The 72,089-nt window shown below is 38.7% G+C and overlaps 1 protein-coding gene and 1 long non-coding RNA gene across 7 annotated transcripts; one reads left to right on the top strand and one right to left on the bottom strand.

The window, feature by feature from the left end:
- Positions 1-31,420: 31,420 nt before the first annotated feature.
- Positions 31,421-57,859, bottom strand: LOC101734714. 4 transcript variants are annotated; one of them, XR_004220483.1, is made up of 8 exons: positions 56,434-57,859; positions 46,444-46,564; positions 42,637-42,748; positions 40,473-40,632; positions 39,891-39,920; positions 39,650-39,729; positions 33,331-33,412; positions 31,421-32,000 (listed from the first exon to the last, which is right to left on the bottom strand). It is a non-coding gene; the product is annotated as an uncharacterized LOC101734714 (long non-coding RNA). The 4 variants fall into 4 exon arrangements; XR_208176.4 differs by lacking the exon at positions 39,891-39,920 and having other exon boundaries at positions 40,469-40,632; XR_001171490.3 differs by lacking the exon at positions 39,891-39,920.
- A 97-nt stretch (positions 57,860-57,956) lies between these two features.
- Positions 57,957-69,522, top strand: nr2f1 (nuclear receptor subfamily 2 group F member 1). 3 transcript variants are annotated; one of them, XM_012959745.3, is made up of 3 exons: positions 57,957-59,761; positions 62,018-62,545; positions 68,635-69,522. In XM_012959745.3, exons 1-3 carry the CDS (start codon positions 59,335-59,337, stop codon positions 68,913-68,915), a joined length of 1,236 nt encoding a protein of 411 aa, XP_012815199.1. In that variant the 5' UTR covers positions 57,957-59,334; the 3' UTR covers positions 68,916-69,522. The 3 variants fall into 3 exon arrangements, with proteins under 3 accessions (XP_012815199.1, NP_001093677.1, XP_031753332.1); NM_001100207.1 differs by having other exon boundaries at positions 58,819-59,761; positions 62,021-62,545; XM_031897472.1 differs by lacking the exon at positions 57,957-59,761 and adding an exon at positions 60,024-61,393.
- Positions 69,523-72,089: the final 2,567 nt, after the last annotated feature.

Here is a 72,089-nt window from a genome sequence, read left to right as displayed (position 1 = left end):
AGTGCAGAATACGTTGGCACTTTATAAATACATTTACATAATAGGGAAGGCATCCCCTTGCTTGGGAGGTCTATAAAGATACTATAATTATCTGCCGTAAAGAGTCTAAAATGCAAAAATAGATGCACCTACTAGTATGGAGGAGTTAAGGAAGCCACACTGCCCTCTGGTGGATTTCAATGGGAATAATTTAATAAGTGCAGGGCTCCCCGTACTGTTAATATTGCATTGACAATAAATACAAAACACTGATCACAACAGGTATCGGAAATATCAATTATTCAAAGGAAAACACTTGAAATTGTTTTTAAAATACAATCTGTGTAATGGAGGCCAGCCCTAATTTTGTCTGCAAAAATGGATTTTAGGATTTTCAAATATATACACTAATAATGTTCTAAACAAAATAATACCCAAAAGTCAATGTGAGCTAATGGACCATTGTTTGTTTCCTGAAATAGATAGGTGACAATACAGAACTGTTACAAAAGATCTGTAATGTAATATGATTCATGGCTTTGTATGCATTGAAGGATCCTTTAAATTATGTAGTGAGCATGGATACCATAAAATGCTGGAAATGACAGGTCAGTGCTATCCCTGTGCTGGGGGGAAGCATCCGGTTGTGTTTGTTTAGTGTCGAGTGTGTAAGCCGAGACCTCACAGCCTCTCATCCCAAGCACTGGGATTAAACCTTTGCCTGTCTGAACAAAGTGTTTGGTGTTCATCCTCTTTACTTAGTTGTTCATCTTTCAGCAGGCTAGTTTGTGGCTTGTGATGGAAGCCATGCGCAGAGAAGATGGTATGTGCCTGGCCAAGTTAAACTTCATACACAGCAGAGCTGCTTCTTTTTACTCTGCCTTCATAAACAACAAGTGAGAATTCTAATCCACTATCTAAAGTGCCTATTTAGTGCATCTGGCGTTCAATATCACTAGAATGCAGAGGTATTTAGACACATCATTGTTTATAAATATGGAGCTGGCAATTTACCTAGTGTTATACAATCATTTACAATAACAAATAAGGGTCTTAAAATATTTTTACAAACAAGGGTAACTGAATAAAACAGATTCAGGAGATCACCTCACAAGACACTTTCACATATAACTGGTGTTCTGTTGCCTTCTGCATGAATTAATTCTATCTCAAACAAAAACAGAATCCATCTTCTTTCCACCCAAACCTGTCTCTACTCCATTTTTTATGATTAGTTTTGGTGGCATGCTTATTAACCCATGCTTTGGCATGCTGCCGTGGGGGGGAATCTGACTCTTTCCTTTCCATTAAGCATATTAGTACAACTGCCTAAATCTGTTACTTTTACCTTTGTAGTATTGCAAATATCTATCCTATCTCAAGTTGCTGCTAAAACTCTTACTCATGCCCTTCTTGACTACTGCAACCTACCACTCACCAACCTTCCAGACTGCCAACCCTTGCCATTTAGTCTATGTTAAACTCTATTCTTTTGCACTCACCGGGTAGACCATATGCTCCTCCCCTGCTAAAATCTTAATTAAAGATTCCTATTTGCAAAAGGATTATAACATTAAAAGCCCATCACTCCTCCATGTCTGACTATATTTTTACTTGTGTCTCCATATGTCCATGGTCATCTCCCCCATTCCTCCATCACTTCACCCACACCAACATCTACTGCCATCTTCCATCTTCATTCTTTCTCTGTAGCTGCTGTTTTGTTCTGGATTCTGTATGGATCTGATAGATATCTGCCTATGGATTAGCCAGATAACCATCAACCATTTTTTTAAAATTACACAATATGTAGTCCCTTACCTATATGCCCATGGCAAAAAAGGTCAAAAATGCTAATAAACTCAGAGTTATTTTATTGGTATGACCTTATCTTATCTCAGAGGGCTCTCTCCAATTCATCTTTCACTCAGACCACTACAACCAGATAGCAGTACAAATTCCAAACTGAAGAGTTACAGAACAAAAACAAATTGCTCAAGTAGAGATTATGGCAATGCCTAGTGTTCAGTGATCCTTAAGTCATGCATGGAGATACTGGGGGAGGGAGATCTGTGTAATGACAATGGGCACAGATACTAAAAGCTAAGAGGCAGCAAAAAAATGTTATTAAATGAGGATTTATTAAAATGTCTGATGCAGAGCCTTTAGCCATTTCAAACTTGAAAGTTAAAAACAATGAATGAAATAATTAAAGCTAACAATTTTTCATTTAATTCAGTCAGTACTGTAGTTGTACTGTGGTTTGTATTTTCTTAGCTTTTCATAGTAAGCTCTACAAGCAGTGTCTGTGTGAGTTTCCTCTGGGTACATCGGTTTCCTTGCACCTCCTAAAACATACAGGCAGTTTAATTGGATCCTGATAAAACTGACCCCTGTGTGTGTATGAATGTGATAGGGACCTTATGTTTTATGCTCAGTTGGGCTAGGGACTGATATGTGTTAGCACTATATAAATAACAGATAATAAATATATAAATATCAGTTAAGTTTTTCAAGTCAATCTGATTTGATGAATGTTTGACTTCATCTAAAGAAAAATGGTGGTCAATAACAGTTGCATAAAAAATGTTATCTCTTTGTTATAACTAACAATTACCATCCATTAAACATTAAATAGGCCACAGACATAGAAAATGACTGGATATGGAATATTAACGGTTCCGCCCAAGCAGTTGATCTACCCTAACATTGGCTAAACATAATATTACTGTTGCTTGTTGGTTTAAAGTGCAACACCAGCTTCATGAAGAATCCTAATGTTTGGCCAGTGCGGGAAGAAGGCAATATCTGTGTTACAGCCTGAATGTTTATCTATGGTGAGAGGTTTGTTCTGTTGGTGTCACAGTGTCCAGCCTGCCCAAACCTTATTGTATTCACACACCACTTAGCAACTTACTTCCTGAAAAGGTTATTATTTGAGGTTTAGTATTTGCAAACAATAAGGGGAAAATGTATTAGTATCCTAAAACATTCCCAGCAGTTTAGTTGTTATCACAGTAACTTACCACTAGTTTACTGGGAAATCGTTTCATTGGGCGTATCGCTAAAACAAAAAAAGTTGGAAAATGAACTTCAAATTATATACAGGTATGGGATCCCTTATCCGGAAACCCATTATCCAGAAAGTTCCGAGTTACAGAAAGGCCGTCTCCCATAGACTCCATTATAAGCAAATAAATCTAAGTTTTAAAAATTATTTCCTTTTTCTCTGTAATAATAAAACAGTACCTGTACTTGATCCAAACTAAGATATAATTAATCCTTATTGGAGGCAAAACAATCCTATTGGGTTTATTTAATATTTAAATGATTTTTAGCAGACTTAAGGTATGGGGATCCAAATTACAGAAAGATCCCTTATACGGAAAAGCCCCAGGTCCCGAGCATTCTGGATAACAGGTCCCATACTGATGCACACCAGGAAAATTTCATCATAAAGAGATACTTATTTTATTTAGATCGATGTTTCGGTCCTCACCCTGAACCTTTACCAAGATACCATATATATACAGTATAATGTATATTCTTATTTTAACTGGTCTGTTATTGACTCATATATGCCGTATTAAATTAGGTTTTATAATTGGTTTAGAATGGAATTTGAATTAAATGTTCTTCAGTCATGTGACTCCAGGCTCAGGAATAAAGGGGTTACAATCATATAATCTGCACCCATTTTTTCCATACCCTTCAAAAAGTGTCTTCCATTAAAGAAGGTATTTACATTTATGTTTTTTCTGTCACAAAAAATGCATGTAAAATGTATAGCACTAATACACAGAAATATGCAATGCTGATTTGGATCAGCACATTACATTATACATTTCTTTCTCGAGTTCCACTGTTTCAAAATGACTCCATGTATAGGCCAATTTTTTTTTATTTTTTTTTAAACTTTGAACTGCCAAAGAACTTCCTAGGTAATTTCTTTCACTTTTAAAACTTTTGTGTGTGATCAGTGCATAAAATTGTTACAAACCACTGCCCAGTCAAGGCTACTCTACCTAGCATCCTTCAGAAAGACAATATAATTGATGAATCCTGTTCAGGAAAATAAGAAAGTAGGCTTTCCAAGAGAGAATTGCTTTGAGTTACCACTGACCCTTTTGCCCTGGAATGAAGGGCTAATTCAAAGTGTCTCTGTTCCTTGTTTGAAAAGTAAGCTATAATATTCAGGGAAAATGTATTTTCTTCAAAAGTTAGCCGTAGGCAATTTGAAACCCATTTCATAATTCAAGTATGAATGCTGAACAAAATATCACATTTATTAGTCATTTTTCATTGTGAATTTTTCAAAAATCCTTCATACATGCTATTCAGTATTTAATCAACATGCTTCAGAAATAAAATTGCAAATTACATATTAAAATGTATTGAAAATTATATTAAAAAATAAGCGTAAGATTGTATTAGTTATGTCATATCTATATATGTTAAAACAGGTCATCAAGCTGAGGAACTAAAACAACTGCTAAAGGCTTTTGCCCAAAAGTTAGGCTTCAAGTAGACCCACTAAATTTGAGATTTTTTAAGATTTTTAAGGTTCTTTCCCCTGGAAACATTAGAAAATATAATGTCAGATATGCAACTACAGACTTGGACCTCTAAAGGAATATGAATGATATCAGAACTATTCGACACTCATATTCAAGAAAAAAGTGTAACACTATGGGTGACATTTATTATTCCACGAACGCTCCGAGCGTAATTTCTGCGACAATTTCGTACCTTGAGCAACTTTTTCGTACCTTGCACGACTTTTCCGTACTTTGCAACAAAATTTGTGCGTCAAAATCGTATTGTCGCATCGAGTATGAAAGTTTCAGATTCATTCAAGCTTCGGTATCATGACTTTCCTTGGGCCGGGTTGGAGCTGCAGAGTGCCATTGAGCCCTATGGGAGACTTTCTTTGGGCCGGGTTGGAGCTGCAGAGTGCCATTGAGTCCTATGGGAGACTTTCCTTGGGCCGGGTTGGAGCTGCAGAGTGCCATTGAGCCCTATGGGAGACTTTCCTTGGGCCGGGTTGGAGCTGCAGAGTGCCATTGAGCCCTATGGGAGACTTTCCTTGGGCCGGGTTGGAGCTGCAGAGTGCCATTGAGTCCTATGGGAGACTTTCCTTGGGCCGGGTTGGAGCTGCAGAGTGCCATTGAGCCCTATGGGAGACTTTCCTTGGGCCGGGTTGGAGCTGCAGAGTGCCATTGATTCCTATGGGAGACTTTCCTTGGGCCAGGTTGGAGCTGCAGAGTGCCATTGAGTCCTATGGGAGACTTTCCTTGGGCCAGGTTGGAGCTGCAGAGTGCCATTGAGTCCTATGGGAGACTTTCCTTGGGCCGGGTTGGAGCTGCAGAGTGCCATTGAGTCCTATGGGAGACTTTCCTTGGGCCAGGTTGGAGCTGCAGAGTGCCATTGAGCCCTATGGGAGACTTTCCTTGGGCCGGGTTGGAGCTGCAGAGTGCCATTGAGCCCTATGGGAGACTTTCCTTGGGCCGGGTTGGAGCTGCAGAGTGCCATTGAGCCCTATGGGAGACTTTCCTTGGGCCGGGTTGGAGCTGCAGAGTGCCATTGAGCCCTATGGGAGACTTTCCTTGGGCCGGGTTGGAGCTGCAGAGTGCCATTGAGCCCTATGGGAGGCTTTCCTTGGGCCGGGTTGGAGCTGCAGAGTGCCATTGAGCCCTATGGGAGATTTTCCTTGGGCCGGGTTGGAGCTGCAGAGTGCCATTGAGCCCTATGGGAGACTTTCCTTGGGCCGGGTTGGAGCTGCAGAGTGCCATTGAGCCCTATGGGAGACTTTCCTTGGGCCGGGTTGGAGCTGCAGAGTGCCATTGAGCCCTATGGGAGACTTTCCTTGGGCCAGGTTGGAGCTGCAGAGTGCCATTGAGCCCTATGGGAGACTTTCCTTGGGCCAGGTTGGAGCTGCAGAGTGCCATTGAGCCCTATGGGAGACTTTCCTTGGGCCGGGTTGGAGCTGCAGAGTGCCATTGAGCCCTATGGGAGACTTTCCTTGGGCCAGGTTGGAGCTGCAGAGTGCCATTGAGCCCTATGGGAGACTTTCCTTGGGCCAGGTTGGAGCTGCAGAGTGCCATTGAGTCCTATGGGAGACTTTCCTTGGGCCGGGTTGGAGCTGCAGAGTGCCATTGAGCCCTATGGGAGACTTTCCTTGGGCCACTGACACTGATTGTGTCTCCCTAAGTTAAGGACTTGGGGCAGCTGTTCCCTGGTCAGAGGAGAGAGCGTGCAAGCAAGATTAATGTTTATACTCACAGGCATAATTAAGTTTATCCAAGTGGTTTTAAATTAAAATTGCAGGGTTCAGGGTGGAGCACACCCTCTTTTCTGGATATTTGTGAATTGCCCTGTTAATCATGCCCTGCTTGAATAGTTTTTTATAGTTATGTATTAGCTATTAAAAACATGAATCTCGGAAAAGTGATTGATTAAAAACTTGTAAAAAATGCTCCCTTACATTCTACTCATTATTTTCAATGAGCCTACCTGCTCAGGCAGAAGTTTGGAAATGAAAATGGAAGGCATGAACAGAAATACAATAATAATATACAAGAATAATGATGGAATTGAAGCCTCGCTGCCCATCTGTTTTTTTATTTTTTATTTTAAGGGGAGGTGGAATGGGAAGGCTATTATTTTTAAATGATTCAAAAAGATTCAACAAATACAAAAAAAGGACAGATGAAGAGTTCATTAGAATCTGTCCAAGTACTAAAGGACTACTAATGGGAAACTTACCCTGTAAACCTGGGTTTCTGACTTCACCAGATATGTTTTTTGTTAATTATTTAAAACAACTGCTATTGTTCCAATTTTGTCCTGTTATGATTTATCATGCAGTAAAAGAAAATGTTAAACCTCCATGCTATTCTTTCAAACTTACTGGTCTGATATCAGTTCATTGAAATATACTGGGTTCACCTGCATTGCCAGTGCAAGATTATGCCTTGAATTCTGTGCCTGAAGAGTTAACTTTTCTGGTTAACATAAGAAAAGCAAACATTTAATTGGTTGGTGTAGAGTAGGAAAAAGCAAACATGTAATTGGTTGGTATGGAGTTCTGAACTGGAACAAACTTCTGTTCTTGGTTCTTTATTGTTTCATGTTTCATAGGTACAATTTGCTTTTCAGTCGCCATTAATTGCTGCTACAGCATCATAACTGACCAATTATATCACCTGTATTAAGACAAAATAAAAATCCAAATCACAGTTTCCAAAAAAGAACATGTTCTATGACTAAGCTGAAATCAGTTTTTTATTTTCTGGAGACCTTAGTGAACACAATATCCCATCACTTTAGTTTTCCAGTCATTAACAGGCTGATGAAATTTTACAGCACACTAGTGGGAGTGTCAGGTGGCCTCTATTGTTTATACAAGAGAGGGGGGCAGTTATCCATCCAGCCATCTATCTTTTGGTTCCCCCTCAGGAGAAAGAATCATAATCACTAAATATCCCTCACAGATTTACACTCAGAGAGTCCAGAGATAGCTGCTAAACATTATCTGGTTAGTCCTTTTTCACAGGGTCTTTGCCCTGTCTTGAGACTCAAGTGAGGATAGAGGTGTTTTCTCTTGGAAGGCTTCTATGGAGGTACTAGTACCACTAGAAAGCATCTTTTAGTTCACTGACCACAATACCAATACATTTTATTCTCACAAATGCAGTGCCAAGTTAAGAGACTTTTTAAAGGTTTTTCTGAACATTTACATTTGAAAACATCATTATAATAAATAATATTGCCAGAAGAATTTAAAAATATTGTTACTACCCTAAAGCTAATATAGAAGTTTCATTAAACATATGTTAATGTATATATATATATATACATACAGTATATATATAGAAATGTAAATGGAATGTTTTATTTTTGCTACATACTTCAGGTGTGTACATTCTATAGATAAAGTAATTTATTCCAATATTGTGTCATTAACCTTAAGCAAATTATAAGTCACTCTCAATAATGGATCTTTATCATATGTTTATGTTAATAACACAGTCTGGAGAATTATTAACACGTTTATATATGTAAAAGCCTGAACATATTTATAGCATGAATAAATCAAAATTGTACAGATGATATAGTTACACCAAATATATTTGTGACAGTGGAGTGCCTTTATGTAAATGCAAAACTCTTTTTCACGTACTGAAATATATAATATACAGTTTGTAATATGCACATTTTATGGTGTTTGTAAATAAAACATTATTTACTGAGCATTAGTCATGTCATTAGTCATGTTTCCTCCCAGTTTCAGTTTAGATATGTAGAAATTGTGGGAGCTTAAACTAGTGACCCTAAGACCAGAGTCGACACAAAATCTCCAACTGATTATGGAGTCAGAGCTATGTATCGCTTTATTATGGGCTGAATTTCTTGGCACCGGTGCACAAGTAGGGATGAGTGAATTTGTTGCCTGATACAGATTTGTGCCTAGAATGTCACCATGCATTTTGTTTTGCCAGGAAAAAATATCATGTTACGGGGTAGGGGGGACGGGTGTTGTGCAACTTCAATGCATTTTGCCACAAGAAAAAACACCCATTGACTTTAATACATTTGTTGCAAAATGAGAAAAAAATGCCCAAGGACTTCAATGCTTTTGACAAAAGAAAAAATGCTTATTGACTTTTGGCAAAATTTTGGTGTAATTTTGCTAATTTTTCTGCAGTTTTGTGAATTTTTTGGCAAAGCAAACTGGGGAAGTTTTGATCATCATTATACACGCCTCTTCAATAAGATGTCTACTATTTATGACAAAGTTATAATTGAAAAAGACTGGATACAAATTCCAAACGCACAAGGTACTATGAGCTGAATGTTAAATTGTAATTGATTTATGACAGATCCTGCTGGGGTTATGGACGAAAAAATCACACCAACAATGCGTGAGATCAAGTGAGATATTTCTAACACTACAGACCATTGCATATTTCTATGTAGATGTTGTGTGATATAATTCTATGGTTTCTATTTAAAAAACAAATACAGATGTGAATCCAGAATCTTCTTTTCCAAAATGCTCCAATTTAAACAAAATCTTTGTTTTTAATTGATTTGCTTTTTCCCATGTACAAAGACAGTACCACGTACTAGACTGTAATCAAGCTAGTATAGATCTATGCTATAATGTTTTATTGGTCTTAAAGCAATGGGTAAGACCTCCTACTGAAAATTCCCAAACATGCGGGATCATAGATCCCATACCTATTTGAAAGAAAAAAACAAATCTCTTATAATGTAAATTCCTCTACACTGCCTTTTGGTTTTTCTGTAACCTGAACCTTGATAGACAATAAAAGTTAAGAAAGGCAGAATTCATTATAGTAATTAAAGGTAATTTTGTAGACACCATAGCAGGACACATTACGGTCATTTTGCTAAACCGCAATAAATTAGTGTTTAAACAGTGTTTCTCCAGTAAATTTAGTAGCAGGGGTCCTCCTTTTACCACTCTATTTATCAAGTGCAAATAATGGAGTGAGGCACAAGATTGCTCATTAAAATAAAAGAAAAGTACTTTGCCTCTTTGTGCTATTACATTTCTTGCATAATGACTTGATTTGACAAAGTTTTTTATGAAGAAACAAATTAATGATATAGAAGAGAACAGTAATTAATGAATTCTCTATGTTGAACGCGATAAAATTAAAAAACCCATAAGTAACACAATTTTTGCTTTGCAGTGAAAAGGGACAACTGCCATGTTGGTACTATGTGAGCAAAACTGAACTGTGCAAATGAAATGGGGCAAGTCTGGCTCATTTTGGAGGAGCCTGGATTAATAAATCTATTATTTAGAACTGTACATTATAATATTATATTACAAGGTTTATTTCCTATACATCGGAAACACTGCACAATTTCTCTTATTCGTCAAAATATGAATTTTTGAATTTGAGTTTTTTTAATTTGAATACACCCAAAAATGTACCAAACTCAAATGTTTGCTAATTTATGAAAAAATTGGAATCTAATAAAACGAATAAAACCATAAAGAAAATCTTGAAGGCATCAAATTTGTATTCTACTCATCACTTTCAATGGGTCTCCAAATTCTCCAAAAATTTGAAAATCCCAAAATGAAAGAAATCCCAAAGTTTCCTTGAATGCTACACAAACTCATAAGCTGTTTACATTCAAGTTTTTCAAATTTTTTGCACTTAATATATATCCTTTATATATATTCCTGTTTTGGAATCCCTAATTGTGGCAAAAATTTTAATTTAAAAGATGATAAATTAGCCCCTAAGTGATGAATTTATTATTAATTTTAATAATAATCATAATAATCATAAAAATGCGAGAGAGATCGTAACGATGAGAGAATTTTTTCTGTAGGCTAATTTTGGACGTGTGGCAAAATTTCATGTTTCATCTGTGAAATTTTTTTGCAAAACTGGGGCATAATTTCGCTGTGAATATTTTTACCGTGAAAAAATGCATGAGAAAAAAATTCACATTGCCTTTAAAGCATTTGTCATTGAAAAAACACTACAAAAAAAGTTTAGGGAATTTTTCAGTGGTTTCGTAAATGTTTTGGTACACTAAAATAGGACAGATTAGCTGATTGCTCATCTTAAAGGGGGGGTAACCTTCAGGTTTACTTTTAGCATGTTATAGAATGGCCTATTCTTAGCAACTTTCCAATTGGGCTTCATTTTTTATATAGTTTTTCTTAATTATTTGCTTTCCTCTTCTGCCTCTTTCCAGCTTTCAAATGGGGGGGGTCACTGACCCTGGCAGCCAAAAAACTATTCCTTTGCGAAGCTATCATTTTATTGTTAATGTTACTTTTTATTACTTATCTTTCTATTTTGGCCTTCTTCTATTCATATTATAGTCTTTCTTTCAGACCACTGCCTGGTTGCTAGGTTAAATTAGACCAGATAGCCGCTGAAATGCCAAACTGGAGAGCTGCTGAACAAAAACCTAAATAATTAAAAAATGAAGAACAATTAGAAATAGTCTCAGAATAACAAAAGTAAATAAATAAATTAAAGTTAATTTAAAGGTAAACAACCCCTTTAATATTACCCATTTTGTTGCAAGTTTATTTTTTCCACAAGCGCATTTTATAAAAAAATTTAACAGTTTGCCACCTAAAACCTGGAAAGCTGCTTTGGAAAAAAATCTTGCTCACAATGCAAGAGCGAGATTATTATTTCTCTCATGTTTTCTTACAAAAATGTATAATAAATATAATTTATTAAGATTTGAGACCAGGCACAATATGGCAAAAAAAGCTCTCAACCGAGCCTTTTCAAAAAAAAGATTTAGCAAATAGCCATTGTACAAAAGCGCCACCTAAGACCTGCTAGAGAAGTAAGATTCTTTTTTATCTCTGATTGCTTCTTTGTTTGAGCTTCTAGATATTTTCGAGAATTAGGGGCACATTTACTAATCCCGAATGGGAAAAAAACGGACTGGAAACGAAAATTTTGTAATTTTTTCATCGCCGTCACGATTGTTTCGTATTTGTCGCGACTTTTTTGGCGCCATCGCGACTTTATCGTATTTTGCGTGATTATTTAGTCGCCGTCGAAATTTTTTCATATTGCGCAATATTAAACGGCGGAAAAATCAATCCGAATGTTTTGTGACGGCGCTGGAAAAGCCTCAAAAAATATACGACAGAGTCATAACGGCGACGAAAAAGTTGCCTAAATACGAAACAATCGCGATGGCTACGAAAAAATCGCTAAAATACCAATCATTACGAAAAAAACGCTTTCGGACGTTCGTGGATTAGTAAATGTGCCGCCTTAGGGATGAGTTTTTGCCAGTACTCAATTTTTCTGATATGGCTTCTCACAAAAAAAGGAAGTTAATCCCCTCATTGTTTTCTGTTCCTCCCAGTTTCAAGGGGAAGTTAATCCCCTCATTGTTTTCTATTTTACATGTTTTCCCATGTAAACTCGAAATTTTCATACGAACGATTCAAGCATTGTTGTGACAACAATAATCAAATACAAATAAATACAACAATAATCAAGTTTAATTCGAATTCATACCGTGTCGAGTTTACACAACTTTTTAGGCCAGAAAAAAATAATTTAAGTAAATCATCCCCTATGGGTATATTTATTAACTGGCGACAAACATCGCCGGTTATGTTGCCCATATTAAACAATCAGACTTTTCCTTAATTTATCTAACTTGCAGCTGACCGTTTAAATCTAATTGCTAATTGGCTGCTATGGGCAACATCACTGGTGATTTTTGTTTCCAATGTTAATAAATATTCCCCTTAGGTTGCACTCTTGAAGATGTGGCATGGTGTAACTGGCTTTGTAGTTCACTTTTAACAGATATAACATAGATGGGACAACATCAGCCCTAATATAAAATAAAATATAATTACTATTTATTAACAGTCCCTGAATAAAGAGCACCAATCTAACTTAACGGCAGAATAATCTGTCATTGTCATTTTAGGACACTCCTGGGACATTTTGGGAAGAATTAACTCCGCTCCTAATTCTAGAATTCTATTTCTTGTCTTCCTGTACTTGTATAAAAAATGTATTATGGCCATCCTTCAGATTTAAATAGTTTTTTTGTGACATCAAAATCCTGACATCATTAGGAAGGACAATAGAAACACAGCTCATACTGGCTGATGGCATATTTTAAAGAAATACAAGGTCTCAATATATTTGTTCCTGTATGTTTTTCTTGACTGTAGTCTATGCTATGTTTGGCCTGGACCCATGTTTCATCCAACAGGGTTGGTTTCTACCAGCTGAGCTCCTAACAGCTAATTATTCCTCCAGCTGGAGCTTCTGACAGCTCGTTATTCCAAAGCTTCTGCTTTATTTATGTTAAGCAGACAAGGCACCCTAATAAGAAAGGCAGTGCCACTATGATCTGCGTGTTGCACAAAAATGTTAAAATTTCCTTTCTTACAACCATGACCTTGTCATGGAACTTCACAACGGATTCTAAAACTTTGAGCAGATGTGAACTAAAACATATATTTACAAAGTAATAGGCAGGGCCTACCGTAAACAAAGTGGCACATGTGATATAAGCTATCGTTGATGAAAAATGAACACAAGTCTTCATTCTTGTACTCTGCCTGAGCTGCCAAAGGAAAGATTGTATATCAATGTTAAATTAATTTCAATAGAATTGTAAGCCATTGTGTCCTCTTTGGTAGAACACCTTACTGATAAGAGGAAATGCTCATGGAAAATGTAGATGATATAATTCATAAGCATGGGCATATTATATATTAATTATATCTTAACTGAATTATTTTTCACTGATCACTTGATTCTGTTCCTCTAATTGTTCCCCTTTAGGGCCATGTTTGCTTGAGAGATAAAGGCAGGCTATCGGAAAAATAACCAACTTATTGCATTTAGCATGTTATAGAGATAGGACTAGATTTTAATGAATTGTATACACTCTGCCCACACACATAACACACACACTACCAACTTGTAGAAAGGGGATTAAAGATCCATCAGTTTCTTTTTAAAAAATCTAAAAGATAATGACTGTATAATTCAAACCATATATTCGTAATGCAGGTCCAAAGAAAACATGCCCCACACTAAAGCTTGCAGTTAATAGCCTACCAAAGCTAACTTGATATGGGTTATGTACTAGAAACTGTCAGTGGACAAATGAGACTCTGCCTTTTTCTATTCAAAGACCTGATTTGGCTGGGGAGCAGGGGGTGCTCAGGTTATGCACTAGTTGGAATGCCAGAGAAAGGCCACTAAAGCCATGTTAAATCACAGCCTTTTCAATACTGATTTGTGGATTTCTTGCTTAGGATTCATGTGAAAGACACACTTCTTATCCCACTGACTAGTAGATATAGTCCGGCTCCATCAATGTGTGTACAAATTATAAAGTGTCAGTGGTCAGTGTCCCTGACAGCAAGTGCCATATCATTTATGATCTATGGCAGGCAAACAGTTCAAATATATATTTTAAAGGATAATTAAAAAGTAGGCCCACCAAGAACACTTATTTTATCCCCTTACCTATTCATCTTGGGTTTTTAGACAGACAAAGATATTATATACTGTACACAAAGGGGGGACATCTGAAATGATCTCCAGTTTGATGCAGAAAAGGAAAGTACCAAGTCCCTAAATCAATATTGTAGAATAAATATTATTGCTTCACCCCTGCTTCACCTCTGATCTATTGAAGAAGAAATATTATTGCTTCACCCCTGACTTTGGATATAGGTATCAGCCCCTTTTAGAAAATGGTTTCTAGTATTAAGGAGATATTTTACCTTTTCTACATTTTATGCATCCAGTGATGAAACCACATACTTCTAATCTCAGTCCTTTCTTTCTCGTAAGTTTTGAGCGAGTGTCTTACATCATGCAGATCCAAATGTTGAGCCCATGGGCCATTCTTCATATGGGGAGCACGTGCAGTGTCATTGGCCCATTTTTCTGAAGCTGCTGTGATTTTTGTTTTGGGAAATAGTGTGCAGTTAGTGGTCTACACGAGCTTTATTAGGTAAGATGATCATTAGCACAGTGGCCAATGAATGATCAGTCTGATTTTGGCAACTTCTTGGGGTGGCTAAATTGGGCACATAATTCCTTTTTGGATTTCCACACAAAACCTTTTTAAGGAAATGTGTGTCCAGTTTTAGATGTTCATGTTAAGATATTGAAACCTTTGCTGATATGTTTATAATACACCATCTCAGAAACCCCCATCTGAGTAGTTTTTTTTTTTGTTTTTTGTTTTTTTTTAATAACTGAGCACTTTATTAAAGGAAAAGTCTTACCACTGCCCCATAGACTGGTTGTATAAGCTCCTTCTTACTAATACTCACATTTCTCTATCTGTATCCGCTTGTGTTTTCCTTTGTTTCTCTGTTGCTTTACTGAATTGCTTGCTTTCTCTTAATCCACTATAAGTTACACAGCAATCAAATTAATATTAAAAATACAAAAGTCAATCAATTAACAAACAAAGGTTATAGAGTGAAACTGGAGGATGAAAAAGCCCCTGCAAACATAGACTGCACCTCTTTGTTGTCATATTTGCATTTATGTAATCATTAATGCCATTGATAATATCAGTGGAAACATCACAGCTGGACGTATGAAGAAGATATGGAGTGAATTTGTATGCTTGACTTTTTATCCCTATACCATGATATCCGTCCCATAAGAAGTAGAAGAGTTGAAAGTCAAAAAAATATACTGTTTTATTTACCAAAAATGGAGTCTGTTTAAGTTTGGGGTTGTGAGGAGCAATTCTTTATGCACATAAAAAGGGAGGTAAGGAAAGGTAGGCAGGCCATTCACATGTAGCCAACTGGGAACTTCCAAGGGCTGAAAGTGCTAAAGAGCCCTGTACTTGTCCAAGGGAAAACTGTATTCTGCAGCAATATTTTTAGTTGGAAGCAAAGTTTGCACCTTTCAGACAGGGGCTGTGTATGGGCCCAAAGGGCATGCAATTTTGCATCACTATCTAATTAGTTTTATTGGCTTGCAATAGTGATTGCCATGTTAAATCGCAGTCAATTTAACACTGGTCTGTGGGTTTCTTGAATAGCATTTATATGAATTATAGTTTTTCTATACCCTTGTTCAGCTTAATCTCAAACATACTTTAAGTTGTACTCACTGTGGGGCTTATATACTTTTATATCTCAGCTTCTGTCCTGCACTGTTGCTGCATTCATAATACAATATGCTGCACGTATTTTCTGACTCAAAAACACGTTTCTTTTTTTTCTACTCCTAAATGTAACATAGCAGAATAGCTTGTTGCACCACAAATACACTCTTCAACAGTGTCTTGAACTATTATTTCAGTAGAGTATTGGAGGAATGGGCAGCACGTTTTTGTAGGATCTAATGGTTTGTGCCACTATAGAGCAGGGAATGCTTTTAATCAAAAAAGAGCTGCAGTCAAATTAAATCATAGTTACGTAAATTGCTGGAAAATTACTTAAAAAGGTCATGCAGAAAAAAATCCTATATATGACTTTTCCTATATAAAAATATAGAAAAGCTCAAATTCCCTTGCAAACATCGATTTCAATGTTAGTAAATAGGCCTCCATAAAACAGGCATGGATGGTAAGTGTTTCTGCTTGGTTACTGTGGAAAGGGCCGTGCAGCTGGGTGATGTATGTTTGTGCTGGCATCGCAGAGTGGAGCTTTGGGAGTATGGAATCTGATTTCACAGAAACAGGAGCCAACTTCAAAGAGCAGGCCAGCTCTCCCCAGCTGATAGAACTTTTACTGAAAGAAAACAACAATGGAGTTAGGAACACACGGGCAATATCTCCTATTACCCCTTAGCAATCCTATTCCAAACTTTCCCCACATTTAACTGATTATCCATTTCCTCCTTCAGATTCTCCCTTCTGACGGCTGCTGAGGAGTGTGATTGTAGGGTTTAACCTAAAACCATATCTTTGCACTCTAAGTGCCCATATATTAGCATCTTAAGCAACACAAATATGCTTCATAATTAAAGTGTGTTATTGCCCTTAATGTGTGCCCTGTGCACGGTTTACTAGCCATGTGGTTAACATATATTAAATGCTCATATCCTGTTCATTAGCAGCTTAAATATTTGTAATCACATAGAGTTACTGCTTGTGCTGTGTCTTTTAATGAAAGAGCTTGGTATTATTTTTAGATAGTACTTGGACAGCACCAACATTTTCTCCAGGTCTAACAGTGTGTATGTGGATTTTTGTATAAATCTAGCATAACAAAGTGCAATATAAAGCGAGCCTCCAAATAGTGTTCTCTAATGAGCAGTTCAGTGTTATGTTCTGTTATGTGTACAGATGAACTAACGTGCCATTCTTTCTTCTGCAGGCATGCCTATCTTCAAATAAGCTATTCTTATCTTCTTGTGCTTTCAGTCAAAGGCATACTAAAAGGGAATGTATAGCCAACTGTTGCCTTTCTGTGGATCAGATAGAACCTAAGTATGATGCACCTTATGCTAAGCTGTATCCCATTTGCCCTAAAAGGTCATTTGTGTGTGTGTGTGTGTGTGTGTGTGTGTGTGTGTGTGTGTGTGTGTATATGTATATAATATACAATAATTTACCTTTGGCAACATGACCAGTTCTGGACAACATTATTTAATGCCCAAACATAAACTCTTTCTGGGGGAAAGTAGCTTTCAATTTGAATATACTATTGCATTCGTTAATATAATGAAAATGTATATAATACCTTATATAGGTTGTAATGAAAATTTGTCAGCAGGGTTCTATCAATAAAGGCAAGGGCATTCATGCTATGAGTTAGGGTAAAAACCTTGCCCCAGGCAGCAATGCCAACAGGTTACCTGGTGTAACAAAAAAAGTCAAGGTCATGTTAAGTGCCAAAATTGCAGTTTTAAAAGTTAAAACAAATTGTTCACCAGCAGTGCGGTCCCTCCTTGCCTCTGTAGGAGCACAAAATGGGCTGGGGGGGAGGGCAGCATCAGAAAGACCACCATGACCATACGTGGCATTGAAAATTGCCATTTTAAGAATTAAGGGCCACCTCCTTGGATCATATTCATGTCGCACACAAACAAACCAAGACACACATAGATGCTATGTCACATGAGTCAATCAATGGGCAAGGTTCTGCTTTTTACACTCACACTACATCCTGTTAGAGTTGCATTATTTCCTGTCAGGTGATCTCTGAGGGAGCACAGAGACCTACACAAAATGGTGGCATTATTTCCTGTCAGGTGATCTCTGTGGGAGCACACAGCCCATCACTACAGTAGCCTCCAGCAGTGTGAAGACTACAGTGACATCACTGAAATCTCTCTCCCCCTCCTGTAGGTGCCAGCCTTCCTATTCTCTGAGCATGTGTGTAACTTGATCCTGTCTCCTGTTCTGAGCTACACATGCCCACCAGCCAATCAGAAGCGGATCTGGCAGAGGGGAGGGGGGGAGGGAATGAAACACATGTGCAGTATGAAGCAAGGAGGGAAAGGAAGGGAGAATACCTTTTTAGAGATGGCTGCCTGTTCTAGAAAATGTGAGTAAGTGTGACTGAGTAAATATTTGATTAGGTGAGCCAAAAGTGTGGCGTTTTTACTAAACAATAGGAGGACTATTGGGCAGTATGCTTTTTACATTTTGACTTGCATTCTCCTTTAAACATTTATAAAGCTCCAACATATTTAGCAACACTGCATAGGTTACATACAAAAATGCAACCAATAAGAGGGCCCTGTCCAAAAGAGCTTACAATCTAGTATCATGTCTTTGTTTATAAAAAATCTTTTTTTTATTACACCATATGAATTCTGGTAGGAGAGTATAAAGAAATGTGTAATTGTTTCCTTATAAAGCCCTGGCCCCCACTTTAAGCAAAAGGATGAAATGCTAAACTACTATGGACCCCAAGCCCAGGCTGCTCAACTTGATGTAGATACGTGTCTCAAGCTTTAAGTATTGACTTAACTCAGATAATAGTAGCTTTTAAAAAATGGCTATTAACACTATAAAATGAGAAGTGATCTGTTGCCGTAGCACAGCCCGAGCAGAAGTATTCATTTTGGGTTCATTTTGGGTTCATTAAAACTTAATACAACTCAATAACTGGGGCCAAAGATCCCTAAATATATGGTTTCAGCTCTCCCAGCTGATAAGGAAATGTTAAAGATGTACATTAAGTGAATATCACAATAACTGGTATAACCTGTCTTTTCTTGCCATGAAATGCGTCAGGATTTATAGTAACCCATTTTTTTAGTGATGTGATGCACAGACTCTTATGATGACTAAATAAACATGAAAACTGCTTACGAATGAACATGATTATGGATTGTGAATTTATTTTTTTAATTTCAGGGGGGGAATCTGTAACTGCTTCTGGTAAGTTCAAATATCCTGTCCCGTTGTGATTTCTAGTGAGCGGCCTGTAAATTGATATTGACATAATGTGTTGCTCTTTCTCCATCAATAGGATTTCATTAAAGTGGCACCATTAAGAAAGCTCTCGAGAGAAAGCCAATTTAGCTGACCCCTCGCAGTGTTTTAGAATAACATTAAAATAGTCATGGAAATATATGCATAATCAGTCATTACAAGTAAACACAACAGCAAATGCCTTTACAAAAAAAACTTGTCAGCCCCTCTGCTTCATGATTGCAGTTTAGGGCTTGAAAGGCTACAGAAAGAGGCCAAACATTCTATATCACCTTTCACCTCTGACTTCTCACCCTTGAGCCTCATGGACTGTGAATTGTATTATTGTGAGAAAATGTTAAGCCCTTTTTTAATTCAACAATAACTTTACTTATTGAGAGACTGCTTGGAGAACTGAGCCATAGTACATGGCAAGATTAAGCTCCTAACCATTCGCCAGCTGCCCATGATAGGAACTGCTGAATTGAACCTCCTATACAAGTTATTCTAACCCAAACACAGCCAACCTGTCAACCTAAGGTGCGGTTCCTTAACGACTTTCTTAGGGGACTCAAATTTAGGATTCAGCTTTGTGACCCAAAAGAACCTGGAGTATAAAGCCTAAGACAAAGCCTAAAAATTATAAAAGCATAGAGATATGCTCTAGACAACCCTCCCCCAAAATATGCCCCATTTCTTCATATCTTGTGAGAACAAGCACAGTAGGTTAGCAGGGTTGAATGGCACCATGTCATGGTATTGAATCTTCTACTGTAAGAGATAAATGACACTAAGCATGCACAGTTGAAGCTGATCCGGACTTGCCTTTAACTGCACATGGTCCATGTCTGCAATCACTTGAGATTTCTAAGGTCTTTCAGCCCTGCTACCCCACTCTTCTGTTTTTAAAGATAAGGAAAATAGGCCAGGTAGGGGGCAAACTGATTGGGTTCACTTGGGGTAGGTAGGACTCTCCAGAAATACTACCTTTTATCTGAGGCTTTGACTTTAATTTACATTAATGATGCAACCTACTTATTATTATATATTGTAGCAGAAGAATTCCCTCTACTAAAGCAGGTCATGGTGACCCATAGGTTAAGAATCACTGGCCTAAAGTAACTATTCATGTAATACTTCTATGCCCCCTCCTACCCTCTCAACAACCATTAATGGTACCTAGGATATGTAGAACAACATAAAATTTAGCTGCAATTTCCTTTCCAAGATATAAACTCCCAAATGTTGGCGCTTTTCATTGACCACTGGGATCACCTGACTGCGCTGTTTAAAAGGGGGGTATCTTTAGTAGCTTTTTGCACACAATGTTTTAATGCCCTATATAAACTGAAAACAGGTAAGTGCAAAGAACCTCTTGTGTTTGTCTGTATGAATTTTGTGGTCACAGCCTAATTGCACCCTTGCCTGATGGTTTAAAAATCAATGATGAGCACAATTTTCCCTTTTTTAGCTAGTGAGATGCAATTTCTTTAAATAAAAATTATTTACTCTTTACTTAATCTAGCTATGTGGTCCAGACTCTGTGCCAGCCTGCCGACTTATTATCCATTGGTATGTAGTACAGCAACAACAGTAAGTACCCAGGTTAGATTTTCTTGATATAATTGGATTTAAATAGACTAGCAATATCCAAGTATAGAGAGATGATAACAATAACAGAGGAGTGCCTATTTATTCAGTCCATTTCTTTTTTCTATAGGACATGTAAAAAAATAAGAGTATATTAGTATGGGCAATAATGCCACTGAAATAAATATTACACCATTTTATTTACTTAATGTAGCTCATGTTACTACAATTCCTTTTAGTACCAGTGAATATGTGGATCTTGCAGTACACACAATCCTGACTTCTCTTTTCTTTAAGCCAAACCAAGGAAGATCAAGGTTGGTCCCTAACTACAAACAGTTACAACTATTTGATTTCTAACTGGGGCCATTGGAAATGACGAGGTGCTCCACTGAGCCATTGCATTGAGCGATTATACCAATCAAAGGAAAGCATGACAATCACATTAAGGCGTTTCAGATGAGAATCCGTAGATGGGAAGGAACAGAGCCTGAACACATTACCCAAAGGAATTCTTTATTTTACATAAGATTTAAATTGAGAGGAAGAAAGCAATAGATATATGACAATTGGGCGCAAAATCATCACTCTCCATTATATAAAGATCTTTTCATCCAGCACGTTTGCAGAATTACTATGTTTTGAAAGATAAAGTAAAACTTGAGATTTGATATCCCTGAAACACATAGGCTCAACAAGGAGATAATCTTATTACATAGATTTCACGTTACCAATAATTGCATAGCCCGTCAAACTTTAGTAAGGTAACTAGGCAGCATTGTGAGATGTTCCTCATTGTGCAGTTCCAGGATACAGGACACCGGAAGAGCATTCACATGTATTTGTATGTGTAATTCCAGGTGCAGTGATCACTTTATTTTCCTGAGGATTATATTGAATACATTTTGGTATTTGTAATCCACATTCCAGGGCTGTGCCCAATGTTACCTTGCTCCCTTCATGTGCAGTTCTGGGGTGCTGGGTTTGATTCCCACCAGGGAAATAATATGTTTTGTCTTCTCCCCCCTGCAATCTTTGTATATCACTGTGTAAAATTGTCACCATTATAAGTACTAAAGTGTAAAAATTATTAACACAAAGCTAATTGCTGGCACATAATTAATGGAATTCCAGTGCCAAATGAACAAAAGTCAGAGAAGCTTTGGTGGAACAGGTATCCTTGATACAGTGTTCTGTGAAATCAATCATTAATGACAATAGATCTCATAAAGCTTTAGAGGTTATACATACATGGTGTATATATAAATATATATACTGTATATGTGGTGCAAAGTTGGTGCTAATATGCAATACACATTTAGGACAAATGTAGAAGACATAGGGGCTATTCATACCCATCAGTGAGCAGTGTTACAGATAAAAATCTAAATAAATAAATCTGGTCTTAACACTCAATAAGTCCATGCACATCCAGATAGCAAAAAAGGCATTAACCTCTGAATATATAAAAAAAAAACACTGGTTTTTGAAAGTCCCTATTTACCAACCTCAGTGAAGCAAGTTGCATCTAATGCTTTACCATGTATGTGGCCTATATTTATTAATATGCCATTATTTGTATGCACAGTGGAGGAGGAAGTCCCTGTCCCAGAGAACTTACAATCTTACAATATGTGGTCACACCCCAAACTTAAATAATTGCATAGATCTTCCCCACAGCTCCCCTTCATGGCCTCTCAGCCCTGCATACCCCTGTTGTGGTAGCAATGTCTAACCAGAGGCCCAGGTTGGAATGTAGCTATCCCCGAGAGTTTGAGCAACCCATACCTTGCCAAAGAACTTGATACACTTCAATGTGTAACAGCATTTTACTCTATTTTTAATATAATAAGGCCTGTGAGTCTGTATATAGGGAATATCAGATAACTGGACCACTGCATGGAAAGATTGAACAGCGTTGATCTATCCAATAAAACAGCATAAGAGCTTTTTCCCTAAGCCAATACAATACAAATGATTTCTATAGTGCAGAGCAGTCAGAATGAATCACACACACACTAGGAACACCCTATAAAACTTTAAAACATTTCCAGAAGCATTTACTCTTAAGGTCTTTTCTGACCATTTAACTTCTTATTGCTACACAGAGTTTATATATATAACAATAAAGATAACTGAAAACACATCCATTCATAGAAGCGAAGCCACATTCATAATTCACTTTCCAAACATCTAATAGTCAATCAAGTGATTTGTAATCTAAAAAGCTGGCAGGAAGGCAATGAATAACAGAATGGAGAAAAACTATTGGCTTTACTAGATTTCGTATTTCACGACCTGACATTTATTGCAGTATTTTTTAACACAAGCTTTGTTCCACTGTACTACAGCTATTTGTTTATTCAGTGCTGTAGTGGTTAAGTATTTGACAGCAAATAGATTTTCAGCAGCACAATATTCCTGACCAATAATTTTATATGTTTGGAAAAAAGCTGTAACCCTTCCTAACCCACCACTAAGATTCCTAGCAATCACCAATATCACACGTACAAGATGCTAAGTTTGTGTTGGCGGTTGTTCTGATTAATGGATATTGATTTTAAGCAGTTTTATTTAATTGTAATTCAAAGTTGAAAAGTCCAAAGTTGTGCACTTTGGTAGAAATAATATAAATGCAGGTTATACACTAAATTGTAAGGTTTTGGGGGGATCCTTAATTGCTAGGTATTAGTATGTGCCATTAGATAATCCTAAATAGAAAATTGCCATTTTAAATGACACCTGGGATCATAGGATTCACAGTGCACACAAACAAGCCAAGGCACACATACATGTTAGGTCACATCAGCCAATGAATGGACAGAGCTTGTTCCTGTTGCATTATCCACAATCCTTTGCTGACTACTTCAAATGTAAAGTGAATTCTATAGTCCCTAAACTTCTCAGCCACTCTGTGCTGATTACTTGTACAATCGATCCCATCCTACTTTGTTAAGCTAAACCCAAGGATTAAATCCCTGCATATATAAACACTTTCACATTTATTCACATACAGAAAATCAGTGTACTAAGTACTTTAGTTACTGTAATCTTTGGATCCTGTGTGATCTGGTTTTACATAAAATATATACATGCATCTGATTCTCTCATTTTGAATGCTTGTCTTGCTCCCCAACTCTTTTTACATTTTAATGTGGCTCACGGATCAGAAAGGTTGGGGACCGCTGGTTTAACTAAACATGGTTGGGTTTCCTCCTACACCCTAAAAAAACACACAGGCAGGTTAATTGGCTCCTGACTAAATCAGCCATAGTGTGTGTGAATGTAAGCTCCACTGGGGCAGGGACTGATGTGAATGATGAAAATATGTGGTGCTTTATAAATACAGAAAATAAATAAAATTGCCTGATCAAATAACTTTTCCCAGTTAAACTTTCTGTATAATGAACTCCATCTATGTATAAGCTACACAGGAAGGAGCAGGTATAAGGCAGGGGCTTTTTCATACAGAGATCACTAACTTATTTCAAGGGGGGTACTAGGCAAAATTAGTCATTAATAGAGTAATAAGCAAGATACGTTTATTGCACCTTTGAGTATTTTTATATGAAAAGTAATGTGTTATTTGCAAATTATGGTGTGACACTGGGGCCGATTTATTAAAACATGAGTTTGAATCCCGAATGGGAAAAATTCGGATTGGATACAATAATTTCTGAAGATCGCAAATATCACGAAAATGCTTACGAAAAAAATCGTATTAGTCACAATAATATCGTATTGGCGATCCGAAAGTCACAAAATTTTCTTACTGAATGATTGTAAACAGCGGGAAAACCTTTCCGATTTTTTCACACAAGTGTACGAAAAAGTCATGCGGGCGTTGAAAAATTCAGCAAAAATAAGCTCGGAACGTTCAAGAGCGTTCGTGGATTAGTAAATATGCCCCATTGTGTTGCATTATGAAACTTTCCATTCCTCATCTACCTGTAAGCTAGTGTTCTTCATACTTTTGAAACTGAAGAAATGTTTGTTTTCCAACATCTCATCTAGGTCCTCCTTACCTCTTGCTGACAGAGAACGGCATGCAAGTGATTGTAAGTTGTACCAGCAATGTATGGAGCAGAACTTAGAGGCTTAGGGGTGTCCATACGCATGACACTTATGAGATCATCATCATAATACAGATTCAAGCAAGAGAGAGTCTACATAACTCCAGTCTACTCCATTACCCATGGGAGTTCTGCAATGTATGTGTGTTCCATTTCTGCACCAGTCTGAGGCACAAGAGCCTAGTGTTGCATGTTATGGATAACATTTTTTGCTTGTTAGCGAGCACAGCATTAGAAGAATGTTTATTTAATTACCCCTTATATGTCTAGAGTCCTAAATACTCAAATGTATTAAAACTATAAATCCCGTAAACACTCCATACTCATTTTGGCTGCTTTAACGGAATTTATACAAGAAGAGTCTGATTTGTCTTAGGCTATTACTGTCTATTACTGCTGGAAGTCTCCGAGAAAGGTGGGAAGCTGCAAATCCTGGCAATCTGCCTAAAGAGAAATCAATGAAACAAATTAATCCTTTGCAGGCTGCAATGACACAGTAATCCATCATTCACCGCTGCTTTTATACACCAAATCAGAAGGCAGAGAAGAAAGCCCTAGGGGACATCAGAGACAACAATTTACACCAACACTGGGAAAATACTGGAGAATCAGTTTATTTAAAGAGGATAGATTTCAGCTGATTGCTTATCTCGTCAAATAAAGATTATTTTTTTTTTCTTCCATCACAAGATAACCCTTGGGTAAATGTACTTCAAATTCACAGCTCTTTTTGGAGTATTCAGGCGTTGATCTTGCAAAGTGGCTCCAATTTATCCAAAAATGTTCAAATAGTACTTTAAGAAGAATATAAAAAAGCACTTGGTATATTCACCTACAGACTGAGTAAGGGGGTCTACAGTTATCATCAGCTCATTGGCCCTGACAGCACCTGGCAGTACCAATGTACAGGAAGCACCTCGTATGGCAGAGCTAAGAAAAATAAATCCAATATAATTAACCATTATGTATATATGTATATCTTTATTTATAACAATATCTTAATACAACAAACAGGGGGTTATTACAATCATCAATAAATACAAAGTATGATAATAAATATCAATATATACAAGGTACAGTTGCAATTAGTTAACAATCAAAGAGACAAGACGATGGTGCTCCTTGCACCGTAGAGCTTACAATCTAAATGGGAGGGTTACAGACAGAAATTGGAGGATAATAGTGCTATAAAAATGCTATTCCCTCCTATAGAAGTAGAGATTACATTTTTTTCTTGAACACAAAAGAAAATGTTCTCTTGTTTTTTCATTATGGATCTATCTGTTTCTACGGCTTTAGTTTTAGGCACATTGGAGTTTAACATTATTTTGTTCAGGGCCGGATGGTCTCTAATTTGAGTTAAATTTCAGTTGTGTTTTGTGAATATGGAAGTGGAATCTGCACATCCTTGGCCAAAGTATAACAGATACAAATATAGATACTGCTGAACTAGCAATAATAAAGATGGATCCAGGAGGGATTTTAAGTACGGTATATATAAACAACTGCTCGGTTTTATTCAGCAAGGAATAAATATCACCAGGCAATCACCTCAGGCTCTTGCTGTGCACTTAGTTAAGGCCACTATGTGAATACATTATTTTGGCATTATTTACTGTTTGTGAGAGTAATTTGAGTGTTTGCTTCTAGTTGCCCCTATAAGATTCTGCAGAACTCACAACAGGAACTAAGGGAGTTGAAATATTCTACAGGTTGCATGCAGAATGCTCCTTAATTGGGATCACATTTATGTGTCTGCTAAAAAATATAAATATTAAATAAACCCAATAGGATTGTTTAGCCACCAATATGGATTCATGCAGCTTAAGGTGCCCATACACTAAAAGATCCGCTCGCTTGGCGATGTCGCCAAGCGAGTGGATCTTCACCCGATATCCCCACCTACGGGTGGGCGATATCAGGTAGCAAGCTGCTTTAAAAAAAAATAATCCGATCGTTTGGCCCTGGGGCCAAACGATCGGATTACATTTGAGCTTATGGGGCAGTCGGTTCGGGGACCGCATCAACGAGCTGATGCGGTCCCCGATCCGACCGGATTTTCTAACCTGGCCGATCGAGATCTGGCCAATTTCAGGCCAGATATCGGTCGGCCAGGCAGCTCTGTTCTGCCCATACACGGGCCGATTAGCTGCCGAATCGGTCCAAGGGACCGATATCGGCAGCTATAGTCGGCCCGTGTATGGGCACCTTTAGTTACCATCAAGCGCAAGGAAATGTTTTATTATTACAGAGAAAAAAAAACTTTTTTAAAAATTAGAATTATTTGTTTATAACGCATGCTACAGGTCTTCCTGTAATACGGAGCATTCTGGATAACGGTTTCCATATCAGGGATCCCATACGTGTATTGTCTCAGGTGTGTTGCTCTGGAGTTTTATAGGGCACCCCGTCTTTAAAATACCACTGGTAAAGATTTCTTCCACTCATGAAGAAAATTTCTTCTGCTGAGAACTTCTGCTAGAAATTCTGTCTGGCACACAAATGAATTACAGAACCCTGAATTGTATACAGTACAGATCTACCAAATTATTTATGTATGTGTTCATTCATTTTAATTGTTTGGTGTTACTAGTCCTCAGTAGTATTCAGATTGCATGCAGACACAGTGAGATTTAAGTTCTGGAATGTTCACATTTAATGTGTGCATTCTATCTTATATGACATCTATACTTCCGCATACCCCACCAGCAGGCCGAAATGAACTTAAATTGCATTTCCATATTTATTTATTCTTTATTTTTGTGTACTGAATGCTTTGTAACTCAAGTACAGAACGTCAGAGCAAGTGCAGCCCTATGCAGGACAGTGAAGTTAGTGATTTATCAGGAGGCACAGATAACCAGTATATTATCTAATAGATGTGGAAACAATGGAGTACAGATATGGGATCCCTTATCCGGAAACCCGTTATCCAGAAAGTTCCGAATTACGGAAAAGACAATCTCCCATAGACTCCATTATTAGCAAATAATTCTAATTTTTAAAAATGATTTCCTTTTTCTCTCTTATAATAAAACAGTACCTTGTACTTGATCCTAACTTAGATATAATTAATCCTTATTGGGGGCAAACAATCCTATTGGCTTTATTCAATATTTAAATGATATTTAGCAGACTTAGGTTATAGAGATCCAAATTATGGAAAGATCCCTTATCCGGAAAACCCCAGGTCCCGAGCATTCTGTATAACAGGTCTCGTACCTGTAGTAGGAAAACTGAAAAGAATGGAGACAGCCGAATAAAGAAAAGACAAAGCCTCAACTGAACAAAAACACCTCTACCTAGACTAATTCTTTTTTGTCTATAACGTTTCAAATCCAACCCCTAAGGTTTATTACCAATGAGTCTGGTGGATTCTCTTAGACTGTCAAACATATTGTAGATATTTATACACGTAATTATAAAAAGGTGTTTATTTGCATGCATGCAGAAAACCTAGATCATCTAAAGGCAACAAGGGGCAAGATCATGTACCGGAACTACAAGTTATTAAGAAGAGTGCAAATATACAAGGAACAGCAAGACCAAAAAATGAAAGTGTTTTTAAAGTAAAGAAAATATAATGTCCTATTGCTCTGTACTAGTACAACTGGTGTTTGCTTCACAAATGCTATTATAATTATATAGTAGTGTATAAACAAGCTGCTGTGTAGCTGCAGGGACAGACATTCAAATGAGTAAGACACAGGTTACATAACAGGTAATAGATTCGCTCTGCAGACTATAATGGTGTTCTACAGAGCTTATCTGTTATCTGCTATTTAACCTGTGCAATTTAGCCCTATTTTAATTGCCTCCATTGCTACACCGCAGTTTATCTATGTACACTATACAATAGTAGTGTTTCTGAAGCAAACACATCAGTTTTACAAGTGCAGAGCAACAGTACATTATATTTTAATTACTTTACTGAGTTACTGTTTCCTTAAAGGTGAAGTTCATCTTAGACTATGATTTTTTCGAAAGCCAATAATTTTATTCTAATGATAATCTTGTATTAATTATCTTGCTTTCAAAAAACTACAATTGCTAGTGTATTTCTAAAACAGAAAGTGAAATAATTAAAAAGACTCAAAAGTGTATGTATATAGATAGATCGATAGATAGATAGGTTCCGAAGTTTGTACTAGGTCTAGTAACTCATCAAGTGACCAGAGAACATTATCTGCTGACTTCTTTTTAATACACCTTTAACCCCTTTAAATTTGTGTAAATGATCAAATTGCTAGTGGCAGATGTTAAAACTTTTTTGAGGGAGATACAAAAAAAAACAATTTTTAGACTTTTTTTCCCAAACTTCCTGTAGGTTATAAATGGCCAGCTTGGTTTACATAATCACTTTGATAATAGTATATACAGGTATGGAATCCCTTATCCGGAAACCAATTATCCATAAAGCTCCCAATTACGGAAAGTCCATCTCCCATAGACTCCGTTTTAATCAAATAATTCAGAATTTTGAAACTGATTTCCTTTTTCTCTGTATTAATAAAACAATACCTTGTAATTGATTCCAACTAAGATATAATTAATCCTTATTGGAGGCAAAACAATCCTATTGGGTTTAATTAATGTTTCATTAATTTTTTAGTAGACTTAAGGTATGGAGATCCAAATTACAGAAAGACCCCTTAGCAGGAATACCCTTGGTCCCGAGCATTCTGGGTAACAGGTCCTATACCTGTATCTTATGTGTGCTAATGGCATTGAGTCTGCAAAACCAATGCTCACCAGAGGTCCCCTTTATGGTAACGCATCTGTGCTGCCTGGGTAACTTGGCAAATCGCAGAATGACAAACATGGAGAGTGGGGCTAAGTCCCTATGCCGGGAATCACTTGACAAGGGCAGGCTCTTAGTGGTGTGAAGAAGAAATCTTAAAATATATGATCAGGCACAGAAAGCAAAGGGAAATAATTGCTCTGAAACTAAAAACCCAACCCACTACAGAATGGATCAGTCAAAGAGCAGAGCACTCCTTCTTCTCTCTTAATAATGGGTTGATCAAGCAAATCTTTGCTGTGTATCAAACAATATCATCTAAATGTTGTTTGTGTTGTGTTTATTTAACTATATTACCAGAAAAGAACTTACATAGACAGAGGATCACATATTCAAACACTCACAAGAGCTTTCATTTATAAGAAAATGTTATGCTTTCAGCAACTTGTCCTTGAGCTATCTTGTCTGATACCCCCCCCCAAAAAAAATAAAACAATTATTATTTCTTTAAGCCTGTGATATTGTTAGAAAAAACAGAATGCCATTTCTTATGCTGAATCAGTCCAACTGAACAACTACCTGAGGTTGTCTTGACTTTGCAACACTAATAATAAAGGGAAGCCTTTCTTTTGCAACTACAACTTCAACTATAAGAGCATTCATGCTTTTCCCTATGCTATCTAGCATTAACTCTTGCATGCTGCTAAATGTAGCAATGACTGGGTGACTAAAAGGAGCTCACTCTGTGTACCCATAGGCTTAGAAAAACCCCACAAAAACTCTGCACACCAGGAAAAACTTTTTTCTGGTGTGCAGGGTTTTTGTGGGGTTTTTGTGGATGTATATAGTCCTCTTATGGGGGGACTATTAAAACCCTAGCACCTGGATACTTTATACTTAATTAGTTTTTTTGGATATATATTTATTTTGGCAAGGATATTCTAGCCAGGAGTGCCCTCCATCTTTCTAAATTGTATACCCATAGGCTTAGGCCAGATAGTTTTGACCACGTAAATAAGGTATAATCCTGAAAACCACCAAACCACAAGTAAGCCAATAGAACACATAACTGACTGGTAGTACAGAAATGGTTTGAACTCCAGCTTGCAGCACCGAGCCTGTGATGTCTCATTCTCCTCACCAAAGCAAGCTAACAGGGTGAAGTAGGGAGCTTTCTCATGGCCCCCATGTATTGCCAGTAATACAGCACATAATTTTAGATTCAATACACCAAGCAAGAAATCAAGTTAAAACTTTAAATTTATTGTAATGATGTAAAAACAAAGTAAGCAAAGAGTAATTTCTCCATCTGTGTACCATCTGTTTTTTGTTTTTTGCTTAGCCCCATGTTACAGACTCAGATTTGCATTATGGGTACTCTTAGGATGATAGACAAATCTACAGGTGCCAAAAAATATTACGAAAGTTTACAATGGAAACTTCTAGGCTTCTAGGCCTTTTCTTCAAAATGGTTGAGATAAAAAAGGAGGTGTTAATTATTGTGGTTGGTTTATACGTTACAAATGACTGCTGTGCATGTCTCCTTAATTGTTGCATTGTGCAAGATAAGTGTGTTTTCCACATACAAAGTCAGTATTTAGTCTCAGATCAACAAAGTCCTTTTGTGTTTCAGTACCCAATAACTCATTAGGGCCCCTTGGCTTATACAGCATGTTCCCACATAGCCGGCTTTCCAAGCTTCCTTATATTGATGGTAGGGATTTTATGGTTTTATTACATCCTACCTATAAAAGCAGAATCACTGCAACCTATGCGTCTATATTGCTATTTCATCCTCTAAAGCCTAGACTAGCCCAATGTTCTTGATGGCAATGTGTTGGTTTGCATGTCAACATGTACAATATTGATTTTTTTGTATCAAATAGCTAAAGTCTTTTTGCATCATATTCAAAACTTTACTTGCTGTTTCTTTGCTATTAATATAGTTTATATCCTAATATTGGAAGCAGGAAAAATGGAAATAAAGCAATACCAATAACTAACAGAATAGTTCTCAGGCCGTAGCCTTATTGGGCAAGATACCAAGCCTGACCAAGAGGCCAGTGTGATCTCAAAAACCCTGTACTTTAAAAAGTTTCTTTATAAATTTTTCTCGAAAATGTTACCAAATCGAATGTTTGCTTATTTATTAAAAACTGAAATGCATCGAATTCATTTTCTACCCACCATTTTCAATGGGTTTATAAACCCTCAAAAAGTTTTGAAAAAACTAAAAAGCTATCATTTAAAAAATGCATTAAGTTTCTTTAGGACAACCCCCATTGACTTCTACATGAACTCACATTCTTTTTTTACATTCAAGTTTTCAGCTATTTTCCCCTTTCAAACATTTCAAACAATAATTTGAATTTGGGAGTTTTAGCACAAAAAAATGTGAATTTGAGCATTGATAAATCCCCTTCTAAGTGTATTGAGTTTTATTGCACTTTTCCTTTTCCCAGTATTAGGGTACAGACTATATCAAAGCTGGGGAAACATTATCAGCCTTCTATTAATGACTTACCAGCTGTATATGACTGCACAGATATAAGGTGCAGGTTTACAAAACTCAGAAAAATCTGGAGACACATTTTCTAATTGTTGTGTTTTTATTCTTTTCCAAGTTTATGTACCAAGATCCATCTGGTCCTGCTGGCCTATGATCCAAATATAGGGTAGGGATGGGCAGCATTGGTAAAGAACATCTGAAAAATAGTAAATGATTCTTCTTTTTACTTTAGCAACAAAGCAATTCACTGACACCCCCACATACAGTAGTCTACCTTATTATTATTATTCCAGCTATTTGCAAATAATATTTTGGTACATTATAATAACAGTTGTTTTATATTTAAATAAAGATTTATCACATTTGCTAGTACTAAATTTTGTTCATCATATGAGGCTAGCAACCAACACAATGAAGAAAGTCAGGACAATTCAGGACAATCCCTGTTGTGATATGGTGATATCAAACTATTGCTGCATCTGCTGGGTTAGGTCTCCAGTATCCCTCTTTACTGGCAGGCACACTCAAATAAAGCCATCTTATGTTGGGTTGTTATTCATTCATTTATCAGCATTATTTGCCATAAATGTTAAATATTATCAAATTTCCTTTTTTGTTAACCACCTTTAATTTTAATGCCAGTGTCTCTTTAATCCAGGGTTCGATCCCTTATTTACTCATGAGCCACATTCCAATGTAAAAAGCATCAAATAAGGTTTGTGATTGGCTATTTGGTAGCCCCATGTGGACTGCTGGCCTGCAGGAGGCTCTGCTTGGAGTAAAACTGTGTCTCTATGCTGCCAAAACTTGCCTCCAAGCCAGGAATTTAAAAATGGCACCTACAGACCACTGGGAGCAAAACCAAAGGGGAGGTGAGCAACATGTTTCTTTAACTTAACTAAAGAGTATGCTTTACATCTCACCTACAATATTTGTCATGATACTGTCCTGACCCAAGACAGTACGAAATCAGAAAATCAAAACAGAAAAGCTAAAGCAATAAATCCAAATATGTATACATTTTGACAGTGTAACAGTCTATAAACAGGCCATCTGGTGTGTATGTTCCCACGCTGGTGTGTTATAAACTTGAAAAAAAGCTTAGATATAAAAAATGCAAAAGATTTAAGCCATTACCATCACGTGAACCACACACAAAACAAGGGGTATATTTTTGGACACCCATCTATATAATGAGAAAAGTATGTTGGAGGGTAACCAAAATAGAAGACCTTTACAAGGAACATAGTATATGTTCACCTATATAAAAGGGTCAAAGAGTGATTTGTCTTATTATCTTTTAATCTCTGGAATGGAATAGGCAATAACAAGAGAACAGCACATCCACTAAGAATGAACAAAATAGGCTAAAGGTTCAGGCATTAGTATAATATACACAGCGTACAAGCAATGTTCAATAGTTATAAAGTACATAATATGTAATATTTATAAAGTACAATATTTAACATTCTACATTCCACATAAAGATATACATAGGTATAAGCAATGGCCAGTACAGGTCATACCATCTGATCAACTTCAGTCAACTCCAGTTATTTGAGACCCCATTATAAAATAAGACATAAAGCCACAGAGGTGAGCAATATTCTGAAAGAAAAAAGGCAAAAACATTTTTAAATATTAATGTATCATGTGCATATAACATACTAAATACTCCTTAGATTACACTCAGGTCCAGACTGGGATCAGTATAGGCCCTGGCATTTCAAGTACACAGAGGTCCAAAAAACACCCCAATCAACCCAATAAATAGTGTATGTATGTATGTATATCTTTATTTATAAATCGCTACTTATGTACGCAGCGCTGTACAGTAAAATACATTAATACAAACAGGGGATTATTAAGATAATAATAGATAAATACAAAGTACAACAATAAATACAGATAGATACCAGATAAATACAGTTGCAATAAGTTAAGAGTCAAAGACACAAGAGGATGGAGGTCCCTGCCCCGTAGAGCTTACAATCTATATATATAGTGATATGTCTGTCTATAACGTATTGCAGAAGCCACTCTGGCATTTGCTAGAATCCATAGATTGCCAGTCTGGGCCTAACAACACTTAGGGGAATGGAGTGCTTAAAACATGTAGGCCTTAGCTGCCCGCAATGACAATAATATAAAGATCACACTGTGTCCAAAGACCCGGCTCCAGAAAGAACATTGGTGATGTTGCCTTCTAGTAAACAGTAAAATATTCTTGTAACACACAAAATGCTATCATTGTACTTTCCTAGTCACAGTTATCACAGAGTATCGCAGAGTATCGCTTGGCAAAACTGTGTTTATCTTTCTTCCCAGAGAACACTAGGATTTGGTATAATGCTGGGCAGCCAGTTACATCTGTAATTACACGTCCTCATATTATTCACATTTATGCTGGCTTATTTATTTTCCCTTCGTTCAGTATTTATCCTGACCTTTTCACATATTTGCTGTGATTTCAAACAAATCTCACCATTCTTTGAAGAGACCTGAATGGCAGAGGTTGCTTTCAATTAAAAGGTGAGCTGAATTAGTATTACAAATGTTACAACTTCAGCCTCATTTACAGCAAGTGCACTCAGATGGACTTATAAGACATTAAAGGCACCTTGACATTAAAGATCACTGGATACTGGATGCCATCGCAGCTGCATTGTAGGGAACAAAAATAATTCCCAAACACTGTACTTTATTAGTAAATGCCTCTTCTTATATTTCAAGCTTCTATCCCAGCCCAAGGCCACCATAGCCATTTTCCAGTGAAGATCTGTGCCTCACGAGATGCCCTTGGTATCTTCCTTTCAGAGCACAGCCCAAGACTCCTGTTATTTACATGTGCTTAGGGACTGAGAATATATACTATTTAAAGTTTACAAACAAGGCTGATTAGTAAATTAATTAGTCAGTTAAAATTACATGTCAACATTACATACAGTCCATTCTGCATCTGAATTGTTTCATAATCAGCCCTATAGCCAAAGCTACAGCACACCCAGGGCCGGATTTGATAACATTTTAATTGGCACAGGAGAGAGAAAGTTGATTTTATTGTAGGTGAGCCAATAATTTGTGTCTTTAAAACATATTTATAACTCTACGTAACTACACATTGTGCACCCGAAATAACTCTCATGCAAGGTTTTCTTTTCATTTTATAGGATCTGATAACACAGCACCCCAAGGTCGCCCCCTTTCTCTGCCTGCCCCTCCCCCTTGGGGGGCATGTAGCCCCTAAGTTTGTGCCACCCTAGGGGGCACATTTACTAAGATACGAATCTGAACCGAATTGGAAAAATTCTGATTTGAAAACGAACATTTTACGACTTTTTCGTATTTTTTGCGATTTTTTCAGCGTCTTTACGACTTTTCGGAAATTGTCGCGACTTTTTCGTTACCAATACGATTTGCGCGAAAAAACGCGCGTTTTTCGTAGCCATTCTGAAAGTTGCGCAAAATCTGGCGATTTTTTCGTAGCGTTAAAACTTGCGCGAAAAGTTGCGCCTTTTTCGTTGCGTTAAAACTTAAAAGGTGCGACGCTTCACGCAATTTTCCATCTGGTACATGAATCACACCCTGATCTTTATACATTGTCGGACAGGCCCACCAGGATACCAGGAAAACTCCCGGTGGGCCCAGGTGTCAGTGGGCCCTCCTGCTCACCCTACCATTTGCCTATACCATAGCCATTACTCAATTCTATATGAGAAAAAAACAGAAGAAATGAAGGAAAGGATAGATAATAGTATGTAAAAAGAAGTAATTAAGAAATTAAAGAAAGTGAGTGAACAGGAAAGGTGGTCTGGAGAGTGGGCCTAAGGTCTAAAATTTTCTGGTGGGCCCTTGGCACCCCAGTCCGACACTATCTTTATACATTGGACTAGTACCTTCTACAGGGTTTACAAACCAAACAAGAATGGTAAAAAAATAATATGCATATCCAAATATCTAACTAATGGGGCTACAGTCTACAAACATGGTTATGAGTGGTTTGTAATCTGGCACCCCAAGAACAAAAACAGATGAACATGGGTGAGACACTGACCACTGATACGTGGACTTGAGACCCACTAACACTTCAATACAATCATGCAACATGCATTTATAGTAATAGTCTTTTTTGTTTGGGTTTTCTACTTAATTATGTTATTATTTTAGTTAGGGACAAATATGCAGATAAGAGTTTTGGGCTTCTGCATTGAACCTAGATCATACTCATTATCCTGTACAACTGTTATTTTATTTTATATTTTGGGAGGGAAATTCCCCTGTAAAACAGCCATGAATAAAATGGAATCCTGTTTGTCTCGTGAGAACCAGAGTCTCTTCTCTGCTCTAGATACTAAACGAAACTATTGTTATAATGCACACTTAAAATATGATAGATTACTTAGGTTGTCTATGTTTTGTGAAATATAACCTCTGAGGAATAAAACTGAGGGAAAAAAAAGTTTTAAATAATTTATTCTTCTGTAAAAATAGAATGAGGCAAAGTTGCATGCTATAATTTTGAATGACAACCCGAAATCTAGCAGATAGAGTAAGTGTTTCAAGCCTACACTTGCAGAAATGACTTGTGCAACACTCGTTTCAGTTAGCGTTAAAAATAGCAAATGCAGATCTAAACAGCAAAGGGATTATATTTGCAGAATAGGAATATTAGGTAAATGCAGTCATTTATTCCCATTACTGGCCAAAGAGCTGAAGGTAATCAAATAAATTCAATAATCAAATGATTTTTATTTTTAATTCAAATAAAGGAATTGAAATATCGATATCTAATGGTTCTTGTAACGCAGCTGGGTGTCATTTTTTTGTCAGTTAATGTTTGCTGTGAACTACTACAGCTGAAACAATCCATCTGTCATCAAAGGCCTCTCTGTCAGGGCAGACTCATTCCCTGATTTTGCTACTAGGCCTCCCTCGTAAAATGGAAGAGATATGTTAGTCATTCCTGGATGTGACTGTTTCTCTTAAAACCTCCAAGAAAAATTCAGCAGGAAGGTGTTAAAGAGATTCTGACACCAATAATAAGACCTTTTATACCTATCATAACATTGTCTTTGCATGCTATTTATAATTTTGCCTTAAAAGTATTTGCCTGATGCTTTTACATTCCCTATCTGATCCCCCATGTTCCTCTATGAGGGGGCTGCCATATTTGTGCAGCAGTAGGCCGTTAACATTAGAATCTATAACTGACAGGCTGAAAAGGGACAGTCAGGTTGGCAAAACAGTCAGGTTTAGGAACTCCATGTAACAATTACAGGTATGGGATCCCTTATCCGGAAAACCGTTATCCAGAAAGTTCCAAATTACAGAAAGGCCATCTCCCATAGACTTCATTATAAGCAAATAATTCTAATTTTTAAAAATTATTTCCTTTTTCTCTGTAATAATAAAACAGTACCTTGTAATTGATCCCCACTAAGATATAATTAATCCTTATTGGAGGCAAAACAAGCCTATTGGGTTTAGTCAATATTTAAATGATTTTTAGCAGACTTAAGTTATGGAGATCCAAATTACACCCGTACCTGTACTTACAAAAGGAGCCATATCAGCGAAAAATGATCAACATGACCTATAGGGAACTTTTAATGAACAGTAATATTTTGAAAAGTAGTTTTTTTAGAGTCAATATCACTTTAAGGAAAGATGGTTTTCTTGAAATCTGAACTTCACTTTCTATGTAAACCAAAGTTATGGCTGATGGAACTGGAAGGAGGTCACAAATTACCTTATAAAACATGGACAGTTATTTCCCAACTACTAACTATCCCAAATAAAAAGACATGAATTTACTGAAAAAAATAGTTTGAGTAAAAAGTTTTTTAACCCATAGCAACCAATAAGATATTTGCACTTAAACAGGTACCCAAGAAATTCTACCTGCTGATTGGTTGCTAGGAGTTACTGCTCCTCGATAAATTACATAACCACATTAGTGCAATATTTACTTTTATGACTGAGGCACTTTGAAAAAGCAGTTTTCCAAAATATTCATGGCAAAACTACCCAGTGTTAATAAATTACCAGGGCAGAATTTTTTTTTTTTTTTAAAGTTTCTTAGAATATAATTTTTTTATTAGACAAAATTTCATTTTTGTGTTGGTCCCCTTTAAAGGTATAATACCATGCAGAATGTTCAATATTTATGCAGTAATGTTTCCTTCTTATGCACTTATAATTATCAATAGCATATGTATATCCATTTAAACAAAGCTTTTTTTCTCAGTCACTCTGATAATTACAAACTGAAAGTTGTAATCAAAAGAGTTTTCTTTTACAAACGTTTCCATCTTATTATAGTATTACACATTGTTTTCAGGCAGAAAAATAAACAATATTTTTTTCTTGATCATAGGCCATTTCAAAATTCAATATGTACTATGCATGGGACTTTTAAACTGAGTTCTATATATTTGCTGTAACTATCACTTACACACAATAACATTACAAGTGACAATTTAAAAAGACTGAAGGTTACAACACAGCCCCCTTGCTTTTAGGTCAGTGTGGTTATGTTCATTTGAGAGCTTAATGGCTTCCAGCAGTTCTCCCTCCCACTTTGATAGTGACAAAAAAACCGAATATGAGCTGAATGAAATTCTTAGGGAAGGTCTATATTTATTTCTCACATATTACCAAAAGACTGCAAAAGATATATTCCTCAGACATTCAGAGAAAAGTCAGACTGGGTTCTACCCGCACGTGGATAAACTGACATTGCTTTAGGCAACTAAATCTGAATTGCTGTCTATTCTTATAGTTCTGGGCCTCCATGTTCATGGTTTGCTTTACTGAGAGATCTTCATTTGTTTTTTAACCCTATCACAAAGTATAGAACAAATCCATACTTTAGATCGCAAATCTTATTGATTTGCCATCAGCCTGGGCTTAGCTATACATTAGTACTAACATGGAAAAGGCAAAGTATAAAAATTGGGCAATGTATTATTTTACAAGTGCAAGTGGGTGGGTGAGGTAGTTTTAGGGTGGGACAATGAGGACATTTACCCTGGTCCCTTAGTGTCAGAGGGGCTTATTTGGAGGACTGGGATGTAAAATCAGGAATATCCAAAAATCAGGAATATCCAGTCTACAACCCTTCAGTTCTTGTGAGCTTTACATGTTCCAGTGTAACCATTTCTAATACAGCTTGGGTTGCAAAAGTTCAGTCTTTCTAAGTGACTAAATATTTGATAGAATTTCTAGAATTGTTGTTGCTGAGATTTAGCAGTCAGAATGCAATGATAGATAGACAGACAGACAGACAGACAGACAGACAGATAGATAGATAGATAGATAGATAGATAGAAGCTTTTTATTAATACATTGAAATTAAAGAAATCTGAAATTTAACCTCAGCTTTTCCTTTACTTTGGCTTTGATGTGGGAAACATTTCACTGACTAATGGCATCCAAGTTCATATCTTTAATCACTCTCACTAAAAAAATCTATGCAAACTACAGCAGGGATCCCCAAACTTTTTTTACTTGTAAGCCACACTCAGATGTAAAAAGTGTTGGTGAGCGGCACAAGCATGATAATTTCCTTGAGGATGCCAAATTAGGAATATGATTGGCTATTTGGTAGCCCCATGTGGGCTGCTAGCCTGCAGGAGGCTCAGCTTGGAGAACTGCTTGGAGTATTTTCTGGCACACGGGGGAGATTAGTCGCCCGCGAACAGGGAGTTAAATCGCGGGCGACTAATCTCCCCCGTGTGCCAGAGCCCTAAATGGAGTGGGAATTAAAAGAAAAACCTAAAATGCTAAAATATAGTATAACACAGTCAACTGTGATACCTTTAGTGTCAGAGGAACAATACTTACATGGTACAAAGGCACAAAACATCTGCATCCGACATGTTCTGCAACATAATGCTCTCCCATCGGTGACCTTGAGTGTATCCCTAACATAGAATAATAGAGACTTATTCATCGAAATTCATATTTGTTCAATTTTAATTTTTTTAAATAACCTATGAATTTTAAAAAAGACAAATGTTAAAATATTATTAAAAAAATGTAAATAAAAAAAAACAAGCAAATAAAACCTTTAAGAATTAAATACCTTGAAGTTGTAATTTTCGTGTTGCAAAAGCTTGAAAGAGATTTGAAAAAAACTTGATTTGACAAAATAGTTATAATTTTGCCTAGGACAGCATCCACTGACTTTCAGATGCTGAAGTTTTCTGTGTTTTTGTGCTTAATAAACATAAAAAGTTTCTGTTTTGTTTTGGTTTGTTTTTTTTGGTTTTTTAAACCATAATTCAATGCAAGAATGAACTACAAAACAAAATATGATTAAAAATATTGATAAATAACCCCCCTAGGATTGTAAACTCTACTGGGACAGGGACTGATGAAGTATAATCTCTGTATTGTTGTGGAATATGTGGGCTCTATATACAAAAAATAATAATTTGCCTTTGAATTTCACTAGCATATAAGAAAATGTAAAATTGTGCCAAATCTAATAATAGAGACATACATTTTTTCAAGAAATCAGGGAGCAGTCCCTAGTTTCCACAAAAACTCTACAGCGCTGTGTACATAAGTAGCACTTTATAAATAAAGATATACATACATACAAATACATGACCTAACCTCTATACCACAATAAGCTCTGCATGGAAACAATGCTATTACCCACTTTCCCCACAGTCTCTCCAGGACTGAGTGAGGGTTTGCCTGGATTGCAGCGCTCTTCTGTACTGCTTTGCTTCCTTCTGTCCCATCACATGGCAGATTGGAGGCATTCCTTCCGGTTATCTCACTTCCTTAGTGGCTTAGATTACCATTACCTCTATTGCCTAGGTGGAAACACACAAGTCAAAACTCAGACACGTAGAAAGGTCAGGAATCATTTTAGCACTAAATGCCATTTTGTTTCTAATCCCATAACCCCTAGAACCCCTAGACAAATATATCAAAAATCTATTGGTGCATTTTTTTATGAAGAGCAGTGTTATAAAGAGTGCAAAGATTTGGTAGAACTTCAGAGAGCGCTAACTAAAATAATGTCAATTGAGAGAAAGATTTATGCACCTATACAGTTTTCTTGAGTTGCTATAACTACAAGCCCTTGACCTAAATTATTTTAGGCATTCAATGACTTCATTTTTTATTTCAATTGTTAATAATAAAATTGCAGTTTTATAGCGTGAGTGAAAACAAGGTTTACCAATATAGTACTTTCCTTTGAATACGATATGGGAGTTAGTGTAAAAACCTTTTGAAATCGGAGCGTTTGACATGGGGAGTACATTTAACTTTGGCCTTGAAACTGGTGCGTTTGTCTGGGCTGCTTACTAAACTGAAAATGGCTGCTAACATTTTACTAATGTAATGTAGAAAATCTAACGGCAAGGCAGGAAATGTTAATCTTTGCAAAAGCCACTAGCAAATTGAATGTGGCAAAAGTAAGTAATTCTTTGATGGTGAATTCTTCACCAGAGCACAATGCCACTTAGCTACATAAAGCAATGAGATATTAATATGACAAAAAGGATTATAAAGCCATGCAGAAATAATATATACCTTATATAAGCCCTTGGTAAAATCTAGTTTAAACAGCACAATGTGTGAATATTAAAAGGATAATGATGCAGCTAACAAAATATTGGAAAACTTAGAAGGTTATAGTTAATTATAATAGTTAATAATAATAGTTAAAAAATATAGTTAATAAAAGGTCTAGCTAAGGATTGTTTGTACAGGCAGTCAGAACATGCAAAGCGATAAGAGAGTGCACACAAGTACAGGACAAAGAAATATATTGCTAATAATGCGATAAAAATCTAGCCTACAATAAGAGAATATTACATGCTGCCCTATCAAGGGATACTTTTTTACAGCATCAGCAGATCCAGAATATGTTCCCAAGCCAGGATAGAAGTAGATTGTAGATTGAAAGATGGCTGTATTAAAGGAACAGTAAAACATTTTCATTTGAGATACTTTTTTCCGCTTAGGGAACACCAGTACAGGAGGTTTCAGGTTTGCTTCTCAAGTGAACTGGGGTGGCACTAGACAGAGACAGAGAAAATGCCCCATGTGACATTATTATTATTATTATGTTATTTATTTTAGCCTTTTGGGGACGCCTATATACAAGCTGTGTTGAAAGGAGGCTTTCTATTCATTTCTATGAGATTTTTAGAAGTGTATTCATTAATGGGTGAAAATTAAATTTCAGTACACAAAAAGAGATCGTTCCCGCACACCCAAGCTCTCCAAAAAAATTCAACGCCCGGTGCTCACTGTTAAAGGGATCGGCCCACTCCAAAATCCAGTGCAACAAGAAAAACAGGTGTCACTCAGAGCTGCAAACAAGGGAACAAGCCCTTTAAATTTTATTTGCGGATATGCAAACAAAATTTTAAGGGCTTGTTCCCTTGTTTGCAGCTCTGAGTGCCACCTGTTTTTCTTGTTGCACTGAAAGTTAAATTTCACCATTTCATAAATATGCTTCTAAAAATCCCATAGAAGAGAAAGTGGGTGAATTTTTCTGTGGTGAGCTCTAATCCCACATTTTGAAAAATCTGCCCCTAAGAGGCTGATTTATCAACATTTGAAATTTTTTTCCACAATTCAAAATGTATTTTCTTTGCGCAAAAACTCCCAAATTAAAATTATACATTTGAAGCATTAGAAGTTTTTTCATGGTTTAAATCAATTAAGTTTTTTATATTAAATTACTTTAATAAACAAGCAAACATTTGAGTTTGGTAAAATTTTGTGTTTATTTGAATTGAACTCACAAACGTGACAAATTTGAAAATGAATAAATAAATCTCTTAGTGTCTTGCACTCACCTTTGTACAGAGGTATAAAGGCATCCATTGTGTGGAAGAACAGAAGGAAAATACAGGTTTTTTGCTGCCTTCAACGATTAAAAGGTCCAAGACCTTCCAGAGGATTCCCCTACTAGAAAAGCACAACATTTTAGAGTGAAAATTCATAGACATAATATCAGAGAAACAGGAATGTCTACATAGTGGTTGACATAGAGACAAGCCATCAGACATCAGGGCTAATTCGGTCGTTTGGTCCTGGGTGTAGGTGACAGGTATAGGCGGGTATAGCCGTCGAGCTGATGCAGTCCCTGATCTGACTAATTTTTAAACCTGCCCGATCGATATCTGTCCAATTTCAGGCCAGATGTTGGTCAGGCAGGCTCGTCATTAGTGCCCATACATTGGACAATAGGCTGCCGAATCGGTGTAAGGGACCAATATCAGCAGCTAGAATCGGCCCGTGTATGGCCACCTTAACACTAACTAACAATTACCTATTTTAGCTGAACCTACTTTTAAAGTAACCTGAAGCATTCTATAACAGAATTGCCCCAGCATTACATGACACAGGGGCCCAAGAAATAAAAGGAACAGTTGCCCCAGCAATATATGACACTGTGACTTCAGCATTAGATGTCACAGTGACCCCAGTAATAAATAGATTATTTTACTATGACATTGAAACTTTGAAATAGGCACATTGGGTAATCATACACTGAGCTGGTGGATACACAACTGTAGCACATCATGAGCACCTCACAGTTTGGTCTAGAGAGAGGCAATAGTCTGCACTGAACATAGACGCAAGTATACTAAGTTTCTTACATTAAAAGTGCAATCATATGACTATAATTGTTTAGTATTAGTGTTTCCTGGGTACCACTTAAATCCATTGATTGATTATTATTATCAAGCCATAACGCAATATTTTGATGCCAATTGAGCAGGTAGCTTGAATGTAACTAGTTAATAATGAGTTGCTGACCTGTGCACAGTTAGGAATGTATTTTTATCAAAGGGGAAATGTGTTCCAGTTCTTTCTGCCTATTTCACTGGGCTCATTTATCAGGGGGTGAGTTGAAAAAACACCATGACCCCTTTGCAGCTCTAGCAGCTAATATTTTAAACATGTGCCCAACATGGACACAGATTTAGCTGACAGCATTATAAATGCCACCCCTGTTAGTGTGTCTGCAAGGCAGCAGAAATGACAGTGGGCAGGTGGTATAAAGGAAAATGCTGGTTGTCAATTCAGTTTTCTCAAGCAGATAATTAGTCTATCCTGCCATTTATGAGACCAAGATGATAGCCCTCCCCAAGGAAAAACTGGTAGGATTGGGTGTTCTTCTTCCATCTTATCTGCCTATGCCATTGGACTAATGGCTAAATGCTTGCATCATTCTGATTTGTCACCCTAAGAGAAAAAAAATCACTTATTTGGCATTTTGATCCATCGACAGAACACTTGTTCCTGCAGACTAGGGGATAATGCAAACAAAACCAATGTTGGGTGCTTCAGTGATGCCCCTGCTTGCTATAAGGCATGCCAGTTATACTGCCAGCATTCTAGAAATTAAGATACACGTAGAAATACTTTTATGGACAAAGCACTTTGTAAATGAGCCCCGCTAACTGTCTGTGTCACAAAACCATATTGGACTTGTAGTAAGTTGGTATGAGGCAAATAGCTGAATCTGTGCTTTGAAGGGGTGGTTTAGTATGTTATAGAAAGCCCTATAGCTAGCAAAAGTGTAGGTTATAGGTTTTAAGTTATTTACCTTTTTCTTCTACCTATTTCCAGATTTCAAATGGAGTCACTGACCCTGACAGCCAAAAAACTGTTGCAGTGTAAGGCTACACTTTCATTGTTATGGTTACTTTTTCTTACTTATATTTATATTCAGTTCCCCTTCTTTACTTATTCCAGTTTCTCACTCAAATATCTGTCTGGTGGCTGTAAAGCTGCTAAACAAACAGCCAAAAACCATTGAAAAAAAGACCAATTGCAAATTCTCTCAGAATATAATTGTATACATCATGCTAAAAGTTAATCTAAAGGTGAACTGCCCCTTTAAGTGTAGAACGCTGCAGCTCTGAGCTGCCTGATCAGCCCATAAAGGAATTAAACTGGAATTTCGGTCAGTCCATTTTACAGAATAATCAATCACACCAGTGGCTAAAATGTCAAATGAGTCGTTTTATGGGTCCTACGCTCAAATAATTATGCTGGTCGTTTGGAGATCTGGTTGGGGATGTGGCTGGCTTTACACTGTAGGGTACGAAAGAAGTTTCAAAATGCTCTCAGCATGAGATGATATATTAATAATAAAAAAAGCAAAAAAGTCCTTAATAAAAACAGAGAAATAAAATTAAAGAGATACAGACAGTTGTCAACTAATGACAATGTTGAATTCCTCACACAGAAATAACCCAGGCAGTTTTAAAAAAAAGCTTTTAAGCTTATAACAGAGCTCATACTCCTCCGTACACAGTGAGCTTTGTGCTAAACTCCTCTGCTGCCCCGGCTGTGAGTCCTGACAGACAGCAGAATGCACCGGGCAGGCACAGGTAAGCAGGGATCACAGCCTGGGCACCACAGAAATCCCCATCTCTCTCACTCACACAGGAGAAAGTGCACTGTGCATGGAGAAGGGTCACATCTGTACTGAACTTAAAAAGCAATTTTTAAACTACACCGCCTATGGGGATTCTTATTCCTGCAAGTCATTATTTATTATCCTTTATTTATATACTGCTGACAAATAAGTCGAGAATGATATCACCCTCTGCACTAGTGGAGTTTACAGACACAGTTCCCTACAATGTACAAACAAGTGTTTTCTATTTGTCTTTTCCAAATGAGCAATGTGATCTCATACAGAATGTTTTCTGTGTTCTGTATTCTACATGTACCCCTGGATAATATCAGTAAGTTAACAGTCTTCAAACATAGATGTTTTATTGCCTAATTTATTATAAGACTATTTAACATCCATAATCCATGTATGCCTTACATTTACTAACACGTTATTAATTGTTGGAATTTTAAATTTAAAATGTTTAACAGCATTTAAACAATACAAAGTCATGTTATATTATTACATTTACAAATGTAAAGTGAAATACAAATGTGAAGTGTAAAAGGGAAGGCTATTATAGGACATTCCTGTATGTACAAGGCAGATCTCTTTAGTAATTCCTACGCACTTACTGCATCTCATCTAGAGCTGTGCAATTCCTTAACCCCTCCCTGTATGAAACTGCCCTTATGGCCTGGTTTGGGGTAGGACAGAAGGGTGCTTACCCTGGGTACCCCCACATATTGTTCTACTTGAAATTACAAGTTGATTAATATTTTATTGGGTAATAAAGAATATTGGTGCAAGTACTTTTGTGCATACAATTTAGTGTTTTTGATCCTTCCATAAGTTAACCCTATTGCATGCCATTAAAATACACATATGGGATCCCTTATCTGGAAACCCATTATCCAGAAAGCTCCAAGTTACAGGAAGGTCATCTCTTATAGACTCCATTTTCAGCAAATGATTCTAATTTTTAAAGCTGATTTTCCTTTTCTCTGTAATGATAAAAAGTTCCTTGTTCTTGATCCCAACTAAACTGCATGAATCCATATTAGTGGCAAAATAGTCCTATTGGGTTTACTTAATGTTTAAAATGGTATTTAGCAGACTTGAGGTATAGTAATCCAAAATACAGAAAGATCCTTTATCTTGAAAACCCCAGGTTTCAAGCATTCTGCATAATACATCCTATAGCTGTATTTGGAATAGCTATAACATAGAAGGGTAACACATATCTTACCTGTATTTTCTTCCCTCATCTCCTCTTGATACAAACACATAGTATTCATCTCCCATTTTAGGATTTCCACTATTTTCCTTAATGTACCAACTAGAGTTCAAACAAAATATTTCCACTCCTCCTAGAGAAACGATCAGATAACAGAATTAATATATATAATATATATACTGTATAATATATTAATATTAGTCCCGGTTTGTACTAAAATGTTCCAATCCGTTTCAGTTACCATTGCAAATTAATTGTGTCAATATTCCAGTGAACAATATATATAAACAATATATCCCTTGCCTATAAATCGGCAGCAAACAGGGAGATAATACACTGACACTAAGGGCCAGTTTCACAAAGACATTTTTAGAGATGCTGGATTCAATATGAATGATAAAATCAGCCCTCTATTAGTGATGAACGAATCTTTCCCTTTTCGCTTCTCCATAACATTATGTAATATAATATGTGAATTAACAATGTTCTCTGTTGTGTGTATTTTTATTTTCTAAAAAACAGACATTAACTTAACCGCATTTAGTGGTTGTGATTTCACATCCGATAGAGCCGTCTGTAGGAGGATACAAGCAATGATTTTCTAAAGGCCAAGTAAAGCACATCCACTAAACTGCAGCTTCCAGTGTTTATTCAACTTCAGCTCCCAGTATGCCCTCTTGCTGGTTGTAATATAAAAACTGGGGACATCCTGAAAATCCATACTGATATAGAGAGAGTAAGCAAATGAGATTTATTTCTTTATGAATTGTGTTATAGAAATAAACCTTTAACAGTTAAGTGCACAATTTTTCAAGGAGTGTCTGTTTCTTAGCTATCTCCAGTATTACCACTATGCTTCAGAAAAAAGGGGGATTCATTCAGAGTTGAGAAGTATATATTAATGAGATACATGTATTAGAGTTAGATTTGTGAATTAGGAGAGAATCCTACATTATTTCTGTAAACTTTGCTGAGCTGAGTATTTTTCTCCAGGTCAGTAATAAGTAATATAATTTATAAATGTACACTTGGTTTATTAAGGAGATGCAAAGGGTTAAAGATGGGTAAATTACAAATATTTACTCACAATACATTAATCTTTCCTAGAATTCCTGTGCAATTCTTCCACTCTGATTTACATTGGCTTTCATCAGGTAGTGAATAGTGCACATATACTGTAGATGAAATGATGCCCCCATGTAAAGGATAGGCATCCACATGCACACCCCTGTTTAACCATTTCCAGCAGCAGTTATGTCAGACATATGCCAGATTCTGAGTTTACATTACTGGCACTTCTGGGTCAGGACAGTATAAGCTACGATCTCCAGAAAATTAATAGATTGTAAGCTCTTTGGGGCAGAGCCTTCATCACCTCCTGTGTTGGTTATTGGTTGCTTTTCATGTAATTCTGTAGTTATAAACCCAAGTACTTAGTGCATAGCAATTTAATGAGCGTAGTGTTAAGGCCATTATTTAGCTGAGCTGAAATAAATGTATTTTCTCCATCTAATAAAATCAGCTCTCTATATATAAATAAATAAATATATATATACATAATAGTTTACATGAATAATTTTGTTGGATTGATATCCCGCATGTATACTTGTATGCTTGAATAGCAAAACAGATTCAAAAAAAATCTACAAGAATTATATTCTAACAAAGCCACAAGAAGATTTGGACTATAGGAAGAATGGGACCAATTACCTTCAAGGGGTTAATATTGTGTAATATGTAAATTAACAATTTTCTCTTTTGTGTGCATTTTTATTTTCTAAAAAAACAGGTATTAACCGCATTTAGTGGTTGTGATTTCACATCTGATAGAGCCGTCTGTAGGAGGATACAAGCAATGATTTTCTAAAGGCCAAGTAAAGAATATCCACCAAACTGCAGCTTCCAATGTTTATTCAACTTCAGCTCCTGTGTTGGTTATTGGTTGCTTTGCATGTAATTCTGTAGTAATAAACCCAAGTGCTTAGTGCATAGCAATTTAATGAGCGTAGTGTTGAGGCCGTTATTTAGCTGAGCTGAAATAAATGAGCCCTTCCAATGTATGTATTTTCCCCATCTAGAAAGTGCACTGCAGTGTTGATCTCCAGAGCTCATGGGGATATTATTGAGTCCAAAGAAGGGGAACTAAGCTGGTTAAGGGTATAGAAAGTCTTAGTTATAAGCTGGCCAAGTTGAGAATGGTTACACAAGAGAAGAGTTGCTTAAGTGGAGCTATGATAACTATGTACCAATATATAATGGGATCATATAATAAACCCTCTAATCCTTTATGTACCAGTATATGCTTCTAGTGAACATGGAGACATCCACGGAAATTAAATGAAAGGAGGTTCCATTTTAGAATGTGAAAAAGGTTTTTTACAGCGGGAGCTGTGAAGTTGTGGAATTCTCCCCCTGAAATGGCTGTAATGGCAGATACATTAGTTAGCATCAAGAAAGGGTTGGATAGTTTTTTGGAAAAGGCAAAAATATAGGGTTACTGAAATTAGCTGTTGGTACAAAGCTGATCCAGGTACTGGTCCGACTATATTTTTATATGTAGATTTTCTGTCCATTTGCAGAATTCTTTGAAAATGGGTCTCACAATAAAATATTTGTATTGCAGAGGAGAAAATGGGAGAGCATCTGCCTTATCAAGTCAAGTGCTTAATAGCATTGAGCTTGTTAAGATATTTGAAGGTTCATAGTAGCCATTCAGAGTGTAGCCATTTAGGTTAATGTTTTGTTTATGATCACATGTGCCCCTGCAGAATGTGACACTGCACCTTGACATCCATCAAGTAGATGCTATGGCTTCATGAATCAAAGCAGTTGAGGGTTCTATAAAAAAAAGTTGTAAAGTTTGAACCACCACGACTACTTAGGTGACCAAAAAATGCTATTTGCTGATTGGTTGCTATCACTTACTATATCAGATATATTACCCTAAGTCATATATGGTATATTTGCATTGCACCATACCAAGAACCCCAGCCCATCTGTGCAGTTATATATGTAACTATCTCCATTCTATGTATCGCTTGGATATATTGATGATATTTATACATTGTATAACTGTATGTTGTATTATTTAGAAATATTGCTACAATTTAACTTTGGGATGTGTGGTTATTTCCTTGTCTATACCCCCCTTTCTTTAGAAAACAATACACATAAAAGGATTGATACACACATAGTGTCAAGCATGTGTGATTTCAATTTAGCTCGTTGGCTGTGCTGCATGTTTGAGCTCTGTTACAGTACATAAACATTATAATTGCATCTATATTTTAATCACAAACTGTCTCTGTAACAAATGTTCCATAAAAACACCATAATCTATAAATGTGCATGTTGACGTGTATTCAGAATACAGCAATATATTGCATACATAAATTCCTTTGCCTTTTATATCACAAAAAAAAAAGATATTCCTTTGCCCAGCATAGGTATCTGGATCCTGCGTTTCTCGAGCTTCGGCAGAACTGCAATTCCCCCCTTATTGTCCAAGGAATTCTGGGCAGCAGCAGCTGGAGGGCCAGAAATGCTCTAAGCTGTAGACACACTTAGAGCATTTAGTGTCCCTGTGCTCAGTGCCTGGTGATCCTTTTAAAGGGCAATTTACAGACTTTGACGTTGATCCCCTAAGGATGCCTAGGCCAGAACAGTGTCTCAGGGGTCCAGCCTGAATGTCAGTAAGTGTGCAATTTAGAAAGATCTCTTAGATACTCATGATATATTAAACATCCTGAAGCTGAGTTAAAGTTTGGGCTGAATACTTATTTGTGGTCCTAGACATGGAGATAAGGGTCACATTTTGGACCACAGAATGAGGTTTGAACTGATCACTGCTGTTTTAAACGGTTAAGCAAAGCCTTTATTGGACTACTTATTATTATTTTATCTGGACATTTGCCAGAGGTTAACATTTATAAGGCACTTATTTAGGTGTGTGTCACAGGGCTGCTTGCTGTAGGAAGTGGTACATCAGCCCTATATCTATCCAAGTGCAGCAATGTCTAACCAGGGATTTATATAAATACCAAATGCTGGGCTACATTGATTTCAATATATCCCTGCATGCTACATACTCCCTATCTAGCAAAGAGCCGAATCCCATCTCTGAATTATATTTCAGCCCTCTGCTTTGCATTAGAAATGACTTGTCTGTGTTAATGTTAAAGGGCATTAAGGGATCACTGCACATTCCCTGTCAAATCATTATGGCTTAATTTGTGCCAATTAACCAGACCTCACATAGCTGCTATTACCAACTAAATTGAGCTTAAAAGTAGATATCTCCTGCCATCCAGATACAGTCACTCAATTTAAAAGATCTCTGCAGGCACTGAATGACTGAAGGTAATTCCTAGGAAAGGAAGAGAGCCGAACGAGGCAGGAGAACAACATTTTAAGATAGTCTAAAAGTGCTTTACTCAATAAACTGGTAAACTGTTAGTGCAGCATGAAGGGGGAATGTGCGTTAAGAGGTATAATATACTTCTTGCAATTGAACTCAAGTGGGAAGGAAAGAGATTATGGAAGGCTGAGTGCATCTGGAATAAAATACAGCCTGTGCCGTGACAGGGAACAGCCTGATGCAACTGACAATAAGGCTTCTATTCACACAGGCTTGAACACCTGAGGTCTAAGGCTTCCTAGCTTCATGCACCTGTCTGTCTGCAGATTATATGGGTGTGAATGATCTGCCGCTGCTTTGCCAAGAACATGGCAGGGGGATGTCTCCTGCCCATTAAGGTGATGAGGAGTGGGCTGGAAGCATCCATCAAGCAGTCTAGGGAAATGATTACTGCACTGTCTCATTCTGCAAATCCTAAACTGTATGTAACAGGCTTGCCTGCTAAAACATTTATTTTACAGGGGGAATCCTCATGTCAGATTCAGGGAAATAGTGTAAAAAAAAAAAAAAAGAAAAAGTTTTATGTCTTAAACATTATTAGTTTCAAGTTACCTGCTGCAACTGTGTTATGTGAGGTTTAGTTGCATTGTTTTTTCCAGCTATACTAACGTACTGTGCCGGTTGTTGGGGGATTATGTAGTTCAACAACAGATCAATATGTTCAACATTTTTAGGCTTCATTTGAGCTGCTAGTAATTTAACTGCAATAATTACAAATTGCTAGCATACTTGATTTATATGGAGTTAACAGGAAATGTTTGAAGCTGGTCACGCTAGTGAGGTAATTTCTTGTGATAGGATAACAACTATTTGTGTTAGCTTTTTGTCATTTCTTTAGATTGCATGCTCTTGTGAACTTGTCTTGTTTCATTCTGGAAATCTATTTGTTACAGTTTTCTTCTAAAGTAATGCATAACTTTGATAATGCCAGTCCTGGAATCCAGCAGGGTTGCACATACACTGCATAAAGAATGCTGAGAAAGAGGTTGGTTAAATGTATAGGTTGGAAAGAGTTACTCTTGCGCGTTTTCTAATACTGAGGTTTTTATACTGTTGTAGCAGTAATCTGACTGTTCGCTTGCTCAAAGTTTCTATTCCTAGATCCCACTTCAACTTAAATGCCTATTCCCAGGGAGCCCATAGCAGTTCCTGGTAGGGGAAGTCATTTTAACCCCAGAAGGGGTGAGTTATGGGTTGAATGCTTAAATATATCCATGGGACAGTTGGACTTCTGGACTATGACACCTCTAGTAGCAGAACCATGAACTAAGCTCTAGGCTTCCCCTCTAGAAGGCTCTTTTCCACCAATCAACAATAGCCAAACTGAATATCCTCTTGAAGGCAAAGGTGTATAGAAGGATACCTATAATATAAACACAGCACTGTCTTTGTATCTTTATAAAGTCCCAATCAGGCCTCCCTGCTGCACTAGCACTACTTAATAGACTCTCTCCTGCCTGGAAGCTTCAGATACATTATAGGGGGCTAATAGATTTCTAATGCTGTTTAACGGTCATCCAGTATAATTAGCACATATGTTTTAAATAGCTGATAGTTGTGTGAGCAATAAAGCAATTACCAATTGCCAGGGCTGACAGTTTTCCTAGCTAAACTCCAGCCCAACAGCTAATTGGGAATGTCATCTTATCTCCATTGTTTCCAATTAGTTGTGCTAAACCAGCACACCAGACTAGCTGGTCTGGGACTAATTTATCTGTTCCCATTTATATAAACAACTTATTGCTGTCCTGTTTGCTAAACTATATTTCCAGTTCCTTAAATATAATAATAGGATGAGACAGATTAAAAAAATAGGGTTTTTTTCACTGGAAAGTTAGCAAAGCATAGTATGAGTAGCAGGGTTTCTAGGGTTTAGCCCAATGAGGGGCCCCATACTTGGGCCATTTAACCAAGTGCTGTAAGTGGTGCAATAATAATGTTCTGTAGCAGAATAAATTACTGTAGTAACAGAATTAACTCCTCACAGGAGCTCTGGGTGGAATGTATCTTAGATACTCTTTTTATAGTTATGTAGGAATTGTCTCTGTATAGTTACAGTATTCACTTATGACTGTTATATAGGTATGTAAACATGGCATTTATATAGTTATATATGTATGACCACTACATTGTAATGTATGGCATTTATATAGTATGTATTAATGGCTTTTATATCGTTATGTATGGGTGAACGTTACATATATACACATGTATGGCCTTATAGGGCATAGCCGGGTGACTTTCACATAAACGGTTAATTCAAGTCTTTCAGCCTGTAAATCCCGCAGACCCGGAGATTAAATCAGTAGCGCCTGAAAAGTTTTAAGATTTGTGTCTGGAAAATTGAGTTTGTCACCGAAGCAACATGTATTCACTTACAGGAATGTACAGAACGGGCAGGGACTGTGGCCCCTCACAGGGGACCTGTCTGGGCTTCAGCAGTTTGCAAAGCAGAGCGCACAGCAGCTCCTCTCCCACCCACAGCTGCTGTGATATCCCCATGGCACCCAGACAGGGCTTTGATATCCCTTGTACCCCCACAGGCTGATCGTGTGTCACAATGGCTGCAACTCACTTGCCTGTTACCTGCCTCTTTATCCAAAGCTCTCCGGTCCCCAAGTGATCCCCACCCCCCATGAAAGAAATAAAGTGATGGGTTTCTAAGTAAGGCACACGATAGATACAGAAAGAGAAAGATGTATGATAGATGATTACATAGATAGATAGATAGATGATTACATAGATAGATAGATAGATAGATAGATAGATAGATGATAGATAGATAGATAGATAGATAGATAGATAGATAGATAGATAGATAGATGATAGATAGATAGATAGATAGATAGATGATAGATAGATAGATGATAGATAGATAATATTTAAAGGAGATATCTTTTCTATCTGAGTATTTTTAGCAAGTTACCACCTTCCCCTACATTGAGCGGTTACATGGATCTCAATCAGTTAGGAAATTGGGTAAAAGATAAATATAAAGCGAGCGCATAGTTCCCTTACCCCCAGTCTGAGTACAGACCAGTCCAGTTGTTTCCCTTGAAGTCTCCCAGTACTGGGATAAACACTGACACCAGGGTTACTCGTCTCCTTCCCAATGACCTGGGCCAGCTGCTTGGGATCTCCTTGCCTTAGTAAATTAGGCACCCCTACAAACGCTTTAATAGCCTTTGCTTTTCTCTAAACACTTGTGATGGGGCACAGACTGTGCTGAACTGAGATTCCCAAATCCCCAATCCAACCAGTTACTTTTACTTTAGTTTAGGAAAGTTCAGGTTAAACACAGAGCCAGCCTTGGAATGCAGCATGGCAGCTTTGGGGTTTCCTACAGTGCGACGGTTCCATCTGACTGGTGCCTACTGGGTAAGGCCCTCCGGGCAGTATGTGGGTGCAGGCAGAAGCTTTGCTACAAGCCCCCCACATCTGCTATGTGGATCCCATTGTGCAGGCAGCTTAATGAATCCAATCCAGTCTCCCTCCCTTACAGAGATATATACATAATATGTGTGTGTGTGGACTTTATGAAATATTTAGCTAATTACATTGCTTTTAATTTCACCACATGCCCCTAATATCACTGAGTTTAAAGAAATTCCCCAATTGCCTCCCTGCTTAATTCCATGTGAGAATGAGTTCGTTCCCCATCATTAATATGTGGCAGAGCAGTTAGTGACAGTATCACGGCCTTTTCGTCCTATTTATCCCCTCTCTCCCTGCCTCCTAGGGCGCACATTGTGCTAATAAATCCACTTTCTAGCACATTCAAATGTTTTACTGGGACTATTTCATAGCCAGATTCTGTACCCACAGAAGATGGATCACTTCCATTACAAGCGTTCAAATCGTAAAAACAAATAAGGATTTTTTTTTTATTATTTTTATTATTGGTAACATGATTTCTGGGATAATTATATTTAACGTGTTTACTGTCTCCCTCAATTGTGGGAGAATTTGCGGGCTGTCTCGCCCATATTTAAAGCAGATTGGGGGAATGACAGTCAGCAGAGTATTTGCCAGTCACATATTTGCCATTTAAAGTTCGTTACAAACCCCCTCACTCTGCTAAATCCCTTTGCTTCGGACTCCCAAATTTGTTCTCTTTTAAATGAAACTAAATTCCATGGGAGAAGGTGTCTTTATGAGTATTTCCTACGAACAGATATATTTAATTACTGCCTAATCTAAGAACTTTTATGAAATGATGTATATTTGTGAGTTACTGTCTATTCATATTTTCCTCTTTCATTCATTATTCACTTAGAATTTTGGCAGCATTAACATATTTCGCAGGTGAAACATTATATTTTATTATAACTGCAATTATTTCACAGGCAGTAATTCAGAAAAAGGTGGATTAGCCAGAATGAACAGTAATGGCAGCCTTAGAAGATCTAGGAAAATAGCTGTATTTACTTGTTAATGGACTTATCTTTAGTGTAACTCTTTTTTACTTTGCTGTCAAATGCTCTTTTGCTGGAAGGATGATATATATCTATCTATATTTATATATTTAATCCCTGCGTGTTACCTTGCCTGTAGGTACTGATTACACTTTAACATATTTATATACCTGTCCTTGCAAAGGGATGCTCATAAAATAAAATAAAAGTCTATGTTACCCTTATATAGGCGGGTAGATATGAATATTTATTTCAATGTAAGGGCGCTAAGATGAAAGCCCAATAAAGTAATAAACAATAAGTGGAGAAATATAGGCAGAGACTCAGCATTTCTGCAGAGAGCAACATGTGGTCTTTGAACTGTTAAGAAACGATAACTTTCTGGGAGTTCTAGTTTAACAACAGCTGGAGGCACACAGTTACTGGGAGAAGGTTTCAGCTGTAAACAGCATATTGGTTATATTATTAGAGAATAAGCATAGACTATAAATTATTACAGAACAGAGGAACATAAAGAGAGAATAAAAACTTGTTTTTCCTACTAGGGTCGATCTCCCCTTTAATCCGGCTGGAGATTCCCTGTGATCCTGTGTGCGGCCGTGTAGTTATTGACATTATCCCCAGATAAAGTGACTGGCATTGATCTTCTCATTAAATGGCCAAACAACAAGCGCAGGTGGAGAAGGATCATTAGCGCCAGTTCTCTCAGATTTAATTCCTCTTTGGCGCCGTCAGCGGCTAATAGAAATAGCAAGTGCCCCTCTGATCCATCATTCCTGGGGGGCTGCAAAGTTGTCTCTGTGGGGCCCTGGGAGGAGTGCTCTAGAGTTAGGCAACTGACATCCACAGGGAGCTGCGTGGAACCGTGGGCACAGCATGGGCAGCTAACTGGGTGGCACCTGGGGACTGTGCTCATCTAGAGAAAACTGGGCCACATTCTATCCATATTTATCTCCAGGAATCATACTGTAGGTATCAACAGAACAATCGCTGGTGATAAATAGGGAGCAATAATGATTGCAATTGCCCCAGTTTTGTGTTCGTCAACGTGGCGCTAAATGTGAGATATAAATAGCGGTGTGTGCTATAAATACAGTCTGAAATATAAATGAGAGTCTGTACCTGGAGGCAGTGCAGTCAATTCAGGAATGAAATGTAACAGTTACTCACAGTCAGTGCAATGGAAATGGAGCCAGAGCTGTAGCAGTGCCAGGAGAAGAGAGTGCCAGTAAAGTGTCGGGCAGACAGCAGTCACTTCCCAGTAGCGCCAGGCGCAGTGCAGCTCCCAGTGAGGCGCAGCCAGTCGCCCCGAATCGCTCTGCCCGGAGCCCAAGTGCTGCCTCTGTCTCCTCGCCCCGAAATCTAAATGATTCACACACACAGGCTGCTGCGTTCTTTTTTTGTCTCATTTAATCGTATTCGTTTCAGCCTTTCAGCGGCCGGGAGACAGGAGGCGAGTTTATTTGGCGAGGGGCGAGCAGGGCGACCCACTGTTGCATAGTCAATAACATCCTTTCTCTCAATGCCCGTACAATGGGGGCGCTTGGCCACGGACCCGTGGAAAATCTCTTCATTATTTCGGGGGAGAGAAATAACCGGGAACCATTCGCTTGGAAATGATCCGGAGCTGTCACTAATGGAGAAATCAGCCCCTTCCCCCAGCTCAGCCAAGCCACACGGATAGCAGGAAAGTTGGGGAGTGTTTTTTGATGTGTTCCCCTTGTTCCTAATGAATGAGAGCCAGGGAAGAGGCAGCTGATAAACTAATGAATAGACATCCCGCTCACTCGCATTGCGCCAGGGGTTGCTGGAGTTCAGCTCAGTTTGGCTGCCTCTGGCTTCACCTTGGCCGGCGACTGATTAACCCTTTGTGTGCTGCAATTAACGCGGGTCGGAAGGGGGAATAAACCATGAATCCCATAGCCTGACACCCTCACACCAATATCCTCCCCAGCACTCGGTTAATAAGGAAAAAATTCGGGCTCAGCCCCTGCAGGGTTGCAAGGTGCCGGTGCCCCTCAATGTCTCTCACTGATGTGACTTGTTTCACTGGAAACTGCGCACCCTTTCTGTCCGCTAGATGGCAGCCACAGCCAGCGATTCTGCCGCTGAAAGGCATGTGCGTCTCTAACAGGGTGCCTGTGCTGCTGGGACTCTTACAGGCATTGATCCTGCCAGACAACAAAAAGGGACAGGAGCTGCGTTTCATTAATAATTCCTCTAACGCTGTGGCGCAACTTCTCCACTAAATATCGCACTATAGCGGGGGATAGATATAAATATTTGCTCAAATACAGATACACATTTTTTTTATTATTATTCTCATTGTTAGAGATCAGTGGGAAAGTGCAGGGGGGTGCGGACAGGGAGTGAGAGTGCTGCTGGGGAGAGAGTGAGATTCCTTTTGACATCAATCTAAATAATTCACAGTCTCCTCATTTTTACATCTTCATCTCCAGGCCGTGTAAGTTCTGCCATTTTCCCATCAGCCACTCCAAGTGGTGCATTTTGTTGTGGCCCATGCTAATCAGGGCTGCGAGCAAATGGCAGCAGCGGGCAGGCAGGCGATGTGAATGAACAGTGCGCTTGTCAGAGCCCCCCCCCCCCCCCCCCCCCCATCATTCTCCCTCCTTCCAGCCCCAGTCGTAGGTAACAAGGCAAATGGAAAAGGGGGGGCCTGAGGCACAAGTGATCCCACCAATAGGAAGAGGGGGCTTGGCTAACCTTAGCCTCCCATTTTTCTTCCCCCCCAACTCGGGGCTCTGACCAGTCAGTCGCCTTTGATTATCAGTTGCCAGCAGCCCCTCTCTTGGCTCCTTGACATGAGCACCATATAAGGCAGCGATCTCCATAGAAACGTGTCAGTTTCAATAGTAGTGTCAAAGTTCACTATATACAGACAGTCGCGCAGATCCCCCTTTCGGAAACGTTGCTCCGCTGCTCTTCCCGTTTAAACGCATTCATTTGTGTGTGTGACTCTGTGCCTTCCCTTCTCCCGACTTCTCTTCTTATTGCATATTCTATTAGGTGTCGTCTGGGCTTTTTTTTTCCTTTTCTTTTTCCCCCCTTTGCCTCCCTCACTCCATTCCTGCAGGAGAGCTCCGCACAGCACCGACCGCTCCAGCCCATTGTTATTATTATTCTATTCTCAGAATCGCAGTGTCGCTGCTCCAGGAGGATACCGGTGTCTCTCTCTGACTTTTCCTGCGACTTTTTGTGTTTTTTTTTCCAACTGACTTGAGAAGCCAAAGAGCAGAAGGAGAAGCGGAGCCGCCGGCCGGTACAGCCACAGCCCGACCCCTATCAGAGCCTTGTTATTCCGGGCAGATGGGATAAGCCGGGCTCTGTCTCCTCATGGTGCGGACGGGTCGGAACCTTCTCTCGCTGTTTGTGACTTGTGATGCAATGAGAGTCGCACCGGGGTTATTTCTCCATCGCTCCCAATAAAGAGAGCATTTGCCAAGCGACAGATCGCGGAGGGAGGGAAGCGCCTGATCTGCTCCAGGCTGTGGATGAGGCAGATTCCCAGGACTGGCTCTATGAATGGCTGACTGCATTTTGCCCTGGATTTGGCCCCCGGACACTAACAAACCCTGATCAGGTCCCCCCACCCACCCCCTCCAAAGATTTATTCTTCATCGCCCTCCCTCCCGTCACCCAGGCCGGCTGCACACTGCTCCGTCCTGCAGAGCCCGCTGCCCCTGGCCGCCCTATGTCTGCCGGCGAAATTGGGGCTGCGAATCCCGCCGCCTCCCCAGCCTGAACCCTCCTCCTGCAGCCCGCAGCCCGGAGACCAGGGGAGGAGGACCAGATCGACACTCAGGGGAGGGGGGGAACAGTTGAAGCCGCACTTCCAGCGCCCAGCCGGGCACACAATACATCATTAGCTCCTGAGCCCATTTCACTGTGCAAGAGACAGGGGGAAATCCCTTGAGCGCTAATCCAAGGAAACGGCTCCCAGCAGCGGCCAGCACCACGGCAGAGACAGCCAGCTTCTTCTTCTCCTCCAGGATCAAATCCCCCCAGACCGCGGCCATAAGCTCCCTCTCCAGCACTTTCTGGGCCCGAGATATGGCAATGGTAGTTAGCAGCTGGAGAGATCCGCAGGAGGACGTGGCCGGGGGAAATCCGGGAGGCCCCAACCCGGGGGCCAGGGAGCAACAGCAAGCGCCCTCCGCTGCCCCCCACACGCCTCAGACCCCCAGCCAGCCGGGACCCCCATCCACCCCCGGTGCAGCCGGGGACAAGGGCCAGCAGGGCTCCGGGCAGAGTCAGCAGCAGCACATCGAGTGCGTCGTGTGTGGGGACAAGTCGAGCGGCAAGCACTACGGCCAGTTCACCTGCGAGGGCTGCAAAAGTTTCTTCAAGAGGAGCGTCCGCAGGAACTTAACGTACACATGTCGCGCCAACCGCAACTGCCCCATAGACCAGCACCACCGCAACCAGTGCCAGTACTGCCGCCTGAAGAAGTGCCTCAAAGTGGGCATGAGGAGGGAAGGTGAATATTTGCTCTGGGCACCGGTGTGTGTGTCTGTGTGTGTGTCTATGTGTGTGTGTGTGTGAGTGCGCCTGCCTGGCCCAATATGTATGACTTGCTGATGCATTGTGGCGCTATTAATATTAATAATCGCTGCGTTCCCCGCGTGTCTAGCTTTGTGTGGGTTTTGTCTGTGGAAGCATGCTGTGGGCTGTTGGCTGAGCCTCTCTATTCATGTGCTCCATCCCTTCCCTCTCTCTCTCTCTCTCCCTCTCTCTGTCATCATTAAAAGACACACACACACAGCAAGTTCAGCCAAGCACCTCTCCCCCACCAATCCACATGAAAACAATGCAATTTACTGTACTTTCCATCCATGCTCTGGGCACTCCAGGCATCCTCTAGTTCCTCTAGTTCCAGCAATTCGTGGCCTTGCTAAACACATGCCCTCTCTGCTCCACTTCATATTCTTCATATTCAAAATGCATTTATTCTTCATATACAGTCCATTTTCATTATGCCATCCCTCTCTTTAATCCAGACATAATTTAAATTAGCAGCCACCTTGTTTAAGAAGGTTGTATTGTATTTTATATATAGGCCATTATCTCACACACTTTACAGAGAGAACTAAAAGTTTCCTCCCTTTCGTTACAGAAGCTTAAAGTGTGTGAATGAATGGGGTGAGGCTGTATATGCGGGGTCCGTAGCTGCCTTGTACTTGTTCCTGCCTGTCAGTGGGTTTTGTGTATCTGTGTCAGGTTGTCAGTGTGTGTAAGTTTATGTGTGTAGGAGTAGACAAACTGTTACATCATTGACACATCCTGATACATAGTGATATATAAAAAATATTGTGTACTTGTGTATTTGTATTAGATTGTGTGATTGGTATTTTGGGTGGTTGTGTACAGTAAAGAAAAGTAATGTTTTGTGAGAATGAATGTGTGTGTGAGTGTGTGACTATGTACAAATAGATACAGTGTAACAATCAAGCCAGTGCCCAATGCTCTGCACATAGGCATCACCGCATTTACAAACCACGCTGAAACTTATATAAAACCAAAAGTCACGTTAATATTTCCAAGGTAATTTAGGTGAGGAAAGCAGGAAGCAAATACATTCATCCATAGGCTTATAATTGTTCTATATTTTATCTCTAATGAACAGGTTACTCCACTTGTATTTAAATGCAAAGCGTCGCCATCTAAAAATCCGAGGTTTTATTAAAAATGCAGCAGCCTGGGAATACTTGTCCTGTATAGTGAGAGCCTATCAATACCAGACATGCTAGTCATTTAAATTGGCCCACTACACAAATCATTGCCATATGATTGCATTGCATGGGGTGAGTTCATATTTTTTGTGTGTCTGTGTGGGTTCTAAATTTAGTTCAGTTTCCATTTTCTTTTTGTTAGTTTTCATGTCCTGAGAGCAGGCAGTTAGCGCCTATGGAGTGAGCCCCCACGTCCCCATTAGAACAGTTTGTGAGCTTTGCAAGCAGGGAGCATAAATAAGCTTGCTCACGTTTAGCATCCTTGCACTTAATGATCCAGTGTTTTGCATTGCCACGTTTGGTCACTCACTCTGCCAGCAGCCACACTGCACCAAGCCTTGCATACATTAATTGGCTTCTCCTCACTATGTTTAATTATTGTAAGTCCAATTTTATCTTCTATTCTCATTGTTTCACTGTATCACTTCGGATATTCCGTGTGTTTGAAATGATTGTAGATCCTGACTATTGATGAATATATATATATATATATATATATTAAGTATATATACATATAGTGATGTGTGTGTATATATATATATATATATATATATATATATATATATATATATACATACAGTCATATATATTTATATATTAATACACATGATATATACATAATATACATAAATATATAGAAGATGGAGGAGGCAGGAGAAGGGCTACAGGCTGATCTCTTCCCAGACAGAAGCAGAGGGAATAATGTACAAAACATCTCCATTCTGCACTCAGCATTTCTGCTACAAACAAGGGATGTGTGTGATTTTATTGTTTGTTTTACATGAGGAATTCAGTGTTAATAAGTGTGCGCTGTGGCTGCTCTGTATATCGTGCTATGTGAGTGTATATATTATAAATAACGAGTTATACACATATATATATATATATATCTGTGTGTGTGTGTATCTATCTATCTATATATATATATGTATTAGTGTCAGTGTTGGCGATATTTCCCAGCCCTGGTTGCACATTTCCTCTTCTATCTCTTTGTTTTTTGTCAGCGGTACAGCGAGGTAGGATGCCTCCGACCCAGCCGAACCCAGGGCAGTACGCTCTCACCAACGGGGACCCCTTGAATGGCCACTGCTACCTGTCCGGATACATCTCGCTGCTGCTGCGGGCCGAACCGTACCCCACGTCCCGCTATGGCAGCCAGTGCATGCAGCCCAACAACATTATGGGCATTGAGAACATCTGCGAGCTGGCGGCCCGGTTACTGTTCAGCGCCGTGGAGTGGGCCAGGAACATCCCTTTCTTCCCGGACCTGCAGATTACTGACCAGGTGGCCCTGCTGCGGCTGACCTGGAGTGAGCTGTTTGTGCTGAATGCGGCTCAGTGCTCCATGCCCCTCCATGTGGCCCCTCTCCTAGCCGCTGCTGGCCTCCATGCTTCCCCCATGTCCGCCGACAGAGTGGTGGCCTTTATGGACCACATCCGGATCTTCCAAGAGCAGGTGGAGAAGCTTAAGGCCTTGCATGTAGACTCTGCCGAGTATAGCTGCCTCAAAGCCATCGTCCTCTTCACATCAGGTGAGTGGGGCACTGCACCCCAATATTGCACTACTGGGTAACCAGCTGGGACAGTGTCTCTGCTGCATCTCATTCCCTCAAACCATTTCTGTTGCTTAGCCATTATTTGGGCTGGATGGTGCTACCAAAGATAAGGGTTGTGTATTGAGTCTGCTTGTGCCCATATGTGTCACAGTATTATATAAGGGCCCTGTGTATACAGGTTACTTGCATCTCCTTGGTATTAGGGTATGAGAGTATGAACACAGGGCGCTGCTGCCATTTCATGCCAGGGGTGGTAGAGATTGAGTCCTTGCACTGCTCAGTGAGATTGTGTTTACAGAATGCTAGTATTATTTACCACTTGTACACTAGAAAATATTCCAGTTTATTAGTAATACTGGAAAATCAGGCTGTAAATACAGGGGCTGCTTTAATTCAGTGCTTGTAGCATATATGGTACAAGCTGTTAGTTTCATTTAATGTTAGGGGCCTACATAGAACTCTGTATAGATGATGTTAGCGACAGTGGGAAAAAGTCTTGAAACTGTATATGAAGGGTGCCTGTACTTTTCAATCCTAGGTACATGTATGGCACAAGGTGCTGGTGTTTTTTAATGACAAGTACAGGTATGTATAGGTGTGTGTGCCATAATGGCAGGCATAGGGCAGTCATGCTAGTGACAGGTATGGCACACTATGTACATAAAAATATGAAATGAAATTTCTATGGTATAGGAAAACATACACAGGATGCCTGTGTCATTAATGACAGGAGCAATGACAGAGCAGTATATTCAGTGTGCCTATTCCATTAATTGCTAGAGGAAACGTGGGAAAGTATACAAGAGTGCCTGAACTATTTATTACTAGGGGAAATGCAGGACGGTGTATACAGGGTGCTTCTACCATATATTACTAGGAAGGGACAGTATATGAAGAATACTAGCAGTATTTGGTACTAGAGGAAATGTGGGGCAGTATAAATTTAGTGCCTGTACCCTTTAATACAAGGGAAAGCTGAAGAAATACTTCTTGGAAAGGTGGGACAATATACACAGAGTGCCTGTTCCATTTTTATAAGGGGGACATGGGACCGTATAAACGAGGACCCTGCACCATTAACTTCTGGGGTATGGGGGGTATATACAGGGGTATATACAGGGTGGCTGTACCACTACTAGGGAAAATGTGGGGCAGTATAAACAGGTTGACTTCATCATTTATTACAAATGATCTGGGGTAGTATAAACAGGGTGATTGTACAGTATATGCAGTACGACTGTACCATTTCATGTGTGGGACAGTATATGCAGTACGACTGTACCATTTCATGTGTGGGGCAGTATATGCAGTACGACTGTACCATTTCATGTGTGGGGCAGTATATGCAGTACGACTGTACCATTTCATGTGTGGGGCAGTATATGCAGTACGACTGTACCATTTCATGTGTGGGGCAGTATATGCAGTACGACTGTACCATTTCATGTGTGGGACAGTATATGCAAGCTATGGTACCATTTGTCTCCGCAGGAGAATATGGGAAATTATATACAAAGTGCCTTTACCATTTAGCACTAGGGGAGACCTGGGATATTATACTCAGGCTATGTGAGCCATTCCATGTTAGGGGCAAGCCTGCCACTGATCTGTATATAAAGGGCATTTGTACGATTTAATTGCCCGGGGCGAGCTAAATCCTTATTCTGTAAAATGAAGCCACTACATAACATTCAATCTCAGTCATTTCTAATTTTAAATAATAATGCAAAAATTCAAAACCCCCTTTTTCTAGAAAATGACGCGAAAAAAAACGATAAATGCAAAAGCATTAGACGTGCTGCCGTTGCAGTTATACATCAGTTTGCTATGGAAACCACACACGTATTAAATATTAAACAGATTGTCTGAAAAACAGCAAATTGGGAGCAGGCAACGATACCTTGAATACATGGTCTTTTTTTAAATGCATTTATTTTTTGTATTGAGCTACGATGGGGCTGTAAGACCTGCATCTGCTAATTCTGCAGGGTTGTCCCTTTAAGTGCGCCTGTTACAAATACAAGAGGTGCTTAATGAGAGGTGGGTGCACCCAGAGCAGCCTGTATGGCTGCCACACAAGTAAACAAAGCCAGTTACTCGGCAGCCACATTAGACGCGCACTTCAGATCGTCACTACCTCCCTTTCATTATTTCCAGCGAGGTATTTTTCATAAATATTGATTAAATGATTTCTGTAAGATCCCGAGATAAAACCGCAGACGAATACAAGCGAGCTGTAGCCAGACAAAGCTGTGAAGCCATCCCTGGCCCAGCACCCTTCTCCCAGCACCCACAGCATCCTCAGCCTGGGAAACTGAGCATTTGCTTTCTATTAAATGGCACTTAACTGCGCGTAGGATTGTGGTGCGGCAATCGCAGTATTAATATTGATCTGCACATCAGATCATTTCTGTAGGCAGAGGGAGCTGATTGCTATGTACACGGTGATCAAAGCCATTGTGTAGCTCTTCTGCCCCCTCAGTGCTCGCCAGAGCAAGCAGAGGACTGGGCATGTATAATATACATATATATATAAATAAATATGCACATATATATATTTTATTTTAAAATTATTCAGGCAGATTAAAAGAAAAAAAAGAAAATCTTGCGACTACAGTTGTGGGACTCATTAAGACAAATTTTAGAACAAACCCTAAATGATAATAATAGTCTTGAAACTGTGAATTATTTTGAATCCGTGGTTTTATGTAAATGGAAGTGAACGTTGTAACAGGTGGATGGGGATCTTTTTATTAAAGCACATTTTACAAGGTCTAAAGCCAGCACAAATAGTTCTAATGCTCGCCATGGACGCAGGCGAAAAGTAAAATCCCCTTGTAAATAGAATCATGTTCCTAAATTCTCGTTTAGCCATAGTATTAATAGTGTGGTGAGGAAGCACTGAATACTTTAAGCTCTTAAATTATTAAACATGGAAATGCCACTGTCAGCGTCCATTTTCTCCCCCACCCCTCCCCTACGAGCACACACACACATACACACACATACACACACACACAAACTTCTGAACAAACTTGTGATTACTAATCAGCTGGGAATTCGCTGAAAAGGGACCTTGAACATTAAAAATAGTTGGAGTGATGAAAACGCAATTTTAAACCATAATTTACATGTAATGAACAAACGAGTTGAGTAGTGAAAGGCATTTAAACCTGGCACTGAGCACCCACTTTGTGGTTTTTACATTTATACTCCGGAAAATATTATGATTTTTTTTTTATTCTGGATCACATCCAAACGTAAGGTCATGAACCATGTTTCCCACTGCAAGATTATTAATTTCTCTACCACAAATATGCTTTAACCCTATGCGCCTTAGCAAGGCACAGTATAAGCGAAAGAACTCGACCAGGCAGACGGGAAATAAATCCTCCAGCTATAAAAGAGTTATTTAATATTATTATTATTATTAGAGTTATATATTTTTACCTGTCATATAGCAGGTGAACCTATTTCTTAAATAGGTGTTGCCAGGTAGGTTACTAAAGTATTCCTAAACAGTGATTCGATAGAAATTGGGCCAATGCTTTGTCCAGTCGGAAAACTTGGAAAGGCAAATGTGTAATTTAGGGTGAAGACACAGAGCTACTAGTAGCAGCTACTTGTCACAGTTACTAAAGAGACAATGCTGATCATTTACTGATAATTGTCTCTACGTGTGTTTTAGCAGAGGTGGTTCTCAGTATTGTCTATTGCATAGTATTTTCTGGTGTTTAGTAGCAGTGACAAGTAGCTGCTACTAAGTAGCTCCGATTATCTTCAGTCTTTAGCAGTATAGTTACATTGTTACATAGTTACATTGTTACATACTGGATAAAAAATTACGTGCCCATTGAAAGCAACTAATTTAGCTACTCTTTGGATTGCTGAAAATAAAAAATAAATAAATGTGCCCAGTTTGTGCAGAGCAAACACTTGCTACCTACTACGACCCTACATGTTGTTGTACTACAAATCCCATCATCCCACGGGCATCTCCATCTCTAGCCCAGCCTACGGGCAATGGCGGGGCACTGAGCGGGCAGGGGTGCTTGTGGGGTTCCAGTAAGTTAGGGTGGCACATGGGAGGGGGGATATTACTCTCTAGCTCCACTTACTATAGTTATTGTATAGTTAGTTTTGCTTATTGTATAAAATATACATTTCGCACCTGAAAGAATAAAATCAGGTGTTGTCTAACGCTGCCAGTCAACCCAAATTCAAATAGTTATGAGCATTTCCTCCAACACATACAGATTTGTCTCAGTTGTGGCAGAAGCAGGAATCATATATCTGTCAGAACTCACAGTGTGTCGTCCTCATCGTTACCCAGAAACCATTAAAACCAGGTTCACATTCCCCCTCTCTTGTGGCTGGAATAGTACAACCCATTTTACACAATATAGGATTTGCCTCGCCCCCTGGTGTATTATTATTAAGCTGTAGACTTTAACCTGTGCGCTGCCAGAGAACACCGGCATTTAGCAATGCTCTGTGGCCATTCTGAGGCGAAGGGACCATAGAGTAGCAAATAGTGATATGCCCTGGATGCCTTGAGACGCACCCCTCGGATTGGATATATTTTCTATCCTAGAATATTATGTAACAATAGGACACAGATACATCAGATAGAATCGATGTCTGAGAGCACCGCGGCCCCCCTGTGTGTGTGAGCCACACTGTACCCACTGACAGGCATGGAGGGGCCCGCAGTGAGGGGACAGGCACAGCTATTTGATTTCAACAAAGCGTGGGTAGAATGTGCCTTCTATGTGATTCTATTAATAGTTCAGCTTGGAAAAGGGGGGACGTGGAGGGGCACCAGTGTGTGAGAATAGTAGGGTGCAGGCGGGCAAGCGGCTTGGTGCCTGGGGGATTGGGTGCTGCTTGGCTGGAGATTCCACTCCTGTTTATTACTCAGTGGGAATCCTGTGTAATTGTGCTGTTCAGTTAGCGTGGGTTGGCTTTCTCCTCACTGTGGGCTTTATAGGCCTGGGTGTCACTGGGAGTGGGACCATGTGGGACCATGTGGGAATGAGTTAGTCTGATAGTTTTCTACTCTGCTCCTAACTGTGCATAAACTGTTCTGTGGCTTGTTTGGGGGGATTGATTCACTGGCCTTTTAGTTAGGTCTTTCTACCCCTTCTTACTTGGGACCCACTTGGGGGATATGCAGGTCCTTCTTAAGGACTAATTAAGGAGCAGTGTAAGGGTGTATGGGTACAGCTGGAACTATAACAGAACACTATAGGAAATGTAGTATTTTATGTGATTTTGCATAAAGCTGAACTGTAACATGCCAGACTGTGCTGGGCACTCAGGGTCCCAGTCTTGTAGTGAGGTGCAGACAAGTTAGTGTGCGGTGTGTGGCAGTGAGGGCAGTGAGGGCAGGCCTTTTGTTTCTACTGTCAATCTTCACTATACCAGGGGCCCCTTTATGCACACAATGCACACTCTTATCAAGCTTTAAATATACTCACATATATGAGCTCTATATACCATACCAGACACTTTTTAGCAAACTCTGAGTACTAGAATTCTGTTTAAGTGTGACAGGGGCTGAATTTGAGAACTGCCTTAATTTATAGTTAATTGTATTCGCCATAGTAGCAGATCAGCCAAGGGCCCTGGGTTTGTGGTCACACAGTACTTGAGTGTAGGGGCAGCAGGTAGCATATGGGAGCAAATCATGCCTTTGTCATAAGAAAGTGAATTAGTTTGGGCATTACTTGTGGTAAGTGCTAATCATCCTTGCAGGAGTAGCTTGGTAATATCTTTGTGCATGATGAGGGTTGGGGTAACTATAGTGTCAGTGGTTTGGGGCAAATATAGAGTCAGCCAATATGGTCCATCTGCTCTACTCCTGTTTTATAATTCCGTACTCCCCATCCCTCGGTGGTGCAATGCCCTGTGCCCAGTGAATCGTTACTATTACTGTCTGAATGCTATGGTGACTGACTGCACTAGTATTAGAGTGGTAATGTGTTGCTTGTGACTTCTTAGGCACTTATACCATATTAATGATGTGCCCTGTTTGTCTTTCCTCACCTGGGGCCCCTGTGTAGATGCCTGCGGCCTGTCAGACGCTGCGCACATTGAGAGCCTGCAGGAAAAGTCGCAGTGCGCCCTGGAGGAGTATGTTAGGAGCCAATACCCCAACCAGCCCAGCAGGTTCGGCAAACTACTTCTAAGGCTCCCATCCTTGCGTACAGTCTCTTCGTCTGTCATCGAGCAACTCTTCTTCGTTCGTTTGGTAGGTAAAACCCCAATAGAGACTCTCATTAGAGACATGTTATTATCTGGAAGTAGTTTCAATTGGCCTTACATGCCCATCCAGTGCTCCTAGGGACCTGCCCAGTGACTTACTTGGACCTCACTTGGCCACACAGCTCTGATGGTAGGCTTAATTAATACATTTTTTAAAGATAAATCCATTCTATCTGGAGGACTTTGCTGGAAAAGGACCATGGCAAATCTAATATAAAGCGAGGAAACTGAGCCACTTGGATGTACTATGGACCGATATGGATTGGTCTGTACAAAATGGCAAGGACCGGGCAATAAATCCCGTGCAGACACAAGCACTGACTACTTACCAGGAACATTTCCTGGCCATTTTGTAATATATATTAGTCTTTATTTTCTTTTTTATGTCGAGTTGAAAGCAATGTATGCGCATAAAGAACAACACAAAAGCAGAGTTACGGAAATAGAGGAAATCATGTGTTTCCAAATAATTATAAACCAGACAAACTCGTCCTGTGTCTATGTATCTATATCTGTTTTGTATTTTTCTGGTTCCAAACCAGGTCTCCTGTAATTCTATACTAATAATTTTTGATATAACCCTTTGCTTCTTATAATGAGTGCGATATATGTTGTCGAGGCGTAAGTTCTTCAAGAATTAAAATTGAAGTGAGAATTTAAACAAAATAAAAGACTTTAGCAAAAAAGTTGGTTTGGTTTCTACGACAGTCAACAGGTTGACCACTAATGCCCCCCCCTTGGATTCTCAGCTGGAGGGCAGGGGGAATGGTGCTGAGCAACTGGGGGACAGCAGCAGCTCCTACTGTATCGGGGTCATACAAATTGCTGCTGCTTCGAATTCTTCTCCATTTCATCTATTTGATCCATTCTATAAATGAGGCTGATGTGTCTGTGCATTTTCCATTTCTTGTTTAGTCAGTGTTGCTGGGGGAGGGGGGGAGAAAATGTGAAGGGGAAATGATATTCTGGCTTTTGCCTGCTCTTGGGGGTGTATTGTAAGAGATAGTAATAGAATGTGCAATTGGATTGAATAAGAAAGATTGGCTTATTACAGCGCTGAGTGGCTATCAATGGGCATTCTGATCTGACCCTATTTTCTGCTGTTAGAGCAGGGGACATTATTTCCTCGCAGTTCTCCATGTAAAGCCCTATTCCCATTCTATTAATATAAAAATTTCTTTCTCCCAGCCTGAGTGCTGATCCTATAGGTCTCATTATAAGCATTCCCTCTTCCCACCCATCTGCCACACTCGCAATTTTCATTTAAACATCTCTCCCATAATGGGCTTCTCTCAAGGTAAAGGCTGCTCTAAACTCCTGTACCGCTCCTTGCTACTCTTTCCAGCGCATTCATGTTTTATCAACCCGTCCTGCAAGGGAGCTCTTATACATTAATAACTCTATACCCCCACCCTAACACAGCACCCAGGAAATGCCATCTTATAGTCTTCCCGCACTATTATTATTTAGGATTTCCAATTTAACTCAAACTATTTAAATATATCTTTGTGTATTAGGGATTCATAAGTTTATGGTTCCTGTCTGAAAAATCTCTTATTGGCTGCGGTATATGGATAGATATATAGATAGATAGATGATAGATAGATAGATAGATAGATAGATAGATAGATGATAGATAGATAGATAGATAGATAGATGCTACCAATTTATATTTCTTTAAAATGATGCCTGTGTATAGCACCTACATTTTCCCAGCATTTTTCTGGATTCTAAAAGAACAGAAGATTTAGGAAAGGTTTGGGAGAGCTAAAAGCAAGTTTGGTTTAGTAGTTTCTAAATTACATCAACTGGGTTTCTGTGGTTGCCTATAGTGACCGACCTCTGTGCATCATCAACTAAAAACGCTGGTCAAGAGATATGTGGAGAGGTGCTACTGAAGAGAGCTTGCAATCTATTAGGAAGACGATAAGGACAAGAAGTCTTTATTATTGAACTATAAAACAGCACAGTTTAGTCCATCTTTACTACAGTATTGTGTGCTTATAAATGTCTATCCAAAATATGTGTGCGCAAGTTGAGGCAGAGAGATAGAGATAGATAGAGAGATAAATAGATAGATGATAGATAGATAGATAGATAGATAGATAGATAGATAGATAGATAGATAGATAGATAGATAGATAGATAGTTTGTAATTCTCCAGTATTTAGGTATGGCCCAGACTGGAAGGTTAGCCATCTGATTCATGGATTAGCCTCCCCTGGATGACTGGATTCTATTTTGACTTTGATAAATAGGGCAATTTCAAAGCTGCTCAAGCTGCAACCACAGGGAAATGTGTCACCCTCACCCACCCTTTTTCAAAATTCCTCTTTCTATTTTTTATTCTTTCCTTTTTTTCTTTAACAGAAACCCGTTATGACATTTCTACAATAATTTCCAACACAAAATTCAGCGTTTATCTTGTTTAACCTTCAACAGACCGGTGAGCTTCTCCTAAAATTCAGTGCCTGGATATGAACTTGTCTTGTATGGTGTATCTATGCAGAAGGTATAAAAATATACTGAGAAATGCAAATAACCTTCCCATCGCAGACATAAGAGCTATTTTAATTTCAGGGTGACCTCAACCTTCTCAGTGCCAAAGGGAGAGCGTTCAGGTTAAGTAGCCCTGCGGCCACTCACTGCCTCTCTGGCAACACAAACAGCCTGATAACCGCTGAGAAAATGACATTGATCAGGGACGCAGATTACTGGGTTTCATCTGAAAATAGTTCATTACAAGTGAAATGAGCGAGAAATTTCCAGCAGTTGTTGGGGCCTGGGAGATACTGAGACCTATGGTTTGTTCTGTTACATTTCAGTATTGGGCGCATTTAATTGCCCTGCAATCAGATCAGGTACATCGGGAGCTTTAAAAAAGGCTGCCAATGTATTGGGACATGTGTGGGTTTAATATAGTCTGTTGTCGCACTTGGAATGGTCCGGGCAGACTGGCTCAGGTGTGGCTTTTCTGGACAGAAGCGCCACAAGGGTTGTGAAGGACAAGAAGCATGGGGAGAAAGGAATTATTTGCCCGATATACCAGATGTGATTAGAGGGTTAATTTGGGGAATCGCCAAGCTAAATGTTGTAGTGTTATATAGAAGGAATGCTAAACCCCTTGATTTTTGGGTGTTTTTGGTTTGCTAGCCTTCATTCATGCCAACTCTGCAGCGGTTATTTGGTTAATGAACTGGAATTATATAGGGGGCTGGCGGCATGAGAACTGGGCACTGTTTAATGTTCTAGA

Source organism: Xenopus tropicalis, chromosome 1 (assembly GCF_000004195.4).
Source record: "Xenopus tropicalis strain Nigerian chromosome 1, UCB_Xtro_10.0, whole genome shotgun sequence".
NCBI classification, from domain to species: Eukaryota; Metazoa; Chordata; class Amphibia; order Anura; family Pipidae; genus Xenopus; species Xenopus tropicalis.
Note: the sequence above shows the minus strand (reverse complement) of the source record. Positions and strands in the feature narration are given on the sequence as shown.

Excerpts from the sequence above, each read along its gene's own strand:
- nr2f1 (XM_012959745.3), top strand. The coding sequence starts at position 59,335 with ATGGCAATGGTAGTTAGCAGCTGGAGAGATCCGCAGGAGGACGTGGCC. Across the intron at positions 59,762-62,017 it reads AGTGGGCATGAGGAGGGAAG|CGGTACAGCGAGGTAGGATG; the intron begins GTGAATATTTGC and ends GTTTTTTGTCAG. Across the intron at positions 62,546-68,634 it reads CATCGTCCTCTTCACATCAG|ATGCCTGCGGCCTGTCAGAC; the intron begins GTGAGTGGGGCA and ends GCCCCTGTGTAG.